This window comes from Rhipicephalus sanguineus, chromosome 5 (genome assembly GCF_013339695.2).
Source record: "Rhipicephalus sanguineus isolate Rsan-2018 chromosome 5, BIME_Rsan_1.4, whole genome shotgun sequence".
Classification (NCBI taxonomy): domain Eukaryota; kingdom Metazoa; phylum Arthropoda; class Arachnida; order Ixodida; family Ixodidae; genus Rhipicephalus; species Rhipicephalus sanguineus.
The window spans coordinates 155,469,519-155,541,607 of record NC_051180.1 but is presented as its reverse complement, the minus strand read 5'-3'; the positions used below and the strand labels follow the sequence as shown (position 1 = coordinate 155,541,607).

The 72,089-nt window shown below is 48.3% G+C and overlaps 1 protein-coding gene across 1 annotated transcript; it reads left to right on the top strand.

Moving 5' to 3' along the window:
- Nucleotides 1-42,372: 42,372 nt before the first annotated feature.
- LOC119395028 (uncharacterized) lies at nt 42,373-44,203 on the top strand. Its single transcript, XM_037662320.2, has one exon. It carries the CDS (start codon nt 42,395-42,397, stop codon nt 43,436-43,438), a length of 1,044 nt encoding a protein of 347 aa, XP_037518248.2. The 5' UTR covers nt 42,373-42,394; the 3' UTR covers nt 43,439-44,203.
- Nucleotides 44,204-72,089: the final 27,886 nt, after the last annotated feature.

Genomic DNA, 72,089 nt, shown 5'->3' with positions numbered 1-72,089 from the left:
GCACACATGGTTCGTCGTATCTCACTTCGAATTAATTGCGTCGCATTTAATATCTCTTTTGAAAGGCCTAGATCTTCAATTTTTCATTCCCAGATTCACGCATGAGAGCTGTTGCAGCCATCGGGAATTTGTTTTCATGTGACATGACCAACGGCAGGCGATTGGTGTGACAGTGTGTCCATACAAGGCACGATCGGTTTGTGTACACTGTTGTCTACACTAAATTTCGCTAAATATTTTTCCTATTTAACATTCTGTGTAAAACGGGACTGCTGTGCCCTTTTTCCTAAACACCGGAATAAATAGTTTCCTTAGTCCGCGCTTTAAGGCCTTTTTTTTTCACCAACTTGAACGAACAATCCTAGCGTTCACAGTCAACCGCCATCAAAGATTGTCCTCCCTTGAGTTAAGCCACGTCTCTTAGCACATGAACAAACGTTGTCAAGGAACTTCTACTTTCTAAGCGAAACGCCGGTCTGAATGAGATAATTTTTTTTTTTCATTCAGTGTGGGTGTGTGTTTTGCATTGTCCATGTCCCTTGCACTGTGCGTGCCACTTCATGATCCGTGAGGGCTTAACGCAAAAGTGCCCGTGTAGTTAGGTTTAGATTAATGTTAAAGAACCCACGGTGGTCATAACTAATGCGGAGTTCCCAACTGAGGCGTGCGGCATAATCGTATCACGGGTTTACTGAGTAAAGCTTCTGAATTTTATTTTAAAACACTTCCTTCTTCATTATCCCCATCTGGGGTAACATCATTTAGCTGTACGAACAGACAAGTACCTGCAACATTCAGTGAAAAGCCTATCTCTCGAGGCAATGATATTTATAGCTATAACCTCTTTAATATCAATAAAAGATATTATTACAGCTTTGACGGTCTTAAATGTTATGCTAGAGACGAGTAACTCAAAAGATTTAGATAAGCTATTGTTTCATTGTAAGATTTTGTCAAACTTGTCTATACTTGTTCACAGTTCTGTCAGCTTTGGCGTCATCGGCTGTGGTGGACGTGACTACAACTCCAGTTGTTGATAGATTGTGACGAGTTGTTTTTAGTGAGTAAGCGCTTTTTCTCGCTCTTAACGTGTTCGTTAAGGCACGTTTGCGTAAATACTCCATTTAAGCATCCGCAGCTTCAAGTATACTTGTTATCGTTCTGGCACTGCCAGCAGCTTTCTCCTCCTCTGCACAAGCGAAACACGAAGCATTGTGGCTGTTGTAAAAAAATTCAACAGCTGTGACTGTTATGTGACCTATGACAGCGTAATTAAGCATGGTGTTCAATTGAGGCGCTGTAGCCAAGGCGAGATTTAACAGGTAAAAGAAAATAATGAAGGAAAGAAGACGGCTTCGCCCCTGTTTTGCTTCAAGTTCTGAAGCTCCATTCGGGCTATTCAACAGAAGCTGATTGAGTAGATTTCCGAGTATTCTTATCAGCGAATGCCAGCGATCGCTGTTGAGACATAGCTCTGCGCAGTCTTCTTCGCTGGTTCGTGCCGACTGCAAAATTATGACATCGAGTTTTGAGAATCACGGTTTCAGCTCAGAAGTCCGTGTCTATTTGTACACTGAGAATGTTGAGCAATCAATTTGAAAGGGGGAAAACACGGATAAGAAACGACGCGTACAAATTTTTACCGGAATCATCAAAGCGAAAGGGGCGAATAGCCTCGAGGCCTTTCCAACGAAAGACGCTTATCTTCAGCTCTGTTTCCGTTTCATCGGCATTCCTGCCTTGGTCATGAGGGTGCCAAAACCGGGCTAACATCTTCCAACATTCTCCCGGTTCTTCTCGGAAAACTACGGAGCGGTTGCAGTGCGGGCTTGCTCGATCCGCCTCATATACGTAATAAATACGTGGCGCAAAAAGGTGCGGCAGCAATCTCCTGTCGTGGCACCTCTCGTCGGTCAAGCGGCGACGGCTACTGGTTGAACAAACGTCGCCGCTGCTGCCAGTGCAAGAAAGTTGCGCGCCCGAGGCGAGATGTGCCAGCTACGCTCGCTACACGCGTGTACCGCCTAGTGAGTGGATCGCACCGGGAGGGGGCGTTGGCAGCGGTAATTGCAGCGCCGCGCGCGGCCGCACACTCCTCGTTCTTCGAAGTGGTGGGCATCTCCCTCCCTCCTTTTCTCTTGTCTCGCAAGGACTCTCTTGTTTGCTCGCTGCCGCCTTAGCTGCCGTCGTGGTGGAGGTGGCTTCTGGTCGTGGTGGTGTTTGCGTGCGTATACGTACGCGGCGGTTCGCGCGGCGAGCACGCCCAGTGCATTTCGAAACCTTCATCAAAAGTATACGCACGCGCGCATGCACGCACACGCGGGGAATGCCTCGAGGCGCCATCGTGCGCCAGCACTGTAGAACCGTTAATTAAAAAGAAAATGCCCGCAAGGCAGATGCGCCAATATTTAAGAATGTGAAAGCGGGAAAGTCTTGTGCAACAAAATTTGGTTTATGGTCAGTGCGAAAAAAACAACACCAAATGAATAAAAGTTCTATGAAGGCGCGATAAGAAAATATCGCTGTAATATGAAGTTGAATATTAATGCCGTGTTTTCTTAATCAACGGTAGTCGCTCAGAAGCCACAAGGTCCACAGCGTGCCTCAGTACCGCATCTTTTTTTGTACAGCTTTGACGAAAACGTTGCAGGTCACTGGCATGTCCCAGCTACGTTGCTGCGTCGTTGTGATAAAAGTGTCGTCTCTGTTGGCCAACATCTTCCAATTGCTGGGAATGATGGTAGCTGTCAACGTCCACCTTAGCCCCCGCGTTGACGCATCAGTGAGCAACTTGATCCCTGGCTGATGAGAGAGAATCTGTGCGCTGTACTTTTGCCGTTTGTTCAGTGCATGAAACGCGCGCAGATATAGCCGGAAGCACTTCGCACAGGCCATCCGTTATGGAATGTTCACTGGTATCTTCACTGCGTGCCTCCTGGTGCGAAGTGCACTGACAACGCCATTCCAGTAATGACTGCACGGAGAGCGGCCGGCAGCCGGTCGTTTCACTAGGTTGTATAGTGTCCTTATAAATCACGTTGAGGACAGTGACACAATATGTAGTCATTCTTTTGTCTCAGATGCAGCGCTGTTATTTATTGTTGCACCGCAGCTGTATGTATCTAGGTTCTGGCGGATCGCGTCCACGGACACAAAAAGGGTGGAACAACAATTTTCGGTGCACCGATTAACTCGAGTAATCCAGCGCTTTTGCGACAAAAAAAAAAAAAGTATGTGTGTGTGTGGGGGGGGGGGGGGGGGCATGGCGTAAAAGTAAACATGAAGGTGTATGATTTAGCCGACATGGCAGAATCACGTGAACAATTCCGCCTCAAGGACAATACCACTTGAATAACAAGCGAACGTCATGCAATTTCCGTACTTTCGAAACGACTGGGTTGCTTATGCTCTACAGCAGGGGTCGGCAACCTTTCGAGATGGAGGGCCGAGTTGCACGAAGAGCCGACATGGCGAGGGCCGCGTGGCGAAACGGGAATGCGGGGCCTAGCAGGCCAATAGGAAAAAAAGAACGGCCAATTGACAATAATGATGTATAGAGCTCCAATAGAAATCATGTTATTTTCAGCAGCCAAGTCATAAGGCCGCTTCGATCAAAAGCAACAACATACTCGAGGCTGAGGAAGTAGCGATCGCACTCGCCATCACGCACCAGGGCGAAGAGCAGCGCGCACATATCCAATGCTGCCATCCGCATACTCAAGGCGGGAAAATTCACCTTCTTGTGCTGCTCCATTACGTGGACACCAGGCCATAAAACTGTGACTGGGAACCAGAGTGCCGACGCCAATGCCCAAGTATACGCCAAGCGGGGGGTGCACAACGACGGGAAACCAGACACATTCACTAGACGTTATGGGGCAATTTTAGAACGCCAAAGAGCCCTGAGGAGGATTTACCCCCTCCCCACAAAAACCTCAGTAGAGAGCAGTAGGTTGCCTGGAGACAGCTGCAGACTAATACATACCCAAATCTCAGTCTACTTAACAAAATCTATCCGGATACATACGACAATAAATGCCCGTTATGCGGAGAACACGCAACGCTTTATCACGTTACATGGGCCTGCCAACACTCAAAGGTGGTGCCAAGAAACAACGCACCAACACCGGAGCAGTGGGAGGCTGCGCTGTCCTGTTCGAAGCCTGAAGAGCAGCTCAAGCTGATCGACAGAGCTCGCAAAATGGCAGAGGCCACAGGGGCCCTGCACTGAGGGCTCCACCTTCGCCGGGAGAATTCATTTGCAATAATAAAGTTTTTCATTCATTAAAAAGGTTGCAATTTATAAAATAGGTTACCAACACACACACACACACACACACACACACACACACACACACACACACACACACACACACACACACACACACACACACACACACACACACACACACGCACGCACGCACACACACACACACACACACACACACACACACACACACACACACACACACACACACACAAAACTAAACAAAATAAGTCTTTCAATTCGACTTTTAGTGCTGAACATTCTGAACCATCTCGCAAATATCTACATCAAGTTTGCTCACTGACAGACTCAGTAAGTCGCGGAGGTGTTTACCGGTTACTAACGGGGTTGGAGTGTTCTAATGTCGTGCCGGGGACCGCATAATACCCCGCGGGCCGCATGCGGCCCGCGGGCCACAGGTTGCCGATCCTTGCACTACAGAATTTCATTTTCGAGACCGCCGTTGGCCGCCATTGACGAGACAGTATGCGTCATGCGCATGAGAAACACCGGGGTCTTATCTTTGAGTGTACGTCTCTTTATTGTTTAAATATAGTCGATAATGGTGATAGACAAGGTCACTCTAGCGATATTCGCTATGCCAGACCCTTCATACACACGGGTGTACTGGCCTCCATCTTCACAGTAGTTGAAAGGCTATGAATTTTTTTGTAATTAGTGCTGATAATGCTCTCTTGAATGCAATTCCTAAGCGTAGTGGTGAGTGGAATGATGCCTCACGTTACGATGCAGCTCGGGAAGTGGCAAGGCGGAGTGGAGGGGGAGGGGGGAAGGGGTCGCAGGAGTGCTTGGCCTTAGAACGCCTGTATTGAAAGTTTGCGCAGAAATTAAGATGCAACATCCAATGAGCGTTTTACTGCGAGAAACTGTACCAGTGTGAACGTAGAAGCTAAGTGGGACGCAGATGAAGTGTTGAAAGCAGCGGTTCGAGGAGGTGTACATTGCTCGCCCCAATAGGGGTTATCTCGCATACCTTCTCCAAAAATTGAGCTGGACGACTGCCTCGTACTTTTGCATTACCCTCACCTCTGCGTGAGACCCGCCTGTTTTCTCTCACTTTGACAACGACGACTCCTGTCATGAGTAGCTTAAACACGGAGTTTAATAACTCCCTCATTCACTGACTTGCCGTTTGATGTGGTTCTGATAGGTGTTAAGATAGGTGTGGTTCTGATAGCCGCCCTGATAGATGCTTTGAGAAGCCACCGAATACGAAAGCCGTCATTATAGCGGTTTTCTTCGTTTCAGCAGAGCACATCCTCAGGCTGATGGACAAAAAAAAAGAATATTAATGTTACGCGCGGGGGCTTCGCATGAGTGGACCACGAGTTCAACGCCTGTGCTGCAGTATAGGCATGATGGAGCGTTTTAGCGTGGACTGAAGGACAGGAATACGAGCCGCAAACGGGAAGAAAAACTTCGCGCCAGTTATAGAGGTGCTGTGGAGCCCTTTCCGGCTTAAACTTAGTGTATAGGAAGGTATTCAATATTCGCTGCGGTACAGGCCTCGGAAAGGCGCCCTGCCCCACGGGGGTTCCTATCAGTTACCGCAGCACGCCTCTCGGTAAATTAAAACAAACACGCGATTCGCGATACGCCACTTGGCTCAAAGACCAATCTTTGGAGAACTGCCCGAGCTTTATAACGAGATACCTGCCTATGTACACACGCGAGGAACTGAGCATCGTTATAAAGCAGTCAGCTGGCATCATCTCTCTCTTCGATCTTCGCATCGCCCGTGTGTATATATATAAGTTAATTTTTATGTATCTGAGTTTGGTGAGCCGAGGGATGAGGCGATCGCATCCGTTCCGTTCATTAAAAACGAAGGGTCCAATGCGATTAGAAGCCATTGCGGAGCGGAGCGAGAGACGCCGCGCGGCGGCCAGGACAAGGGCCCGACGTTGCGGCATCGGGGCGGGTCTGCTGGTTGCCTGGGCCGTTCACGCGTATCTATCTATCGGCGAGAGCGGTACTTGGGGGTTGGGGGAGGAGGTTTATTGGCGACGACGCCTTCACCGGGTTTAGAACGCATGCGCTGCTCCGGACGAGCGGGGGGGCTCACTTTCTTATCTCGCGCATTTCCTTTAGGCTTCATTTAGCCTGATTTGCCGACAGCGCAAACATCGGCCCTCCTATACCCTCGGTCTTCCATGTCTCGCTTCAACGTCGTCGGTGGCTGAGGTTGCGCATGCCAGAGCAAGTTGAACGGCGGCTTCCTTTTGTTGCTTTCGTTTCCGCAAGCTTCTGTACGGAGATATTCCTTCCGCTGTTTGTTTATCGACCGCCTAAAACGGCACGTCCCGGTGATGAGGCTTCTGGACATCGCTTTCTTTGACCAGTTCTGGTGTTTGTGCTGTCGTATTGGTTTCTAAAAGTTGCCTTGCGTTCACCTCCCCCCCTTCCCCTCCGCCTTCCAATTTCCTTTCTCTCTATGTCTCTATTTTTCATTTTTCGTTTCTTCTTCCGAACGTTTCCTTCGTTGTTCCCGAAGGGACCAGGCCCCTTCAGGTCGAAGTAATTGGTCCGCGCGTTATCTTTGGTGGTTTGCGGCGAAGAAAGTACAGCTCACAAGCTTTGCTCTTCGTTTTTCCCGCGTTTACTTGTTTTTATTTATGATTATGTGTGTGTGTGTGTGTGTGTGTGTGTGTGTGTGTGTGTGTGTGTGTGTGTGTGTGTGTGTGTGTGTGTGTGTGTGTGTGTGTGTGTGTGTGTGTGTGTGTGTGTGTGTGTGTGTGTGTGTGTGTGTGTGTGTGTGTGTGTGTGTGTGTGTGTGTGTGTGTGTGTGTGTGTGTGTGTGTGTGTGTGTTTGCCTCGCAGCCGCAGGGCACGTACAACAGCTCAAATGAGGGAGATCCACGCAAAACTGACCCCGTCGGCCGCTAACGTTGACTACTTTAATCTTTCGGCCGCATCGCTAACGATATTCCCTCGGGCCATTAGGTAGTACATACTGTATAGTATATCTATTTGTTTTGAGGGAGTACGCGCGGTTTGTGATTTTACGTGTGGTGAGTATGGGTGTTGTTTTTATGCGTGTATAGGATAAACGTATCAGTAGCTGGCAGCAATTTTGCATTATTCGTTTTAAAGCGTATATGAAGGCGGCTAGAAGCAAAGGAAAAGCGAGGTAGAAAGCCAGTTTTAGAACGCCGTATTGAGACTACAGATACAGTTCATACTCATTTTCTTATTAAGACAAGGCCATGCTGGTTATCATACATAAATTAACTTTGAGCTGATAGAGTTCATTTGGGTCTGACATGTATATCTCGGCTACTTAATCCTAGTACAATCTTTTTCGCTCACTGGACATACATTGACATTACAAATGTGGCTGTCTCTATCGCCGACGTTGGGATAAATATCTACACTGGTTTGTCTTGTACAGACACAGACATGCCGTGTAGTTCTATACATGGTAGGGCAGGCCGGACAGCGTGTGTGCATTGGAGAGCATAAATGCATATCAAGGTAATTAATTTTGAGCAAATCTTACTGAACTGACAATGACTTTGGAAATGTCGCTTTCTCTGTCTTTGTTATCGCCAATCATGCGTGCGCCGTCAGGCTTGTGTAATGGAGACACGCGCTTATTACGACTTGCGTATACAACGGAGGGGGTGGGGGGCACTGATATTGTCTATACCCTCGCGCGCCTCGCAAACGTATACTTAATTAGTTCATTCTAGCGTAGTCAGACAGGGTTAGTGAACTAACGCTTCCATTACATATGGGGCCGGCTCGATCATTATATTGCGATTAATACCCACGCCTGGCTTCTATTATGAAGATACAAGGTTAACGCTCGTTGATCATACAAAGGATTACGAGGTTAACAGTGTCTGTGCGTTTAACACAGCTGGCGAGGAATGTCGGACTAGTTAACGTCCGCACAATCGAGTGCTTGTCACCGGATCACCCTGTTGGGGTCCTATTCCTGTTCTTGTCTGAATCTCTTCTACGCGTTATAATCTGGTTAGGTTATTGCACAGACATCCTACTTTAGAAATGTTTCTGACTCGAACATCGATATCGCGATAAATACGTACATTCTAAGTCTTGTATTTTTGTTAGTTCCTATTAACGCATGAATGAATATGAACCTGTGTTGCAAGGCTGTTCATAGCTATTCCACGTTCAGAAAAGACGCCGACTTTAATTAGTACCTAGACCAGTCGGGGATGTAAAATCTATCCAGAGCCTTTAAACAAGAGACGCATGAACGACGCCGTGTAAACAACCCTGATAGAGGGCTAAACCATTTCTCGCGCTTCGGTGCTTGCGATACAAATTTGTCAACACGTGCTCACGAAATAGCGCAGCAAATTGTGCGGACATGATTCGGCGATTTGTCTGCCCTTTTGAATCGGCGCCCTTTCCGATCACCGCGTTGAAGCGTTTGTTTCGCGGCGTCCCTTCTGTTTCCACGGAGACTCAAACGCAGGCTTTTATATACGCTTCTTCATGCGCATGCGTGACGCTGCGCAATCGGGAGATTCACGAATCCGTAAGTCATTCGAGTAGCTGCAGGAGGAGGAGCATGGGGGCCATAAAAATTGAACGCATTACGTGATTAAGCTGGCACAAACCACGGCGTGACCGGATTGAAATGCCAGTGGCGTGCACTTTAGATTGTCTGTGAGGAGCATTCTTTTTTTTTTTTTTTACTCGTCGACGCTCTGCCGGAAGGAAGGGGAGTGTCTGAATGCGCGAAGTGTGGAGATCGTTCTGTCTAAACACGCAGCAATTTATTGGTCTAATTTCTTCGCCCGAATCGCTTGGCTGAATATAAGAGGAGGAACGCATGCGCGCGTGGCCGTGAATCGTATAAAAAATATAATTAATGTCGCCAGTCTCTCAAAAGACAGGTGTCGACAAAAAAGGGGGCGTTGTTTTAAATTTGAGAGAGAGAGAGGATAAGAGAGAGAGCGATCACCCATCCACACAAGAAACGATCGCCAAGTAGCAAGCTTTTATCTCTTCATCTCGATGATGTGCAGCAAGAAGAATGCCTCCCGCGCCACGCGAAGGACGGCCGATATTTTACTTAGTTACGGGATCCACCTCCTAACGGGCGTTACTTTATTTATCGAGTCGTCGGAGATTTGGCTTCCAGTGTACAATCTCACGGCAAGTTAGTTCAGCATTTGCACACTGGCGCCGGTCTCACGGCGTGACCTCTACACCTCACGGAGGCGAGACAGCGTATCGAGATGACGCGGCGCTTCGTTTCAGTGAGCGGCCCCCGCTGCATGCTCGTTGATAAACGGCGGTGGTAGCACCGTACTAATTATTTCTCATATAGGGGACTGGCTGTACGAAAACCTATAAGACGAGAGAAAAGGTGGAGAGATGAAGTAACATCGGGGCTTTGGGGCGCAAGGCGTTGAAAGCAACAGGTGCGAGTGCGAGCGGCGTTGCCGCAGCTCGTTTGTAAACGTCGAATTGCGACTGGAAGCCACCGCGCACCCGCCGTGAGGCGGCATTTCTGTAAAACACACAAGCGAATTCACGCACGTACGTTTACGAACATGCGTGGTGTTCACGTACAGAGGTCGTGCTTCGCACACGGAAACAAGACTTCGGTAAGATGCATCGTATAGCCCTATAAAAAGGCTACTCTACTTACTCTATCTCGTGTACCCTCTCAACGCGGCATTCCGCGATAGGCTTCCATATAGTCCTCCCCTGCGCATCGAGGCATCCGCCTTTTCCCTCTCTCCCACATAAAACGACTCGCGCTGTGTGTGTGTGTGATGAGCGCCGCCTTTTAATCCGCCTCGGCTTCTTCCTATCTCGCTCGCGGCCGCAGAAGCGACAATCATCCATCAAAGCAGCCGCAGCGGATGAGCCCACCCGCCGCGATGTGGTGCCCCTGAAAGCGTTATTAGCACCATTCCCGAGTGGTTAAACGTCGTCGCCCTCTTCTCCCTCTCCCTCAATCTCGACCCGAGAGCGCCGAGCGAATTTTAAAAATTTTGTTCTTTAACCCTATCACGGGCGACGGTTGGTGGGCGATCTGTCAGAGGGCGATCTGCCGTCTATAGCTCGTCGTCGCCAGACGATTGGATTTGCCCGGAATAATGGAGCGACGCCGCCCGCAGTGCATCGGTGGGAGATGGAAGGCGTACGCAAATGAAGTTTACTCTGCACGCATTTCTGCGAAGAAGGGGGAGAAGGAGGAGAAGGGTGAGCGATGCCCTTACTTGGATCGCGCGGCGCGCTGGTTATAGGGTGAGTGCGCGCCTGATGTCGTAGTATTCTCCCGCGTATTCTTTTCTATCATCGCTTGTACGGAGAGGGAAGATTTCGCGTCGCGGCTGGCCTCCGTAGAAAGCTTGGCCCCGGCTTAAACGACTCATCTTGAGTGGCCATCGTATGCCCTCCCCTAAATCAAACGCTTCTTTAAGACAAGCTATCTTAACGTGGCGGTGCCATTCGTTTATATACTCTGGTCTTCGTCGCAAAGTTCTTTCATTAATGTTCATTTCTCGCTAGATAAGGAATGAGCGCTTATAAACATACGTACCTCTGCTGCCAATGGATAAAATTATTAGATAGTAAAGGTAATAAAAAGTGGACGAGTTGGTGGTAGTAATTCATTATGGATATTTTACAGCGTGCACAAAGAAACGATACGCGCTTGTGTGACTTCTTCCCTTAGGTTTTTGTTTATTGTGTGCGCGCTGTAAACTATTCATATCATGTTATAAAGTGAATATAGTAACTGATCAAGGAGTGATTAAATTAGGTAAATAAATGACCTCATTAAGAAAACGGTCGGTCTTTTAAAAGATTGTGGGTATGTATAAAGAGTGCCAAAATATGCCTCATGTATGCTGAACGCGGTATTGCTGTTTTCTTACATAGCAAGTCACATTGCGAGGAATATGGAAAAGATGAGAGGATGGTGAACGCGTTTTCGTGGCGCTATGCAAAAAAAAAAAAATAATGATAAAATTGAAAATTTCAGATAGGCACTACCGTACATGGTTGCTAGCAGTCACACCGCACACCCCATTCGGTATTCAAAGAAAAAGCGACTCATTTGTGGTTTCACGCGGAAGCACCATATTTCTAATCTGGGTCTTTCTTTAACTTCGCGCGGCTTTTGATCTTCGGCAGAGATGCGGCTTCTCGTTGCCCTGCGGGCCACCCTGCTTGAAAACTAAGAAGCGACTCGAAGAAACTAAAAATAAATAAATAAATAAACAACAGAGCACTGACAAAACGCAGCAGTACGCCTGATTGTCGGATGATGAATTTTCCTATACGCGGTCGAGGGCCGTGCGAATTAAAAGCGCACGAGCCGCATGCACATACGCCCAAAAAAGGAAGAGTCCAAGCACAATGGGAAGCGGAGTCGAGCTGCTCGCCGAGGAGGGGTTCCTCGCGGAAACACCTAACATCGTTTGTCTGCATGCGACACCGGCTGGGAAAAAAAGATTAGGGCGCGTGAAAGATGAGCGTTCGAGTCATTTATCGTAGCGCCAGTGGCTTTTGATTTTAGCGAGTGTCGCATTGACGCTAATAGGTCCCGCAGGCCGAGTCCCCAAGCGCTACTTCCACTCCGGTGGGGCAGCCTCCACACGAGGTGTGTTTGGCTGCAAGTGAAAGACGTACCGCGTTATTAAAGTATAAAGCGAGAGATAAAGGAATCGCTAATGCCAACGGCGGGAGGCTATAGGCTGAAAGAACTGTAGTACTTTTCCTTTTTTTGTTACCGGGCGCCATGGGAGATCTGTACGGGCGAAGTGGCACCGCCACATCATCCGTTAAAAAAGTCATATTTCTACCTGATGTGAGAGCTCCTGTGTGTCGTATTAGTTTCACACTCCGATAATCTTCTCCCCCCCCCCCTCTCTCTCTCTCTCTCTCTCTCTCTCTCTCTCTCTCTCTCTCCGTCTACTTTGTTTTGTCTTTTTTTTTGTTTTCGTGCTATGTTGGGCTGAGGCGGACGAAGTTGGTTAGCGGTTTGCGTGTGCTTTAGGCGTGAATCGTGTGCATTTATTATTAAATTCCACTGATACGTTGGTGCACTTCGTATACACTAACGCATATGCACATTAGATAGGGACAACAATTTACGCTACACTGGTATAAAAATGCAGCCTCGCAAGAGTGCAAAACGGTGCAATAGGTAGCGAGGCAATGAAAGTGGTAAACGAGTACGTCTACATAGGACAGGTAGCGACTGCGGCGCCGAACCGTGAGACTGAAGTAACTAGAAGAATAAGAATGGGATGGAGCACACTTGACAGGAGTTCTAAGATCATGAGTGGTAGTTTACTACTATCCCCCAAGAGGAAGATATATATGACAGCTGCATCTTGCCGGTATACTTACCTACGGAGCAGAAATCTGGAGCCTTACGAAGAGGGTTCAACTTAAATTGAGGATGACGCAGAGCACCATGAAAAGGAAAATGATAGCTGTAACCTTAAGGGACAAGAAGAGAGCAGAGTGGGTCAAGGAACAATAACGGGTGTTAAGGACATCTTAATTGAAATCAAGAAGAAATGGACATGGGTAGGGCATGTAGCACGTAGGCAAGGTTACCGCTGGTCATCGAGAGTAACTGACTGGATTCCAAGACAAGAGAAGGGGGAGGCAGCAATTTAGGTGCGCAGATGAGAGTAAGAAGTCTGTGGGAATGACGCGGCCTCAGCAAGCACAGGACCGGGCTAATTGAACAAACTTCGGAGAAGTGTTTGCTTTGCAGTGCGCTTAATGAGGCTAATCATATGATAATACTTGAGAGCATTTAAAGCACACGTATTATAAGCAATAGTCGAGGCATTAAACGTACGATTCGCTATGCGACTTCAGCAAGGCATTCTAGTTCTAACCCAATGACGCAGCACCTTCTCAGTACAACTCTCTCACTTGTACTCAACCACTCATACGTATACTGGCATCACAGTGACGATTTACAACGACTGACAGCCACCAACTTCAGAGGCTACGCATTTAGGTGCTGCGAGTACCATTTCTATTCGAGAAAGCCGGAAACACGTCACATCCGCCATGTTTAAGACACTGTCTCTTTTGTTAAGCAGGTGGTCGAAATGCTTCGTCACCACGTACTCCCACTTCATTAAGTTTCGTTCACTTGCATATAATTAATTGTTAGGGTTTTACGTCCCAAAATCACGATATGATTATGATAGACGCCGTAGTGATGGGCTTCGGGAATTTCGGCCAGCGGGGGTTCTTTGACGTGCACCTAATACCAAGCACACGGGCCTCTAGCATTTCGCCTCAATCGAAGTGCGGCCGTCGTGGCTGGGATTCGATCCCGCGACCTTGGGGTCAGCAATCGAGCATCATAACCGCTAGACCATCGTGGAGGGTAGTTAACTTGTACAGCGTGCTTCGCTGACTTTCACTGATCGTGAATCTCACATTAAATGCAAGAGAAAATAGCGCCTTCATGTGGCATAGCCTTCTCGTTTTTGTGGCCGTGATTTTGCATTTCCGACAAGATATTAGGTCAGAAGTCGTAGCGCGGCCTGTCAAGCGGTAGAAGGCGGTAATGGCGCATGCGAATTCGTACAACCCGCTCTGGAAGAGTCAATTTGGACTGAGCTCGGTGCATTCGGTCTCTTGAAACGTGGTTATCTCTTAAATTAAGCATTTCCTTTCAAATGAAACGCTGCAGGTGTTTTAGAATGGCAACTTAACAACGCACGTCGACTGAATGATTCCCGTTAGCGTTTTTTTTAAAGAACATGATTCTTGTGGAGACTCGATCGTCATCGCCATCAACCTATCTTAAGTCCGCCTGCGACGGCATTCCTTATCGATATCCAGCTAACCACCTTCTCCGTCATCGGCTGACTCAGTTCAGAATTTTTTTATCTTACCGTGCCACCTAGTCCCCTGGCGTCTTCGATTACCTAGTCACTTTGTGCCGATCCTGTAACTCAGTAAGAGGACCAACAGACCACCGGCAACAGCTTCACGTGTCACGTAACCTGGCAAACTTCATTCCGGCATTCTAATATCAAAAAGTGCATCGGCTACTCCTCGTTGGGCTCACCTATTTATTTATTTATTTATTTATTTATTTATTTATTTATTTATTTATTTATTTATTTATTTATTTATTTATTTATTTATTTATTTATTATGTAATATCTTACAGGTCTTAATGGAGACGTTAAGTATGGGGAGCACACCGTACAGTTTGGCCTACAATGACCATTGCGATATATTAAACATCACAAGGAGAAAACAATATTGACGCAGTTAAGAACGGCAATCGGAGCAACCAAGAATACATTCCGTGGTAGTCTAGCCCCTAAGTATCGCGCTGCCAAGATCGAGGATATGGGTTCAAATCCCGGCTATAGTTGCAGCCTTTCGATGAGGGTGGCATGCCAAAAAAGAAAAAGAAAAATTGCGGGCAGTTTGCACGAAGTCGCGCGAAGCTTTGCACAGCGAATCACGGACCCGTCGCCGCTCGTACTCCCCGTCAACCGACACGCCTAGCTTCGAGATGCGCGGCTTCCTTCTCGGGAGTACGCAGCCAGGCTATGCATCGCCGCGAGATCGACCTATAGGAGGCAGCACCATCGCCGCGTTAGTGTGGAGAGGCGGTCGGCGGCGCGTATACAAATGCACACAGCGGCGCTTCGTTGTGAGCTGTTTGAGCCAATTGTCGGCGAATAAAATACGTTGGTTGCAGGTTACTGGTAATATATACGCTATTCATTGTTGAATCGATGCACGAAGATCATCCAACGTTACTATTATTATTGAGAGAAGCGCAATCTGCCGATGAAAGGTATGCTCGCCCTGGTTGACAGTCTGCGCTTACGCACTATACGACGTTTTTTGTTCTTTTCTCTGTACGTGCTTACCTTGTCTTCTGTGTACTACGCACTGCTGCAGCACGCCTGAACTACTTAAGTGTTTACTTCTTCTTCATTTGTATACCAGCCCATATTCCTGTGCAATAAGGTCATTAGCACTGTTCGCGCGAACACGCATACGCGTGTAAGAGTGTTTAGCACAGAGTTTTCATCGACTGGTTACGTGCACGACAGTGATGCAACAAAAGGTCCGGTTATTTTATGGAATAAGGGTCTTTTTTTTCTCGAACTAATCATGTCCGCTGCCTTCCATCAATTTATAACTCCACTAAAACACTCTAGATAATGTAAAAAAAAAGATGAGGTTTTGCGTGACATTATACGACAAAAATGTAAGGCACGCCGTCGGAATTAATTTTAAACATCTGGGTTCTTCAAAGCATACCTAAATCTAAGCACACGGGTGTTTCTGCATAAATTTCGCCCAAAGTTAAAATTGCGCGCGGTAACTCCGTTTTATCACTGCCGTGTCATTCCATTGTCTTTTTTTTTTTTTAGGAGACAGTTTGAGTACCGAAGTGTCAGACTTCACTTGATAGAAATATTTCGCTGCAGTGGGACCACGATCATACAATAAAAGGACATCTTAAGCGCAACTAAAGCTCATCATGAACTACAGTGCCGCAGTTATACACCTAACAACAACGCGAAAGTGCACGAGTCTCGCTTTTGTTTACCACCGAGTCGCTAAAACGCGGCATTCACACACTATTTAATGCTCCTTATGTTTGGGACTATGCCAAGCACACTTTACGACGTGCTTGAACCAGAAAGCGGCACCAACACTGAAATGATTCTGGCGAACGAAAGGTACGACACCAATACACAGCCCTCTCGAAAGTCGCACTCACTGATCGTATTACAATGCGCATGCAGCCGAGCAAGCCCATTTGCTTCAGTACACTATGTTACGTATACGTACGAGCAGTTAAACTCGCGCTAACGTAAGAGAACAAACCGCCCTTTGAGAACGTGCAGGACGTACGCGCACATGCAAACACGACGTGGCTAGCAGAGGACGCAGGGAGCAATCCACACTAGGCGCGCTTCAGCCAGTAGCCGCCAGGCGGCCACTCTACTCGATCTCGCGGCCAATAGAGCGGAGGCTGTGCGCGATGTCTCCATCGGTGGGCGTGGCTTAGCTACTGCGCATGCGCTGCTTGTCCAGGTGGTGCGGTATCTGGTCGCTAGACGACGCGATGCTTGCTTCCTCTTTCTTTCTATATTTCTTTCTCTCTCTTTTGTTGGTCTTCTCTCTTTCTCTCTTTTCCTTTCTGCATTTCTTTCTATTTCTCTCTTTGCAAATCAGTTCTGCGGAATTCCGCAAGGTGGCGGAAGGGTTAAGAAAGGGAAAATAGGTGGGTGGTTGTCTATTTTCCCTTTCTTATTTCTCTCTTTGTCATCCTTTCTGTGCTACGCTTTACTCTCTCCCCTCCTCCTTTCCCTCCTCCTCACCATCACATCTCTCCTCCTCACGCTCACTCTCTTTTCCCACCCCCTTGCTGCACTTACTATACAAGACTGTGCTATGACCTGCTAGCGTGCCTGGATAGCCGAGTGGTTAGAACGCTTGCCTTCGGACCGAGGGTGCGCGGGTTGGAATCCCACCTCGTGTACAATTTTTTTTTCGGCAAGAATTTTTCTCTTTCTTTATATCTTCCTTTCCGTCTCTCTGTTTGTTTCTCTCTTTCTCTCTTTCTTTCTCTCTCTCTATCTCTATTTGTACTCGTTTTCATGTAGCCGTACAGGGGCACATAGCCGTTAAGATGATAGTTTTCTGTGATCGACTCACTAGGAACGATCTGCTAAACAGTTTCGCTGTTCAAAGAACGAACCGTCCGTGTGCCTATAAGTACACGCCGAACCACCAGCTGGTTAGTATTAATAGTTCCCCTCTACGGCATGCCTCGTCATCGTATTTTCGCAGTGAATACTGGCACGTAAAAAAAAAAGAGAATTGAATGTTTGTTCACGAATAAAAACACAATAGGTGCTCTACGAGGACAAAAGAAATCTGCACAATCACATTCCCGCGCGATGTTTTGTAGTAGCAGTTATAAAACGCGAGGGGCCTTCGTCGTGCCAAGTAATAAGGCCGACAGATAATAGAACTACGTATCTGTTGGCTTCACTTGGGACAAAAAAGATATAATGACGCTAATTATCTGTCGGATTCAAATGGTTGTGTCTGACCGCGTCTCAAGTCGGTTATCCGTAGCTCAGTAGTAGCCACAGGAAAAAGCGTCATAATTAATAGTATAAAAGCGCTGCTAAAGGGTTGATTGTTACTACTTGTAGAATAAAATAGTAGTACTGCAAAAGAATAGTATTATTTGCTTTTGATTTCTATGGCAGCATAGTTCCAGCTGCTGTCTAAGCGTTTTTTGTCGCGCCTATTGTTTTGTATATGTCAAATATAAATTCTCACGCACACTTGAATTTCCAATTTAAGGGGAATAAATCAAAGGCTTCTTCTTTTTTTTTTAGACACACTGCAGTCACCCAGCGTAATGAAACCTACAGACAATAAAGACAAGGAAAGCCTAGGGGACATTATTTGTAGCTATTAACTGCAGTGTCGCAATTACGACATAAATAGAATTTTTGTTTTGTGTATGTTGCCAGGTTACCGCTTTATTCTGACAAAAAAAAAACAAGAAAGGAAAAGGCTAGACAAAGTGCTGTCACGTAGCTCATTTCCCACGATTCCACCATTCCCATAGTTTATATACGTAAATGGCATTTTATGGCAATGAATGTATTCTCCATGTTCTACCATTGTACACCTTTCCATGTTGAGGTCTGTATCCAGTAGACTGCATTTCTTGTTGACTTTTCAGTAATCTCGGCAAACGGCAGGTCATGACTTCAGAGTTTTGGCTGCCCACACCTTCTAAGCATTTCTTTTTTTTTTTTTCTTGCGATCAGGCTTGCTCTTAAGGCATACTACTTTGTGTGCATATGTCTATTGCATGTGCGCTGAACTTATGCCGAAATCTATTTCTGTACGTCAGCGAATAACCATTGCAGACTCTAATTATTCTGACTTGGAAGAGTATTTTATTTATTTTTTTATTTATTAAGTACCTGCTTCGCCAAGAGGCATTACAGCAGGGAGGGTACATTACATATAAATAAGCACATAACAATACATTCATAAAGCATGGAAAAAAACGTCATTTGAATAAATACAGACAGTTTCAGTTGGCAGGGTGTTCCAGTCTCGTATCGTACGAACAAAGAAAGAGTAGCAAAAAGTGTCACCCTTAAAAGGTATCTCACGTATCTTAAGCTGATGGTCTCTTCGTTGAGAAACATAGCTGGGTGGCTGAAAATACAATCGCCTGTTTATCCCTGTTTTAGAATGGTAAATACTATGGAAAAATTTTAATCTGAAGTTACGACGACGATGTTCCAGAAGAGGCCAATTCAATATTTTTTTGCTTTCCGTCATACTAAGCATTTTTTCATAATTGCCAATGACAAAACGGACTGCTCTATTCTGCACTCTTTCAAGTTTAGTAATGAGTTCCTTTGTATAGGGGTCCCAGCAGACGCACGCATAGTCGAGTATACTGCGGACATGTGTAAAATACAACTGCTCTCTGAGTTTCTGTGGCAAGCAACTGAAGTTACGTTTCAGAAAGTTCAGTGCTCCTATAGCCTTGTTCCTGACATGAGTGCAGTGTCTGTTCCACCTCAGATCAGCAATGAAATATACACCTAAATATTTATATTCCATGACTTCTTGAAGAGTGGCATTATTAATTGTGTAACGATTGCTGCAATGTGAGGGCTTCCTAGTAAAGGTGATGTGGACACTTTTTTTCACATTCAATGACATTTTCCATCTTTCACACCATGTGGCAATCAAATTCAAATCGTTTTGCAGTGCTTGTTTGTCCGAATCGCTACTGATCGCTACACAATCGTCTGCAAACATTCTAAATGATGATATGATACCCGAAGTGATGTCGTTAATGAATAACAAAAACAAAAGGGGTCCTAAAACTGACCCCTGTGGTACACCAGAGGTTACAGAAACATATTTAGAGGAACAACCGTTCAGAGCCACATACATCTGTCTTGATCGAAGATACTCAGATATCCACTCAATAACCTTGGTATCTAACTTGTAGTGTCGCAGTTTAGCAACCAGGAGACTATGCGTAACAACGTCAAAGGCTTTTCTAAAATCCAGAAATATACAGTCAACAATTTGGCTCTTGTCGACAGCTAAAGCAAGCTCATGAGTGAATTCCACCAGTTGTGTCGTACAAGAAAAACCCTGCCGGAACCCATGCTGACTAGGATGAAGAAGGTTATTGCTAACAAGGTGAGCCATGATGCTGCTATAAATCACGTGTTCCATAACTTTACACACAATGCTAGTTAGAGATACTGGCCTATAATTCTCAACTCTATCCCTTCTGTCCACTTTTATGAATTGGCACCACACGCGCTAGTTTCCAGTCATTAGGAACAGTGCTATCATTTAAAGAAATCTGAAACAAACGACTTAAATAAGAACATAAGACACCTGAGCAGTTTATAAGAAGCGATGCGGGGATGTCATCTGGACCACTCGCTTTTGTGGGTTTCAGGACTTGCAATAGTTTCTTGACTCCCGTCGCACTAAATACAACCTGACACATTTCGTCTACCTGGACAGAATTTACAGCACTAACTCCACTAGTATTTGTAAGATTAGACTGGAATACCGAAGAAAAATAATTAACAAAAATTCCAACCTTACTTGGATCATCATTAAAAATCCTGTCGGCCCAGTGCAAGGGTGGGACGGAAGTGTCATCTTTACCGTTTTTTTTAACGTATTTCCAAAATTCTTTAGGATCATTCACCAACTTCTGGCCCAAGTTAGCGAAGTAGGTGCGCTTGGATGATTTGGCGAGCTCCCTAAAGCTACGTTTTAACTCAACTAGCTGTATGCAGTGACTGCCCGATTTTTTAGTTCTGCTGAGCCTATAGATTCTTCTGATTTTCCGCAACAACGAACGTAGTTGTCTGTTAAACCATGGTTTATCTTTCGCACTTTTGGAAGAGAGTGTTACAAGGGGAACAAATCGATCTCGCAGTTCAAAAAGTTTGTTTTTAAGTAACCCCCACAACTCCTCCGCGTTTAATTCGTCCGCCAATGTGTCAAAAGTGGGAAAGTAGGATTCAAGTGCTAAATTTAGTGCAGCATAGTTGGCCCTGTTATATGCATACAGAGTTCTAGGAGCCTTTTTCGTTACCTTTACATTCCGAAAGGCAGCGTCCGCAACTATAACGTTATGATCGCTTATGCCAGGCAAAGAACGTATGTTTGATATTATGTCCGGTGCATCGCATAACAACAAGTCAAGAACGTTGCCAGTGTCGTCATTACGAGAAGGGTCTCTTACCAACTGATGCAAGCTATTTTCTTGCATAAACTCAAAAAACGCTGTGTATAGACCACCTGTTGGACTGCCTGCCAGCAAGCTACTCGACCCCCAGTTTATACCGGGAAGGTTGAAATCACCTCCCAATATAATGTGTTCGCTTTTAACAGTCTCAAGAAAAGCAGTCATTTGAGTAAACGGCTGACAGGAGGCGCCAGGTGGTCGATAGAAAGATCCAATGAGAAAACATTCCCCATTATCAGCACGCAATTTGCAAAATACCGATTCACATTCCAAACCAGGATCAACTTGGACACAAGGTAAGTCTGATCTTACAAGAAGAAATACGCCTCCTCCCCTAGATTCACGGTCCAGCCTAAAACAGTGATAACCAATAGGAAACAACTCTCTATCATGCACTGTAGCATCGAGCCAAGACTCAGTGCCTAACACCACTCCAGGTTCAACAGAACTTAATAGTAAATGGAAGTCATCAACCTTATTTCTAAGGCTTCTACAGTTGACGATCAGTAATCTTAATTGATGCGTCACCACTGATTTCGACAACGGTCACGTTTGAATTACGTCACCCGTAGAACTTTCAATTCGATATCGCTTATCACCAAGGTATAAAGTATCAAATCTTAAGACAGGTTTCACTCCCTCTTTTCTATTATCTTTGCAAATGCCCAAAGCTTCTTTCTTTTTTCTCTGATTGTACGTGAAAAATCCTCAGATATGCTGTACACAGTACCTTTTAGTTTATATGCTTTCGTCAACACTTGCTGACGCATCTTAAAAGAAGCAAATCTGACGATTACTGGCCGTGTTTTTTTTTGCATGATATGACCCTATTCTATGGGCACGCTCTATATTCACGGAAGTGAGTTCAAGTTGAGTGCGGCACAAATTGAGAATCACTTCCTCAACCTGAGCGCTAGTCTCGCTTGCCGCTGAGTCCTCTAATCCGTAGAAGACCAAATTCACTCGCCTTTCCCGATTTTCAAAGTCATCTAATTTCCCGAGAACAAGGGACATAGCCTCTCGGTCTTCTTTCTGTTTGTCCTTGATGTTATCTATTGCTAGTCGCAATTCCTCTATGTTTGGAATATTTTTTTCTAGCGAAGTTAGGCGTGTTTTCAGTTCAGCTATATCAGTATTAGTCTGTCTTTGGTTATCCTCGATTGCCGACAATTTAGAAAGAATCGTAGCCTGTCCTTCAAGGAGCCGTTCCATCTGTGTCGGCCCCGGGTTTCGCTCAACGTCGCCCCCACACAGCAATAAAATTAACAAATAAAAGGCAGCGCTACGGAACATCATGAACTGCCGTCTGCGAATCACTCTGCACACCTCGCGACGTGAGCACTTCAAAGGCGAAAAAACAGAACAGTGGGGCGGAACCGGCACAGCAGAGTGACACCAACTAGAAATATGGTTTGAAGAACCAACCTGCGTAAGCAGTAAGAGAGAGATAAGGGCCACTGCCATGTCGCCGGTCCCATGCCCCGTCGAAGATGTGCCGCCGTGGTCCATTTGTAGCCGAATGTCATCAGCCGCACCGGCACCGCCCAGCGTCCATTGTTGGCAGTTGAACAGCGATGAAAAGTCCGATTCCGTCAGTGCCGCGCATTTTTGTAGATCCATCGAAGCTGGAAGAAGCTGCCGCAAAACTGTTTCCATGTCTTGAACGTCGCACGCATTGCCGTCGATGGAATAAGCTGCAGCATCCTTGTTCAAGGGTTTGATGACGACACATGCCTGCGTAAGCAGTAAGAGAGAGATAAGGGCCACTGCCATGTCGCCGGTCCCATGCCCCTGGGACATCACGATAGCTCTTAATCAAGACACCGAGTCGACGTCGAAATGCGGCACCAATGATCACGCATATGCTCCCTTTCAGAACACTGCTTCCCGCTGCGCGCTGCTCACTTCTCGTTGTCAGGCCGAAGCATAATGCAACACAGACGCTGGAATCCCGCTGGGTAATACTTCATAAGCTTCTTTAGACAAGGCGTTGCAATAGCCTACGTTCGTGATCGAGCCGAGATACATGTATATATGGGCCTATAATTACCGAGCCCCATCATTCTTCACGCTATGTCGTTCTGTGTCTGTTTCACCGCGCACAGAGCGCCGCTGTCGTCGTGTTCGTACGTGCAAAGTTATTAATGTGTTTTCGGTCGGCGCACGCGTACGTGAGGAGCCGCTACTGGTTTCAGGTAATTTGGAGACGCATTAAGACTGCAGAGACTTCGGTTCCTATAAGTACACGCAGCCTACGCAGCCTGGTGAATGCACGCCCACATTTACAGATAGCTTGTACCACTTGCTCAGATTCCAGTCAGGTTGCGCCTTATTGCCGTCTCGTTGCTTCCTTTCGTTTCGTAATAAGCTTTTCACGGCGTTGTGCACGTGGCTCCCGAAAAGCTGCGCCCTTCCCTCGTAGCCTAATCCGGCATTGTCGATCGAAAACAAATTAAAGCTCTTATCGTTTGTAATCTTCGTGGTAACGATGGTGATGGTCACTGCTTAGCCGGCAGACCAATTATAGTTCGCGCTACTAGTTTTTCCTGCCCCCTCAACATCCCAATCACGTGATCTAACCATACGCCCAACCCCACTTTTTATTGTATATAGTTTGGTGTTCTTGGTACAATTATCAGTATTCACAGTGACTACTTTGGTGCACTATTGGGAGCGGTAATCTTGCGTGAACTTCGCTTTTGTTATTATGGGATGCGTGATAATATGCAGAGTATAAATAACCCAGCAGTGTTTCGATCCCTCCTTGGAAAATATAGTGCTCCTGTATCATGCCAGCCGTCTGTCAACCTGTTACAGAGGGAGATTAGGTTTTTAAAGAGCACTTAGTCATGATGTGAAACTTTCGGGTCTTGCTTTAGACATACTTTGTATCTCGTGGTTTCTTATGTGTCCGTATATAGTTTGCTTCTCTTCAATAAAAAACCAGTTGCCATAGTCGGCGCTCGTGTGTCCTCCGTTTGCTGTGCACTCGTGGGTTTGCGCTTTGTTACACGATGATTACCCATCCTACACACCAACTCGCCCAAATCGTTATGCTACTCACACTGGGAAATGTAACAGTCAACAGCTCTCAGTGCTGAGCGTTCTCGTTTTTCCTTCCATTTCACGTCCATATTCTGCAAATGGTTATAAACATGCATGTACTATACTTAGTCCTTATTATTGTATCCTTTCTCTTCCTCTCTCCTAGCGAACAATGTTGTCGAGTGTGCCTGGCGATAAAATGGGGTGGTTTGTTACTACTACACGCATGTTGCTGCCGTATTAAGCCATTGGTGTGTATCGTTATAGCACCGCACTGATAAAGCCACATGATAAAGTTAGTACAGTATCTATAACGAAATTTATATAAACAGTGCAGCATATATAAATATTTGCAATCGCAAGCAGCTCCAAAATGTAGGCGCCTCTCTCTCTCTCTGTGTGTGTGTGTGTGTGTGTGTGTGTGTGTGTGTGTGTGTGTGTGTGTGTGTGTGTGTGTGTGTGTGTGTGTGTGTGTGTGTGTGTGTGTGTGTGTGTGCGCGTGCGTGCGTGTGTGTGTGTGTGTTGGAAGGGGGTTGGAAGTACACGACAGAGAGTAGAAGGAGGGTCCGCGTTGCTATGAAAAGGGGATAACTGCTCTTGCGGATGGATGGGGATAATGTGTGCTGTCCAATCGCGTGAGGGCCGATCTTGGTCAAACAGTGCTAATCCCTTATTGCCAAGCCCTTTCTGATGACAAAGAATGAACACAGGAGCTAGTGGACTCATAAGATGTCCCAGTGAACACTTCGTACAGCTGTCGAATTGATAGGAAATCGCAGTGAGAGGACTTCTCTGCGCGTACTTCTCGTTGCTGATCTCGTTCGTGGATTATGGACACCCCAGCGGGGCTGTGCCCTCTTTATCTTTATGCCTTACCCTTCGTAATCGGGATAGTAAGTTATATATTCAGATTTTTTAAAATACTTTTTGACCTACGCGCCTTTCGTTTTTTCTGGTCTGCGTTGCGTACCCGCTGCGCCCACTTTAAGTCCATCACAAGCGTAAACGTGTACGTGTTAAAAATGTTGCAGTGGCTTAGTTCGGCTATGCCAGGATAACGTTGCATTAGCAAAGGTTCAGCTGATTGTTCTTAGCTTTCCTGATTGTCTAGGATTAGCTTGATTATCATGCTTACTGCTGCTCCAATGACACACACACGGTATACATATTATGTGGCACATGTATATTTGTTTTGCCAGGCAACTACTGCGGGATCCGATGAGTTAAGCTTCTCCGCTCTTCTGCGCCGTTGAGCAGCATTTGCGTTCTCCTTCTCCATGGCTAAACCACACTGGCAAACGAGTCAGAGGCGCTAAGCGGCTCCAGTGCAGTGTTACTGCACAGCGAAGGCGAATAGCTGCGTGCGCGCCGGCTCCAGTACGTCTACCTCGGCTACGACGTCACTCCTCTGGAAAGCGCAGACCGGCGGTAGTGAGTCGCGCGCGGCAGCGGCGGAGTGCACGGGAAATGGCGGCTCCGATGCGCCAGCTGTGTGACATCACTGATTCTCGCGCTTGCGCAGCACGGCTCTTGAGGAGCCACACGAAACTGGCTCGGCTAGGCCAGTGTAGCTAACGCTAAAAAATATGCGCTCCCACACAAATCAACACAGAGCGTCAAAATGATCGCAGTTCCTAGGCACGTGTATCAATGTCGTAACGTGTACGTTAGTGTAAGATGAACGAAGGCTACGAGTTTCCGGCCAGATTCCTTCATATGCCTTGAAAACAATGCGCCAACAAATTTGCTTTTGTATGCTGTATTCTAGCTAAAGAAACATAGTTTCTCGTTATGAACACAACAGTCAGTCACACGGTGCAACCGTCGGCAATACAATGCTAACCTGCTTTATGTATTTCGCGCCTAGCAGTGTTAATAATGTGTGCACTCATGCTGACTTAGGTTTGGTTAGGTTAGGTTAAACCACCCATCTAAACCTGGAGCACTAAACGGCACACAAGGTTTGGGATCAAGTTTTAGTACACATTAAGCGAGGTCGCGTGGCAAGCTGGTCAAGCGACGGTTGCGTATGCGGGGTTTCTTTGGCTCAGTACGCCCAATTCTGTGAAGTCGTTCGCAGATTGATTTTTCAGCTTTGCGGCTTGAGTCGTAAGGCTGGTGGATGACCAATCAGCGGCGCGAGACTAAAGCGTCGGAATACGAGGATAACTGTTTACCGTTAACATGGATGCACGAGAAGATGTGAACGACAGTAAGAGATGTATATTTTGGTGCGGCGAGAGGCAGGTCATGCTTACCGATGTAAACATCCGTCGTAGTTAGGAGCTCCACGGTCACTGGTTTTGGTAACACACTATCCCTGAGCTACTGGTGCGAATACGGACATAAAGCCCAATAGTCGCTGTGCGATTGTGCAATATCTGTAACTGCCAATTCATCAAACGATGGATATGCTATTGAAACAATAGCCTATCTCCGTTAGTTTAGGCTCGAGACATAGCTGATAAGCGCAAAAGGTCCAAAGGACAAAGTGAAGGAAACTAGTTGGTACGAATTGACTTGAGACGTAGCGCGTCCTGTCTGTTTTCTTCACCTTGTCTTCTTGCTATTTCGCGCTAATCAGCTACGTCTCAAGTCAATTAGTGCCAACTAGCCAAACTTTCATCTCTGGTTTGGGCTCGTGATGGAAACCTCATGAAGGAACGAGAGATGGCGATTGGCAACCGTGTCTTAGCACCTCTACAAGAGTGCGTACATTCAGACTCATTACTAAGAGGGAGAACGTACTCGTGTAAAGGAATTTCACCGAATAATATGGATGGGATGGTGCGCCCACGGTAGACATTCCCAACTCAGGAACGGCACCTTGCAGCTGTTCCTAAAGCGGAAAGTGTATAAGCAATGTACATCGCCAGTACTAACTAACATCTGGGGAGGAAACTTGGAGAATAGCCAGTAAACCCGAGAATAAGTTAAGAATCACGCCGCGTGCGACGGAACAGAAAATGATAGGGGTGACATTAAGAGACAGAAAGACAGCAGAGTGGATGAGACGACAAACAGGGTTAGCCGACATGGTATAGTTGACATTAGGAGAGAAAATGTGACCTGGGAAGGTCACATAATTCAAAGGACAGGTAACTGATGGTGAGTTAGAGCGACGGAATGAACACCAGGAGGTGGGAAACTAGCCGTGTGTGGCAGAGGGTAATGCGGGCTGATGAGAATTTTGCAGGCGTAAAATTGAATCCGCTCGCTCGCGCAGGAGAGGACAGATCAGAGATTATTAGGAGAGGTCTTTGTCCTGCAGTGGATAGAAAATAGGTTGTTTTTGTTGGTGTCGATGTTGATGTTGATGATGATGTTGGTGGTGGTGGTGGGGGTGCGGATGGACTCAGCTGTTGTGGGATATCGCGTTATTCTAGATATATTTTGCTGTGATATGTTACTTCCCGCTTCGATAGCTGCAACGGCCTGATAAGAACCACGCGGCCGATGCTATTGCCCAAAATTCGAATGTCTCGCGTAAGAATTTCTGCAAGCGAAACGGCGTGGCACTACCGACACTGCAGCCCCGCATGTTCTGGCGCGGATTGCGCAAAATAGAAGCCGGCACTAAGATTTCTTCGGCAGTTATTCTGGGTATGGCACCCATTACTTGTCCCGACTAATGTGTCCGCATGCTTGACCAAGACCCACTACTCTTCTCCGCCATCCACTCAAGTGTAACTCTATTGCGGAGCTGAATAGCCCGAGCGCACCTGCGGCAATTGCTGTTTCGAGCCCCGATGCAGAACCTCTCGTTTACGTAACTTTATCTTTGGCCCTCATTCACCGCGATGGGAGCCTCGTCCAAGGTCTTCGCACGCCTATACCACCTCTTAGCTGTAATCGTGAGTAGATGGATAACGCGCGTTTCGTGCTATCTCACTCCATCTCTCACTTAAGATAGCGCGCGACAGTTGCTTACACTGCCGGAGCGTGAAACCGTTTTCGAGCTCTTCACGTCTCAATTTCGTCAGTGCCGGGGCTGCGAACCGCGAGAGCTTTTAGAGAGTTTGTTTAGACGCTGGCTTGTTTAGATAGCGATCCAATACATATTTCACGAGAGAGTCCACTTTTGAAGCAGTGTGACCTGAGTGTAAGTGTACTATATCACTGCATATTTATTGTCTCCTTTAGACAGAACTGGCGTATTTATACTGAGCACTCAACCTTGCATGGAATTACACTCTTAATTAGGTCCTGGTTAAAGGCTGGCTATATCCAGGAAACCAGTTGAAAAATGTCCGGTTTCCTGGCTATATCTAGCACTTTAAGCGGGATCTAATTAAGAGTGTAGCGTGCGAACGATTGTATTCTTATGTTTTATTTCGCATTTGGCTCTTCTGAGAAATAAATTAGGCAAGGAGGAATAGGAGGTGGAAGGGAACTAGGTGGGTTCTCAGTTTCTTGTACCTTGCACTAAGTGCAACTCCTTGCACTTAGTTGCACTAAGAAGGAGTTGCAGGGAAAAAACGTGGATGTGCGTGCACACGAAAAAAAGGCGTCTCACTACTCGAGTCATTATGCAGAGGATCAGTTCGGGACGCTTTATTTCTAAAGCAGCAAGAGAAGTGAAAATTGAGCTAGTTGGTATGAATTCATCTTTTGGTTGGTGCAGCGCTCACATGTACAAGGACGAGCCTGTCCCGTGCTTTTCTTAAACATCGCCCTCGTCCACGTGGGCGCTGCACAAACCAAAAGATGAATTCTGAAAGCCGTACTAGCGCTGAACTCAAGTTTTTCGCCAGCGACGGGTGGGGTCATCTTTGCCGATTCCTTGCATCTTGTTGTTCGCCGACCCTAAGCGAATCGCTTTAAACTCCATAAAAGAAAGCACGAAAATAATTCTTCTTCTTCGAGCCTTGTCGGAAAAAGAGCTTTCCTGCGGTGCGTGAGTGAATACTTAATGATCTTGTCGTATATGCAGCATGCGTTGTGCTTGTGTGTGCAAGTTTCGTGTCTGCATACTCGATTGAGCGTCTGTCTGCACACAAGTTCTGAGTAACGGTAAAGCAAGAAAGAAAAAGAACAAATAAGTGTAGTGACTTCAGGCCTGACGGTTCCTTGCTTACCGGACAAATTATGCAGTTAAGGTGCAGTAGGGTTTCGCGAGCAACTTGGTGGGCGGCTCTCATAATTCAGCGCTTTTTTCCCGAAGCCAGCAATGAATTCCCGAGACGTAGCGCCTGCACCGTAAACTACGAAGCGTGGAACTCGGTCGTTACGAAAGCCGATGCTCGTGCGTGTCATCTCAATGCCGCTTCATTTCTATTTTCTTTTCTTCCTTTTTTTTTTTTGACGCGCCAGTTTCACCATTAAAGGGCCATGGTGGTTTGCATTCTCACCGTTATTCCTAATGACTCGGTCGGAATTCCCGTTCCGAGTGGTGCCGCGTTCGTGTTTAACATGGCATCGTGTTTGCTTTGCCTTGGAAGTCTTGTGAGGCATTCTCCTCGGCTTCGGTTATTTCCTTTTGTAGACGCGTATTCGAGGCGGATTGGCTGTGTACGGCCTTGCACCGGTGGTGAAACCACCGGCAGTATTTGTATGCAGCCCCTAGCCGCCCTGTAATGGCAGCCTTTTCTGTTGACGGCACTAAGGGTCTGCAAACTGGCACGGCCAGTCAACTGACCAGTCTTTACTGCGGCCGTTCGGTGCCGTGCCGAATCGGTCGTCGTAAAGCACGTTCGATATGTGGTGGCATCGCTTTCTTGCCTCTCTCTTTACTCGTTGTTGTGCAACCTTCACAGGCTAGTAGTGAATCTCCTGTGTGTACCACGGTGGGACTTTCTCAAGAGTTTCGCTTCGACTGAAGTGATTCTTTTCCGCTTGTTATGTCGTCTGATGGCTCTGCAGCCACCTTACACATACGGCTGTTCGGTGTGTTTGACTGTCGGTCGTATCCGTCGTAATATATTTTTCTCCTTCTAGCAATGCGCGCAGTTCTGCGCGGCGCCTTACGACACCGTGGTCCGAGCAGCTCGCTTAATGTGGTGTCCATGGAAGTGAATCCCAATCGCGCTCGTGGAATATTGAAATCGTCGTTCGGGTACGACGGTTGCGAAAATGCTACGTGGCCTGGTCAGCTGAACAGCAAAGCTAAGCCCAGTACACTGGTTCTACCGTTTTACGCAAGGAGGCCAGTGTAGCCCAGCTCGCAGAACTTGTGGACTACGTAACTTCAGCTTTAGGGGGTCTATTAGCTTGTTTACCTTGGTTCTTTCTCGGCCCACCGCCGGAAGTATAGCCAATCGGACGCACATTCCTTCTCTCTTGCTCTTTCCCTTCTCCCTCCCTTTTTCTCTCTCTCCCTTCCTTGTATGGACCTCACAAGGCAGTACTTTTTATCTTCAGACAATGATAGAAACAATAACATGATGGAGGTAATGAGTCAGGCAGGTTGGCATGCATTCGATATTATCACAGAGCTTCGTAAGTGGAAGACTCAATTAAGAAGGACGCACTGTGCTTCCTCTGCGAGGAGCCAGTTATCGATACAGAAGGCGCCTCTACTAATAAATTTTTCACGAAACATTATGTCGCGCCGAAGAAGTTGTTGGTCATAAAAAAAAAGAAAAATCAGTCTTCAACACCACGGGAAAGTGTAGATACATTTCACATGCATTCCACTTCTTACTTCTCTCGTGCAGCTTCGCGACTGACAGCAATCGAAAGAAACCCTTTGCGATCGCGCCGAAAAACAATCGAGGCGTTGCTCCGCGTCGTAGCTCCGGCTTCACCCATCAATCAATCAGTCACCTCGGCAAGAAGGCACGCACAACCAGCGGCAGAAAACGCTCACGTCACTTTGGGCGCTAAGACCAAAGCAAGCTGCGATAAAAAAAAGCAAGAAATGAAAAGGCTGAAGGAAAACAGGCATTAGGACTGACGCGTACAACAACAGGTTTGCGACAGAAACACACACGAGGGTGCACGCACACACGTATAAGCGCGTGGGAGGGCTAAGTGGCAACGTGCAATGCGGGCTCAGGCGGCGGCGGCGGCGCTTGCAATGGCGTGGCACGAGAAACGACGTGCCGTGAGCCGCCGGCAAAGCCTGGAACTCCATCCATCTCTGGTCGGGAGCCGTCAATTCGCGGGCCCGAATCAGACGCACGGGGCGCGCCAGTGCAAGTGGCAGTGCCGGTGGTATAGAGCCCACCCTCACCATCAACGGGTGAAAGGAGAAGGGGCACCCGGTAGCTATTCGGCAGCGAAGGCGCCCGACAGCGGCTGTAATTGATTTCGATGCCCGGAACGATCTGGCACCCGGAGCAGCGCAGAGGAGATGTATGGCCTCTCGCGACGGGCCTTGTCGCTCTGCTGTGTCTGTCTGTCTTGACTCCCTGTTTTCTTCACGCCGAAGAGACTGCACGCGAAAGGGGCTCAGTGCATGGCACGGCCGCGCTTTGTGTACACAACAATGCCCGCTCGAGGCGGAACAACAAGTTTCTCCTTCGCCCTTCTAAGGAGGTCCTTAGCAGGCAAGCCGAAGAGAAACACTGAATGCATCGGGATTATATTCCTGAAAGGGGCAACTGCGATATATTCGAGGTGTTTTCGCGAATCTCGCCCTAGTGGAGAACAGATTGGCTGCAGACCCGACCTAATCTAACCCGGGAATGCGCTTTGTCCAACGCGGCTAATGTGTCTGAATGGTCCGGCTAATATCCTGTGATGCGGGAACGCGTACAAAATTAACCAGATGTTTGCTTCATGGCGAGCATTGTACCGCAAACGCGGCATGGGCTAGCTTGGCCCAGAGAAAACACGCACCCCGGACAAAGGCTTGTTCACGCACGCATGCATAAAAACAAAGTAAACTGAAATACACGTGTGTCGTCATTCAGGCACTGGTCATCATCATATACTTATTCTTCTCGGTGTGTCCGTTGTCTTTTCGCAATTCGATTCCTCGCAACTCGTCCAGTAAGAGGTTCTGATGGGTTGTTATAGGTTATTGTTTACTGTGTCACATTCCACTCAATTACCTTCCTCCCGTTCGTCTGTGTTTTCTCTCTTTCTCTCTTTATCTTCAAGCAATTTTTGCATGTGCAATCTTTCATATACATTAATGAGCCGCAGATGCGCTGAGAGAACGCTGATTATGTTTGCAAAACTCCGGCTACGCATTTTTGCGATCGGAGCTTCTCCAAACGAAGCGAAGCGAAGAAAGCTTATATATCTCAACCACTAGGATACTAACGCTCCCTCTTTCTCTCTCTTTGCTATCTTCAATGAACCGAAAGCAGCATCTGCGCTACATTCTGACAAAGAATTATGATATAAATTTTGATGCTTCATCTGCAGCTTGTCAGCTTGGCGACGCGTGCACCGCACGGTTTTGAATTTGTTTCTTTCATGCAGTGCACCTAACTTTAGTCGTTATTGATTACCCGTGTGCGGTTCTCATGTGGGTCATGTCCTGTCCATCACGCCATTCTATCTATATCGTCCGCAGATACGCCGCACTGCGCGTGTATGTCGTGAAATGTGTGCACTGATGTTTTCTCTCTCTCTCCTTTACCCCCTCATTCCATTCCCCACGCGTAGGGTTGCAAACTTAACACAGTCTGGTTAACATCCCTGACTTTACAGTGTTTATTGTACACACACACACACACACACACACACACACACACACACACACACACACACACACACACACACACACACACACGCGCGCACGCACGCACGCACGCGCGCGCGCACACACACACACACACACACACACGAGTTCCTGGCTGTTATATTTTTCTGAATACATCCATCAAAATCTCGTTAAAGCAGTATTTTTTTTTTCACCTGTTAAATCCAGAGGCATTCATCACTGTCTATGACACTGGTTATCTTAACTTCTCTTTACTCTTGCTGGGTTAGCCTTAAACCAAACTTAAATTGTGGACGCCACAGGGAGCCATGGAAAGGGAAATGATAGGTGTAACCTTAAGGGACAAGAAGAAAACAGAGTGTCTCAGGGAACAAACGGGTGTTGAGGACATCTTAGTCGAAACCAAGAAGAAATGGGCATGGGCCGCGCATGTAGCGTGAAGGCAAGATGACCGCTGGTCATTAAGAGTAAGAGAGTGTATTACAAGTGCGCGAGGGGGAGACAGGAAGTTAGGTGTGCATGTGATATTTAAGGAGATTGCGGGGGTAACGTGGTCGCAGCAGGTATATACAGGACCAAGATGATTGGCCAAACATGGGAGAGCTCTTTGTCCTGCAGTGTGCGCAGTCATGCTGAATATGATGACGTTAATGACGTTCTTTACGTGACCATTAGCGTAAACGCATTCCGTTTTGTCCGTCCAGTGCAAAAGAGTGTATCCGCTATAAGCTTAAAATGGATTAGGCCTGTATCACCAGCACCATTCTTTCTTGTTATTCCATGTGCGATACTTCACCGAATTATCATATCGCAGAACTCAATTTGAGAATTCCAGAGTTCTTCACCGAGTCAGTCTGGGTTCTGTGAACATCAGTTCTTGCGCGACTATCTTGCAAGCTCCCCATTTTTTAAAAATCGTGTAAACATTTTTTTTTCTTGAAAAGGACTCATGTTTCTCTTAGTTTTTCATTCGGTCTCTATCTTGCCAGACATATATGTCTTGCCAGATATATAAAGATGTATCTTTTGTCGAGTGAGTTCTCCTGAGAAAGCTATTTGCTCAGTATATTTCGTCTGGTTCTCAAGTGGCCGTCCTCTTATGACTCCGTCCACAGCGTAAATTTTATTTCAGAGCTCAAGAATTCTACAGCGCCTGAATCACAATTTCGTCTGCATGGGAAACACTTCAACGTGCTACTTGTACTGGTTCTTCGTCGTAATATCTTCGTAACCATCTTGAAGAGACAGCCTGGTATCGAACGTAAGTGCACGACCACTGCCAATGAAGCTATGAATATCTTTCACTGCTATCATTCACATTAAAATGATTTGTTCGATGTAGACGGCTGGTAAGTCATCTCTAAGATACCTCTACAGATTTCTGAAGTGCTTTCCCCCAAGTTAATATTGACATTGAAATATATGTCATTCGCTGTGGACCAATCATTGCATTTTCCCGAGAATAGTTTTTCGAGAAAATTACGTATCTTTTTTTTTAGGCGTTTACTATTTTTCTGGATCGCTTTCTCGTCAGGTCGCGCTGTTGTATTTTTAATCGTGCATTACTCATCTGTTATAAATGTCTTTTACTCGAGCCCCTTCATCCCTCCCCCATTTCAATGTATAGTACATAATGCATAAACATCTCTAATATATTGATTTATGATTTTGCTTCTTGCATTAGCGGCCATAAGAACCTTCTTTTTGTTCATTTAGATTCAATCTTTTCAGCAAACGCTGTCAGTTTCGTCGCTTCGTGGTTTTTTCTGTAAATGTTGTCAGTTTCCTCGGCACTTCGTTCTTTATATCGACCTATTGCAGTCTCTAATTTAAATAAAAAGTAAGGGCCTGCTTTAAATGTCAACCAGGCACAACAAGCACAGCCTCCTCACCACCAGTGGTGCTTTGGCATTCAGAATTTGCAGAAAGTACTGACGAGGTTTGTTGAATCGTAGCGCGCGTACAGTGTGTGCCGATTTGAGTTTCCGTAACGCCATTCTTTTCACCGCGTGCGAGCCGTCTCAATTAAGGTGGCGGCAAAAGGAAAGCCCGCAGGGCTCACGCCAGGTTCAGTGGAAAGGTGGGCGGCGACGACTCCCGCCGCGTCGTCCCCGAGGAGGCGCGAACCGCGTCATCGTTTTTAAAGGCTGCATTGAAAAAAACGGCGGCCCTCTCTCCTACGGCATCACCTCTCTCGCCGTCCTTTTCAGCGCCTGGCGTGCTGGCGCGGGCGTCCATGAAATTAATTGACTAGCTTCCATGGTTTGGCGCCCGGTGCCTACTATGAGACCTTTTATGCCAACACTCCCTCGGGCACTCCTCTGGTTTGACGAGGAGGAGAAGTTATGCGGCATACGCGCCGTCGCGCCTACTCTTCAGTTTTGAAAAAGTGTGCGTCTTCGCGGCCATGCCTGGTTAGTCAGATTAAGGAGAGATTTCTTTTTTTTTTAATTGGAATTGTTTTTCGTGTGTTCTCCTTGGTGAAAGCATTCGAATGATGTATTTTGTCGGCGACACCTGCTGTGGTCGTGCGCACTGAATGGAGCTAGGAAGGATCGGCAATTGGAGCGAACTATACGAGTCGTGCTTCGTCTGCACGCGTGAATACTTTCAAAGAGACGCTGCGGATATGCTAGTAGCATTCTCTCGCTCTCGTGTCTGCATCACTGCACCCAACTCCTTACGCACTTGCACGTAAACATTTCTGAAACACTTCGCCGCTGCCTGAGACTCCCCGCTTCTGTGTACTTGCCTCTCGCAACGCACGCATTCATATTTTCGCTCAGGATGAGAGCTCGAAACGCCCCCGGGGCTAGACCACGTCGCTTCTCTTAGTATGTCGGCTGGCCTACGATAGTTAGTTGGTTCGTCGGCCTGCTGGATTTTGTGGTTGGCTGCGCACTTTCGGGGAGTTTCGCAAAAGCCGATCTCGTTGTTACGCGACACGAATTTGTCGAGCGGGACGCGTGGAATCGAGGTCTGCAAAGGCACGTCCAACACGAAGCGTTTCTATGCAGAGCTGTTGGTCGAGTCCTGGCGTGGATGTTCCAATTATAATCTGCAAGCGTCCAACCATTTCAGCAGGCGGGCTAATTAACACGTCATGTGTTGCACAAGTTCGGCGATGCTTCTGAACGCGAAGTGAGCGAGTAAATGTTGCTTGAGGTCACGTTTAATTTCACAAATGTTTTTCGTTTACATTGCGCTCATTGCTCCATTAGAGTTCTTTCGTTGTTTTTCTTAGAAAACTACTTTATATGGAACAGCCGCTGTGTGAAACGAAACAACATCGCAACTCGGCTTGAAAAAAATTCGGCAGGGCAATCAGCTTAAAGGGGTGCTGACACCTTTTCTTCGTAGGCGAGTTCACTCTGCCATACAAATCTCCTGTATGCAGAGACGGCTTTGAGCAAGTGTGAAGCTCAGCACATGCTGATAAGGTATTTTATTTTGATATTAAAATCATTTTTTCCATGGCGCGCCTACCGACATCGACAGTAGCTTGACGCCAAGCTACAGTACTAATTCTGGTGACTTCACGCAGCAGTCTGGCTAGTTGTAATGATGTCAGGTACCAAAACTTCCAAGATGGCCGCTTGTGCGTCACCAAAACATTCAAAATGGCCGCTTGTGCGTCAACAACGGAGCCATGGCGCGGAGCGGCCGTGGCAACGTCATTATATATTGTACGAGCACGTGACGAGAAGCTCATACCCTGTTGTGACATCAGGGTACAGTAGGAACCGAAACTAGCTTTTAAAAACATAGTGTAAATACTTCTTCAGGGTGCACTCGCGCTAAGCAATACCTTTTCTGGGCTCTTGACAGCTTGGCCTTTCATTTGAAGCAAGAAAACGGCAAATGAAAATTTTCGTGTCAATACCCCTTTAAGCCAGTTCTGTTGTATTGTGTCTTCTTGCAAGCGAAAAAAACGCAGCAGCAGGACACAATATGCACTACATTATGTTCCACCAACATGTCGCTTTCTGACGACAGCAACAGCTTCCCGACGAGACGAACGGTCTCGCACCATCTGTTTCAGGATCTCGTTTTCCTTCTGTTTCTTGGGGCACTCATTTGACGCCGTAGAGGTTCAAGGAACTCTGTGAATCGCAGGTGACAGGTGACACCTACTCCGCTGCTTCCTAGACCAGACACACCCGAGTCGATTTCTGAGGACAAGACCGCACCAGAACACATGGACACTGAAGCATGGCCGGCGTTACCAAAGCTGCAGCCAGAGCCACAGCCAAAGCCACAGCCAAAGCCACAGCACAATCCACAGCGACTCCAATGCTCGCAGCAGACATTGACCGAGTCAACGACAGCACTGGTTCCCCACGACTTGCCCGAGAAAGACCAGGACATTGCTGCGATGCTTCGCTCTCTTCTTGACACCATACTCATGCTTTTGAATAAGCTAAACACTCCTACAGCCCGAACTGCCCTGCAACTGCTGGAGATTCTCGATCCAGTGTTTTCAGCGCTTCAGTGATCACCACAGCTCGCCCACGGCCCTTTCAAATGCCGCGATTCCCCAATGGAATATCAGAGCGCTGATGTCATGTAGGTCAGAGGAGCTCCAGCCTCAGTGACTGATTGTACCCCTTTGCACGTGCAGTGCTCTCCTTCTCTCTCTCTCTTCCTCTTTCTATTCCCCCATTCCCTTATCCCCAGTGCAGGGTAGCAAACCGGACTTTCGTCTGGTTAACCTCCCTGCCTTTCCTCTTCTCGCTTTCTCTCTCTCTCCCAACATGTAGAACGAAACGCTGGATCATCGCTAATATATTTACCTTAACCAATTTAACTTACATTTTCCCTGTTGAGATTCTGTATATGATTGTCTATGTTACATGCGAGGCGGTCAACGTAAGTCTCATATTATTTATTTATTTATTTATTTATTTATTTTACCCTCATGGCCAAATGGCATCACTGAGGGTGGTGGGTTGTTACAAAAATTACACCATCTCCCGCTAAAGGAAACCATGTGTGGATGCGAAGCAACGGGGAGATGGTTCGCATGAGCGGAAGATGGTGTAATTTTTTTTTTAGGAGCTGGCTCGCCAGGTTCTTGAGCTGGGGAGAAGTCCCGCACCATCCATTCAAAACGTCGTGGAACGCGAAGATGAACGCTACGCCCGTCGTGTCCTCCCTCTAGCCTGGCCGTTAATCTCACAGGGGGGGGGGGAGGTGATTCTTAAAAGGAAGAAGGAAATGAAAATGGAAATTGGGTGTGGAGTGCACGATAACTGTCTCTCAAATGAGGACACCTCAACCGATACACTCACGGGGGATTAGGGATTAAAGGGACAGTGAGAGTGAAAAGAGTATGGTAAAAGAAGAAAAAGAAAGGTATGAGTGGAAAAAGAAGAAAAAAAAACAGTGAGGGGGTGGGGGGGGGGGGGGGCAGGAGAACGGGCGTCCGAGTCACCGTGGTGAGCGGCTAGAAAATTCGTTCGACTAGGCCGGCATCCTCGAGAAAAGCGAGTAGGGCCGCAAGAGCTGATCGGCGACGGTGCACGTGGCCGGTGGGATGGAGCAAGTCCTGTAGGGTCGCACACGGCAGTCCGACGAGGCGGTACTTCATGACGAGCCGCTTCCGCGCAGTGTTGAGAGAAGGACAGTCAAACAATAGGTGGCACAGGGTTTCGATCGCGCCGCAATCGGTGCAGTTCGGTGCAGCGGCGCTGCGAAGACGATGCCTGCGTTCCGCGGGCCACACAGAACCGGTCCTCAGGGCAAGAAGAAGCGCGCGCTCGCGGCGAGTGAAACCAGTGGCTGGGATGGGAGGAGGGGGGTGTCCGGCGGTGACCCGTGCGTCAGGATGCTCGCGCACTAGCTCCCGGCGAAGGTTGTTGCGTGCCGAGTCGAACGAGCTGGCGTAATCCGTCAGCGAAGTCTCGGCGGAGTGTGCTCGTTTTGCGAGTTCGTCTGCAGCCTCGTTGCCCGCGATGCCGACGTGTGAAGGGAGCCACTGAAGGACCACCTCCCAGCCTCGTTCCTGGAGGGCCAGCAGGCTGAGAGCGGCACGCTGAGCAAGAAGGGGGCCTCCCTCGCGAGCTGGCGGAGGGCAGGTTTCGAGTAGCAGAAGATTGCTGCGCTCGTGACGGCCGGCGAATTGCGCAGGAGGTCTGCAGCCAGCTGGAGCCCGACTAGCTCAGCTGTTGTTGAGGATGCACAGTATCGCAAGCGGCACTGTCGTTCCGAGCTGAGCTGAGGGGCTATGCAGGCGGCTGCGGCTGAGCGATCCTGCAGGACGGACCCATCGGTGAACACCTGCGTCCTCCCGGCCAGGTCCTCATACATCCGCGCCGCGGCCTCTTGAGCAATGGCACTGATGGGGGTGTGGCGTTTGGATCGAATTCCCGGCAGGTGCAAGTTCACTCGAAGGGGCACTCGACGGTGAGGGGGTGGCCAGAGCGAAAGGCGTGCGGGGTCGTCAGCCACAACACCGTCGTACACGTCGATAAGTTGGCCGACACGTGAGTTTGGCACAGCACGTAACCGCGAGAGGAGGGGACCTGCATCAGGCGTTCGGTGGAGACGCTGCAAGTGGCACAATGCGCGCAGGTCCGCCGTGAGCGACGCAGGCCACGCACGAGCCTCCGCGAGGGTCTCGGCCACACGAGAGCCACGAGGCATTCCGTGACACATGCGGATGACTCGGCGGTGGTCCTGGTCGATCAGTCGCCACTGTGGCGCCTGGACTTTGCAGATCGGCAGTGCGTAGTGGATGGCAGACAGAGCCATCGCCTCGTAGATGGTGCAAACGAAGGCAGCGGGGCAGCCGTTGCCACCTGCGAGTAGTTGGCGCACGGCCGATTCCACGCGACGCGTCGTCTGTCGTACACGTCGCACCGCCGGGAACCATCGGAGGCGATTGTCTATCGTCAGGCCGAGGTAGCGGTCGTTGCTACTCCAAACTATTGGTGCACCATCCAGCTGAAGGCACGGAAGACGTCGTCGGGCTTCGGCAAGAGGGTGGACGACGAGGGCCTCGGTTTTCGGCGCCGAGATCGTGAGGCCGATGTTTCTCACGAAGGCGGCCACACATTGGAGGGCCTCTTGCATGCAAGCGCGCACCACCGAGCACTTTCGGGTCGGTCCACGCACCTACAATGCGACGTCATCAGCGTACACCACTGCGCGAACAGGGAACACAGCCGTTTCTGGTAGGCACTTGACGAGCGGCGCGAGTACCAGATTAAACAAAAACGGGCTGAGGACGCTGCCCTGTGGGACGCCACAGCTGACAGATCGCGGCGCACTTGTCGCCCCGCCCACGCGCACAGTAAACGTTCGGTCAGTGAGGAAGGCCTGAACGTAGTTCAAGAGTTTGCCCTCAACACCTAGCGCGCGCACAGCACTGAGGATAGACGAGTGGGGGAGCGAGTCGAACGCCGACTTTATGTCAAGGAGGAGTAGGATGGCCATTTCTCCATCGTGAAGGGCCTGCTCGAGGGTGCTCACGACTGCAGCAATGCAGTCGATGGTCGCGCGATGTGGCCGGAATCCACACTGCTCTGGTGGGAAAGCGTTGCGCACCTCCGCGATCCACTGTAGCCGGTAAAGAGCCATCTCCTCCATAGTTTTGCCCGCCACAGAAGTGAGAGAGATGGGCCTGTATGACGTCACCGATCGCGCCGGTTTGCCTTGTTTGAGGACAGGGATCACAGTCGCGGAACGCCATTCTTCCGGGAGGACAGCACTGGAGAAAACTCTGTTGAATGCATCCAACAAGAGTGGGCGCTGGGAGGCATCCAGGTTTCTCAACAGCTGATGAGTGATTTTGTCCGCTCCAGGGGCGCTGCGCTTGCGCTTTCTGAGGAGAACCCGTTCCAGTTCGTAGAGGGAGAAGTCCTCTTTGCAGAGAGAGCGAATGTCAGCTGAGGTGATGGGATCCACGGGAGGGAGCGGGTGTGCGGCGTTTGTCGTGACACCGCCAGCGCTCCCCGCTTTAGGAGGGGAAGGAGGCGCGAAAGAGGCGGCAAGCAGTTCAGCAAGCTCCCTTTCAGTGATGCCCTGCGCAACGGCTATGGCGAGCACTGGGTAGCGCGACACTTTCGGGTTTATCAGGACGCGCATGATGTGCCAGCCGCGGCGACGTCCTCGTGGATTACTCAGAGAGGAACAGACGCCCGTCCGGCTGCGGTCGCGTAGCCGCTGGGCGTGCCGCCGGCACACAGCGTCGAGTCGGTTGTACTCTGTCCATGCGCCGGGGACCGAGGAGCGCAGCGCCCGCCGCTGTGCTCGTTGGCGCACTGCGCGGAGGTTGAGCAGCTTGATGTCAGGGCAGGGCGTGCCGGCGGGAACAACACAGCGCGTTGTGGCACGCTCAGCACAGTCCGCGATGCGCATCACTGCTCTGCACGCTCGCGCACAGGTCACGGAAAAGTGGCCACCGTACAACACTGTATTCACGAACAGCACCACGGCTGGGGTGGCACGGGAGGAGTGTGATCGGGTAGTGATCAGAACCGGCAGTGTCAGAGTGGCGTTTCCACTCGTAGGAGCAGCGTTCTGACACCAGCGCCAGGTCAATCACTGTCGAGGCCGCACTGCGACGGATGAAGGTGGGTTCCCCGGAGTTTAGTACGAGGAGTCCCACCGAACTGATCGCGTCGCATAGGTCCCTACCGCGCGCATCCGTGGTACGGCAACCCCAGCTGACGTGGTGCGCGTTGAAGTCTCCACACAGTACGTGGTCACGCGCGAGTGCGGCGACAAGGCGTGGCACAAACGCGCATCTGGCCGCGACGACTGGGCGCACATAAACACTCGCGACAGAAGTGTCCACGCCGTCCACACGGACCGTGACAGCAACGCACTCACTCGTCGCACAGCATAAATGTTCTGTGGGGACAAGCGCATGAGCGAGTGTGTCACGAATGTACAAACCGGCGCGTGGCTTCCCGGGCGGGTGGGCGGTGTCACAGCACGGCGCATTATTGCACTCAGCCAGCGCACACTGCGTGGAACTGCTGTAGCCGATGTAGCCGGGCAGCGAAACATCCTCCACGCGAACATACGTCTCCTGCAAAGCAAGGACGTCGTAGTCGCGCAGGGGAAGGATCGCTGCGAGCTCTGCTTGTCGGCGACGCAGTGAACGGCAGTTCCACTGCAGTATGCGTGGCCTAGACTCGTGTCGATCACTCGCCATCATTTGTTAACGCAAGGTGGGTGGCCAGCGCTACAGCACAGAGCGGGCGAACGGGGCAGCCGAGAGGGAGAAAATCCATAGCGGCTGTCAGCGCTGCCGAGAGCACAGCGATCACAGAGTTTCTCTTGTCTGTGGCGGTTTGTGAGTTTTTTGCAGACGGAAGACCAGCGGCCGCCGCGTACGAAAAGTTCTCGCGAACCAGGGGGTGGGCACGGGACATGGTGGTAGAGCCGGGTGTTACTGGGTCTCCTGTATTCTGTCCACGCGCGATAGCGAGCGCCTCACGGCGCGAGATTGGGAGCGACGATTCGGCGCGCACTTCCAACAAGCGCCGCTCTTCCTGCCAACGAGGGCAGCGGGGCTCGGTAGCGGGGTGAGCTGCGCCACAATAGAAGCACCTCGCCTTCTTCGCGGTGCACTCACCGAGGGAGTGCGGTCCGCCACAACGCACACATCGCCGCTCAGACGTGCACGTTACGTCCGTGTGCCCATAGCGTCCGCAGAGCTCACACTGGGTTGGTCGTGGACGGCGAGCACGCACGGGCCGGCGCTGTTTGAAAAGTTCCACATCAGGGGGAGCCTTGTTGTTGTGTTGTTGGGGTTGTAGAGATAACCGATGTAAGAACTATTATTTTGCGGTTTAGTGCATCTTTGGTAACACGCGAGTACCGTGCGCCACGGGCAACGATGCGGTAACGTTGACCACGTGGTGAACGGGGTAGGCGGCAGTTTTAACCCGTAGTAGGGTGTTTGGGTGCGCCTGTTTAATTATATTAACGGTGTTAGACTGAACTTTGTGTGTTCTGTTCGATGGTCGGGCGGGCGATGGTTAAGCGGACTGAAAAAACCACGGGCGCCAGTGATCTCGTGCAGTGCGGGGAATGCACGCGCTGGTGCTACCTAGATGAGACGGCCTTCACAAGTCTAGCCGACGCTGAGGAGGCGAGCTTCGTGTGCAAGGTGTGCGAGAAAGTGAAGGCGGCCGTGCAGCGCATGGAATCTTGCATTGAGGAGCTAAAGGGGGAGCTGAAGGTGGAGCGAGTAAAGAGAATTGAGCTCCAAGCGCAGCTCGGAGAGGCACGTGAGCGTGGGGAGGCTACTGCCAGCCTAGTAGAACAAATGGAGGCCGATCTAAGGAAGGAACGGGAAAGGCGGGCCGAGCTCGAAGAGCGAGTAAAGGTGCTTATGGCGCTTGACTCCGGTCCCGAGCAGTGTGAGGCGAAAGGCAAGGGCATCACGGAATTCCAGGCAGAAACAGGCAAGAAAGGGGACCTAGGGGCTGCAGTGGCACATGTAGGAATAGGCGACAGCAGGAGAAAAAGCTACAGCGATGTGGCGCGACAGGCTTCCGGCGGGGCAAAGCAAGGAGCACCGGCAGCGGGCTCGTTATCGCGAGTCGGGGACACTCAGCGAACGGGGGATCAGCGGGGGAGAACAGGATCACAGCAATCGCAAGCCGGAAGCGAACGACTGGACCGTAGAAGGGTCCTAGTGGTGGGGGACTCCAATGTAGCCAGAGTCAAGCAGGGAGTCCTTACGACAGTGAAGGCAGACAGGAGGGTAAAAGTGGAGGCCCAGTCAGGAAAGTGCATGACGGATGCACTGGCCAAAGCACAGGAAGTGGTGGGGGACAGCATGGAGGGTGAAAACCTCGTCATCATCCATGCTGGTCTCAACGATGTCCTGAAGGGAAAGAGCCAGAACCTTCAGAGACAGTTAGAGGATGGGGTGCGTAAGCTTCGAGAAGCTTCTGAGGGTGTGCATGTGACAATATGCACCATCCCAGAAGTCTGGGGGCAATCTGGCGGTATGGAAAGGAGGGTGATAGAGGCTAACTGTGTCATCAGAGCTATGAGCCGGCAGCTCAGCTACAGCGTAATGGAGGTAAACAAAGACGTGTACGAACCCGGCCTCCGCCCTTTTGCACAAGATGGCATTCATTACAGTGGTGCCACGGGCAGGAGGGTAGGTAATAGGATGGGTCGCCAAGCCACAGCTTTTTTAGGGGGACCCAGTGCCCTGAGGCCACCAGTGTAGACAGATACGATTTCAAAGTGGCACCAATATCCAAGACACGTAGAGTCCGGGGGAGAAGAAATCGACGTAGGCAGGGCCGAGCAAATTCAGATGTAGGTTATATTAACATGCAGGGTGGCAGGAATATGTTGAAGTGGGGAGAGATAGAAGAGCAACTAAGGGAGGAGAAGCTGATGGTATATGGGTTTGTAGAAACACATCTTAGGGACATGGAACAACCACCTAGCAATCCGGACTACGCATGGGAATATTGCAATAGAACAGAAGGCAGCAGAAAGGGGGGTGGTATCGGGGCATTTATTCATAAAAGTACAGACTGGCAAAGGGTCAAGCAGGAGTGCAGGGAACATTTATGGCTAAAAGGGAAAGTGGCAGGGCAGATGACACTCCTGGGTTTTGTATACCTGTGGACAGGAGCAAAAGCCAGAGAGGAAAACCAAGAAATGGTGCAGTGCATAGAAAAGGACATTGATGAACTAGGAGAAGAGTGCGAGATAATTATATTAGGAGATATGAATGCGCACATAGAAGATATGGATGGATATACTGACCCAACTGGTAGAATGCTGCTGGATATGTGTGAAAGGCATGATTTAATCATTTGCAACAGTACCAAGAAATGCGAAGGGCAGATAACATGGGAGGTGGGAAGGCTGCAGTCGACGATAGATTACGCACTGATGTCACATAGGATGTATGATAGGCTAAGGGTGATGAACATAGATGAATATGGTTCCAGAAGCTTGGGTAGTGATCACAAACGTATCAAGCTGAGTTTTGGAAGAGAAATGAAAATAGGAAGGAGGCAATATGAGCAACCACAGGGTAATATTTATTCAGAAAGGCAAATAGAAATAGCAACTAAAGAGATTGAGAAAGTAATCACCGAGGATACTAAAACAGTGTGGACGTACACAAATCTAACTAGACTGTTTGAGTTGGAGCTTGCTAAGGTACGAGCCAAATCAACCGGGAAAAGGAGACACAAACCCAAGAGCTGGTGGGATGAGGAAGTTAAGAGAGCCATAGTAAGACGTCAGGAAGCCTCCAGAGAACACAGGCATGCTAAACAGAGGGGTGAACCGGAAGATGATGTCGAAAGAAAATGGGGCAACTTTTTGAGCTGCAGAAGGGAAGCTTCCAATCTGATCAATGAAAAGATTAGAAGAAAGGGGGCCCAATGGATGGCGGAAGTAAACAAAAAGGATAGAAAGGCAGCTGCAAAGTTTTGGAACCATCTCAATACTCTGAGTAATAAGACAAGCATGGAACAGAGGTTTATAACTACAGTTCAAGGGGTTAGGCTAGAAGGGGATGAGGCAATGGAATTTATAAGAACAATGATGACAGAAAAATTTAAACAAGGAAGCGATGCATGCACCCTAACGGATGAGGATAGACCAATTAGTGCAGTGGCTCCACTGGGACAACGAGAGTGGGAAAGGGCAGAGAAGAGGGTTCCTAATAGCACATCAACAGGCCCTGACGGCATCACAATTATGCTAATAAAGAAATTAGGTCCAAACTCTAAGCAAACATTAAGAGAAGCAACGAGCAAAGCAATAATGGATGGTGAAGCCCCCCATGGGTGGAAACTAAGCCGGATGAGCATGATCTATAAAGGAAAGGGGGACAAGGCTGATATAAACAACTACCGTCCTATAACAGTGACATCAGTAGTTTACAGGCTGGTCATGCAGATCGTAAAGGAAAGACTACAGACATGGGTGGAGAATGAGGGGGTGCTGGGGGAACTACAAAATGGGTTCCGTAAACGAAGGAGGTTGGAGGATAATCTGTTCTCATTGACGCAGTGTATTGAAATAGCGGAAAAAGAACACAGGCCCCTGTGGCTGGCATTTCTAGATATCAAGGGAGCTTACGATAGTGTGATTCAGGAAGACTTGTGGAGAATACTGGACACACTAGATGTGGAAGATGCAATAACTAATCTTTTAAAGGACATCTACAAAAGTAACAGGGTAGTTATAAAATGGGAACAACAGGTATCCGAACCTATAGAGATACAACGCGGGCTTCGACAGGGGTGTCCCTTGTCACCACTCTTATTTATGCTGTATCTACAAGGATTAGAAGCTAAATTAGAGGGGAGTGGATTCGGCTTCAGCCTCTCTTTTGCCAAGCAAGGAAAACACGTTGAACAGTCATTACCGGCATTGATGTATGCAGATGATATAGTATTAATGGCCGACAACAAGGAAGATCTGCAGGGATTGATAGACATCTGCGGTAATGAAGGAGATAGGTTAAATTTAAAGTTCAGTAGGGAAAAATCGGCAATCATGATTCTTAATGATAATGAAGGCAGTGAGCATAAGATACAGGAAGTCACGCTGGAGATAGTGGATAAATACAAATATCTGGGCGTATGGATAAACAACGGGGATGAGTACCTAAGGGAGCATGAAAGATACGTAATGACTAAGGGCAACAGGAATGCAGCTGTAATGAAAAATAGGGCACTGTGGAACTACAATAGGTATGACGTTGTGAGAGGGATTTGGAAAGGGGTAATGGTCCCAGGTTTGACGTTCGGCAATGCGGTCTTGTGCATGAGATCAGAGGTTCAAGCAAGATTGGAAATTAAACAACGTGGCATAGGTAGGCTTGCTTTGGGAGCACACGGGAATACCCCAAATCAGGGGGTACAGGGTGACATGGGATGGACATCGTTCGAGGGCAGGGAGGCTAGCAGCAAGATAGAATTTGAGGAGCGATTGAGAAAAATGGGAGAGGAGCGTTGGGCTAGGAAAGTTTTCAGCTACTTGTACATGAAGAATGTTGATACTAAATGGAGGAAGCGAACTCGAAAATTGTCAAGCAAGTATTTAGACAACAGCAGAATACCAAGCCAAAAGGAAACATCGATTAAGAAGAAGGTGAAGGAAACAGAGAGGGACATGTGGAAAATGGGGATGCTTACGAAGTCATCACTGGAGACCTACCGAACTTTCAAGCAGGAAATTGCAAAAGAAAAGATCTACGATAATTCTCGGGGTAGTTCTCTGCTGTTTGAGGCCAGGACGGGAGTATTGCGGACCAAGACGTACCGAGCCAAATACGAAGGCACAGACACGTTATGTAGTGCGTGTGGAGAGGAGGAGGAAACGGCTGAACATTTGATAATGTTCTGTAAAGGGCTTCACCCTACAGTCCAAGATAATGGCGCGGAATATTTCAAAGCATTGGGGTTTAGGGACAGTGAAGGCAAAATAGACTTTAAACGAGTAGAAATAACCAGGAGGAGGCTAACCGATTGGTGGCTACAATCAAGGCACGAGTGAATTGCAATCCTTGAATACATAGTGATAGTACTTAACTTTATGGCTAGGTGGCGTGAGCCGCCGCCCGATCTAAAGGGCACAGCCGTATACATCCATCCATCCATCCATCCAGCGCACAATAACGTGGCGACCAGAGCGAGAGCACTGAAGGACAGGTAACCGTGACGCGATGTTGGCGCGGATCGAATCCTCGTCTAGCGCGGGGTCGACGTTATAGATGACGCCGCTGCAGGTGTTCGTCGACGCCTGCTTCGCGCGCACAGCAATGCCGCAGATGTCAGCCACAGCGAGCAGGGGGTCGAATGGAGTTCCGGCGGTGACGTCGACCGCGACGACGTTGCGACCGAAATTTACGCGGACGCGACTGACGCCCTCCAGAGGAGCCAAACAGGAGGAGATGGCTTCCTGTGTGGCTGTTCGGAAAGTTTCTCTCCTCACAGCCGGTCTGTAAAGTACCGTCTCCAGCTGGGTGCCGGGGCTTGTGTGCCGTGGGGGCCGGGGGCGTGGGTCGCTGGCAGCGGGCTTCTCAGCACGCTGAGACCGACGCCCGGTGTTGATGGGAACACTTGGTGCGCAAAGCTCTGTAGCGCTCGGGGCCCCAGTGGGGGAGAGGGCGGGGAACTCTTCAGCCGTCAGCTGTCCCAGCACGCGGCTGGAGCGAGGGAGTGGGGAGGAGGGCACGCCATTCAGGGGCTCCTTTCCCTCAAGAATGGGCAATGGCTCGCCTGACCTTGCTGTGCACGTGTGAGCGGGAGCTGGGTTCCCTGGAGTCAGCTGTGCTTCCTCCGTGACGTCAGCAAAGGGGGAAAGGGGCCTGGTGGCTGCGATGGGAGGGGAAGGGTTCTTGTTTGACAAGGGGCATTGTCCCTCCTGGTTCCCCTCTGGAATGTCAATGCGGTCGTTACCCTCCTGATCCACCGTGACTTGCCCGCTGGAATCTGCCTCGGCGTTAAAATGGCCGACTTGGGAGGGAGGACGAGCCAAGATGGCAGGAGCGTCTTTCTCGACTGTGGAGGGAACGGCGCCCGTGGAGTTGAAGGGGCCGGGGCTGGATGGCGGTTCGGGCGCCTCGTTCGTGGAGCCTGGCACAACAGTGGCGGGTCGTTTGTACCTGCTTGGCTGAGCAAGACTCTTGCGAACCTTGCGAAGACGGCGGCGAGGTGACAGCGATTTTTTGGCGTCATCTTGCCGGAGGAGGTTGTTTGCCTCCCGAAGAAGAAGTTCAAACGCTCGAGAGCGCCTAGAGCTACAGCTCATGGTGATTTCCGACAGGGAGCTTGGCGGAAAGTTGTCGTCCATCACAAGGAGTGTCGAGGGACAGGGAGGGAATCGGCTGGTGGGGCGTAATAAAAAAACATGATATAAAAGAAAATGCCGATCAGAAAAAAAAAAGGTTAGGCGGACTTACATCGCCCCACTTAATCCCCAATGAGGGCTAATCAAATGATAGAGGAGGGGGTAAGGAGATCATAACTGTAGATGAAAAATTAAACAAAAAAATAAAAGGAGAAAATGAAAAACTGAGGAGCTAGAAAAACGCGTGCGTCTCAGCGAAGCGCTGCGGGGAATGCGGTCGACAGGCACGCGAGAGGATGGGGGGGGGGCGTAGGAGAGGAGAGAGAAGGGAAGGAGATGCGCATGCGCTGGCGCTCATCGCGGCGTTGCGCAGGAGAGGAGGCGCGCGAGGGGGGGGTGGCGTAGGAGAGTAGAGGAGAGAGAGTAGGCGCATGCGCAGTGGAGGGCGGACGCCACCGCTGCACACAGCCCCGAGCAAAAGCTTCTTCGCATCTAAAAATATTGCTGATCCTTCCATCAAAGGAATCGGTATAAGACGAAAGTGAAACGTGTCGTCACAGAAGTAGGCGATTGTTTATAGTGCATTGATATATGAGAGCCTGAACAACGTCTATTGTTGTTCGGCAGATATAGCACCGCTTGAACTGGACGCACCCACGTAGACGCCTAGTGGTACATCTCCACACCTACGTTTAACGCCTGTCACTAATCCCGTTAATGGGGACGGCAATCGCCGGGCGGATTCTAAGGGCTGGCGTCACGGCCCTCCGAGAACGCACCACGAAAGCGCGGACAATTTAGAGTTGGTCCTTTGGTGCGCCAGCGAACGCCGGTTGTAGTCCAAAGACCGAGTCAGAGCCGAGAGTCGATAACACAAACGAAAACGAAATATATTCTCAGTTAAGGCAATACAAATAATACCAACACATGCACACTCGGCTGGTACCAGTTACAACTTCACAATATAACTCAGATGGTGTTTACAACGCGAGCTAAACAAACAGATCACACGCTACAAATGCAATCGCATGCATTACAACTATGAATAAACAATGGCGCATCCAGTCCGCAATACTTGGACGGTAATCGAATGCTTCTCTTCAAGGAAACACTCACGCCAGCTCCAGCGTTGATCGTCGTAGCTCAACCGTCGTCGTGACTTGGCACGGCTCCCACGGTGTCGTCATCGGATTCTTCCAGATAGCGTAACTTCACCATCACCGGGCCACTCCTTCACTGACCTGCCGACTCCCTTCACTTACTTCTCCTCTACTCGACTCTCGTCGTTTGCACGCTTTTATCCCTTCTTCCCCGGTTTCCAGAAGCGTCGGGAGCGCTCTTCGGCGTGCAATACAGCTAAGGCTACAGAAGGGGCGAGAGCTTTCTCGTAGGTTCGAATCGCGGCGGCATCGCTCGCGGATGCGTCACCCTTTCCTTCTAGAAAGATCCAGGCTTTGCCGGGCGTTCGATCGTGTTGACTGCGTCTGGCTCGAGTGGGTGAGGAGAATGCGGTGCGCCGGCGTCTTTTGATGCTTGTTTTTTTCGTCTTTCGCGCTTGTTGGGCGCGCGACTCGCGCCGTTCTGTCTCGCAGCTGCTTGAAAGCGGCTGCGCGCGCGCTTTATAACACGCTAATTTGTGACAACGCCCATGATCATGATTTGAACATTGCGGTATCTAAAGTTGTCAAGATATACCAGGACACCACATATGGTGAATCCCGCGCAAAGAACAAGCGCACAGTAAACACTGGTACTCGATATGCATTCCTTCAGGGCGTCGTGAAACGCGACGAGCGTCGTGCTTTCCCTCTAGCCTGGCCTTTAATTCTCACAGGGCCAGCGGGGAACGCGGTGCGACAGCCAGGCGAGCATCGGAGAGCTATTTTTCAATATGGATGGATGCTATGAGCGAGGCTCGGGCTAAAGCCGCCGTCTCGTGGTGTGGTAAAGCATTGATGAAATTACGCTTTCCCTATTGGAAACGCACAGAATGGGGCGGTCGCAGCAACGGCGCGTTGCCGGAGCTAATTGCGGAAGTAACGAACTTTCTTTTTCGAGCCTGGTGGCACACATGCCCCCGTCCCGTCATAAAAGGGACGCTCACAGCATCCATCCATTCATCCAAGAGCACTGTGAGGGGAAAGTGTGAAAGATAAAATGCGCGCTCACGTAGCCTCTGTTGTGTGTTTGGTGGTAGCTCAGTGGGCTAAACGCCCGCAAGCCATCGTAGCGAACCGAGAGGTCGTGGGGTCAACGGAACTTTTTCATGTAGATTTTTCTTTGCCATCTTATGGCGTTCATTTTGCTGACGTACTTCCGTGACGGAAATACGTCAACAAAGCCTTGGTGGACCCCGGCATAAAACACTTTCGTGTTAAAATGTAATTGAACAAAGAGTAGTGAATACAATTAGATCGCGCAAATAAATACTTAAAGTTAACAGCGCGAAAATGACACACGGCGGACAGGAAAAAGACGGGACAAGCGCTGGCTCAGTGATAGCTGATGTTTAGTTGTTTCGTATCTTTGCTTCTGTTTTCACCTTTTTTCACCGCTTGCTTTTCAGTTGGAAGTAACAGCGCTTGTCCCGTCTTTTTCCTGTCCGCCGTGTGTCATTTTCGCGCTGTTAACCTTAAGTATGCACAACCAACTAGCCCAGTCAGCCACTTTATTAAGCACAAATAAATCACGTTTAATACAATGTTAGCTAATACCTTTATATACTGATACATGTTAGGTAATACATCACTGAACCTAATTATACAATGGTGGCTATTTTTTGGTGTTGCCTGAAGGGATGCCTATATTGTGATGGTGATCAGCGCGGCATGGGCGAAGTAGTAGTTGGTCATGCAGGAAGGAATGGTGATACATCTTGTAAAATAGCGTTAAACGGGAAACTTTTCTACGAAGTGTTAAAGAACGGAGTGCAAGGGAAGTTTTCGTGGCTGAGGTGCTCGCAGTTCTGTTATAATTAGACAGTATAAAACGAACGGAGTTGATCTGGACAAGTTCAAGGGAAGTTACGAGATTATCATAGCTGGGATCCCACACCACTGCAGAATATTGTAGTTTAGAACGTATTAGTGTGTTATAAACTGTAATTTTAAGCCACATGGAGCACTAGAGAAGTTGCGTCGTAAATAGCCAAGCATATGCGGTTAGCACTATTAATAATGTATTCAATGTGTAGCGACCAGTTTAGATTAGTCGTGATGTGAACTCCAAGATATTTGTACGATTTAACAGAATCCAGAGGAATGTTATTAAGATAGTAAAGAGGTGAGGTAGAGGAAGTTCTAGATACACGCATGATCTTGCACTTCTTAATGCTTATGCCCATTAGCCATTTTTCACATCATTTAGATATAGCGTTATGATCGGACTGGTATAACCACAGTGAAAAAAAAAAAGATAAGGGAAATGCGAAACGAAGTATACGATACCGCAGGCTTAGTCACTTGCGTAAGGATGTGTACACTCTTTCGACAACTATATGTTAGGTTTTTAGTCAGCTACATGCAGCGTTGTATGCTTTACGAAAAAAAAGTAACTAAATGCGTTATCGTTACGCTAAAGAAAAAGGAACGCGTTACTGTTACTGAAAAAAAGTAACACGTTACTTCTTCCGTTACTCCATAGTCAGAAATCGTAATCGGTGCGGCTTCACCTCAGCAACCTACAATAGCAAATTTATAAAACTCATATATATATATATATATATATATATATATATATATATTGTAATGAAGAAATAGAGAAATAGGCCGGCTGTTCTATTCTGACTTCTTCTGTCTCGTCTTCCAGTAGCCGAGCGCGTGCTCGCGCCCCTGCTGCGCTGTCGTCCTTACACTCGGCCACGACTGCGACGTAGCATGACGAACTGCCGAATTGTCTCGCGTGGGCGAAACTGACTGCACCTTAGCGGTCTTTGTAGATATCCATTCAGCTGCGACTTGGTCCGATCAGGTGCCAACGATGCCTCTGGCGGTCGGCATTGGCTGTGTCGTAAGGGTTGCTGGTCTTGGCCACGGTGGCATCTGGCATGGAGAGCTGCAGATGGCGACTCAGAAGGGCGCCATAGGCTTTGCTGTCGTGGTCGTAACGGCGTAGGCGGTTTGCTCTTAGGAGGCTGCCGGAACAGCATCCGAGGAACCATAGGGGCTGGCACGGCTTGTCGGTGTGTCATTCCCACGTCTTTCTGGAAGCCGGTTGAATATAAGTCGTGGTCACCACTGGGAGGGCAGTGAGGACCATCGTCAGAGAAAATCTTCCATGACTGTGGGGAGACCGAGAAATCATTTTCTTCAGCCGCATTCTCTACGTTAATGACGGGGATTCCAACTTCCTCGCTTTCGGTGTTGTCCAACAGCTCCGGAGGCGGTCCTTCTGGTACACCGGGTGCCTTGAGTGGAAGGTCCAGCGAAGACGTCTTCGGAACAGATGGCACGTCACCAGGCGGATGGAGTAGCGACGCCGAAACATTTTTGCGCTTGTCCGGAAGAACCTTCTCGCTCGGTGGAAGGCGATCGCGTGCCGAAGACTGCTGTGGAATTTGGGGAAGCTGCTCCGGTGCGTCAACGAGCACGTTTATGGGTGCCATGGGCTCTTCCGATGCCCGTTGCGTGTCAGGCACGGCAGGAGCTGGCATCACCACGTGCACCTGTAGCAAAGGTGAAACTTGGGGCCTAGTCTTTAACTGGGTCGGATGAGGTGTGCCAACGGAGGGTGTCCGGCCAAAAGCAGCAATGAGCTTGAAGCTCCACTCCGCCCAGGACTGCTGCCGCACGCCCTCGAATATATGCCACGCCGCGGCAGCATGCCGAACGCGGTCAATGGCCACGCACCATTTCCGTTGGTCCGTCCACGCTTGGCGAGCTCCAAGAGCGTTGACGGTGGCCACCCAATGGTCGGCGTCGTCCTGGAAGCCGCGGAACTCCGGCAGTTCGCAGGCAGCCGGTGATGGTGATACGGCAGCCGAAACTCCGGAGCATGACGACGCCAAGCAGCCTATAGTTGGTATGAGAGCTCCGTGAGGGCATTCAGGAGTTTTCTGCGGCTCTCGGGTGAGGTCTCCTCCTGGTCTTGTGAGGCAGCTTCAGCTAAAAGGGCATCCATTGTGCACAATGAAGGCATAGCGGCCGGACACATCTCGGAGCACCGCGCTATCCAGCCGTTAATCTCGTCGCGGAGGTGTGCGATGGCACAGAACAGCTCCGCGGCGCTGTCGGATGAGGCGCAGAAAGCGCGAGGACTCACGTCCGCGGAGTATGTGGCGGTAGCAGTACGCCCGACGGCAACTTCCACGTCCAAAGAAGCCTGAACGGCGTCCCTTGGATGCTCCCGCGTTGGGACAGTCCTGGGCACGGGGTGCATGTCACGGGAAGCGTATGCGACGTTCCTAGACGACAGGAGCCCGTGGGGATTCACAGACGATGGTGGAAGCATGGTTCCTGGCAGGTCGTACGCTGGAAAGACCGCAGAGGCATGGACGCCGTCCGCAGAGGATTCGATGTGTAGCGGCAGCAGAGGTCGAGTCGTGGAGTCCATGATCGAGGAATCGTGGACGGCGTTCCTTGGATGGAGCGACCCGTGCTGCCTACGACCCTCGAGGGCAGGTGGCTTCATCTCCAAGGTTCGATTCGCGTCGTAGACTGCGCCATTGTAATGAAGAAATAGAGAAACAAGAGACATAGACACAACGCCTGTTCAATAGGCCGGCTGTTCTATTCTGACTTCTTCTGTCTCGTCTTCCAGTAGCCGAGCGCGCGCTCGCGCCCCTGCTGCGCTGTCGTCCTTACAATATATATATATATATATATATATATATATTTATATATATGTCCCAGTAAAGTTGTCGCCTGAACAAAATTTTACCTGAAATACTGATTAAACGAGAATTATTTGCACAAATGTGCCGTACCTTCAGAGTACTGCAGCGGCCTAAAGTTGCCTATATAGTTGCTTGTGATGGCTTCTAACTCTGTGGCACATGGGGAAGCTATTTTTCGGAATGCGTCATTAAACACAATGCGATCGATTTCATCATGGACGTTCTCCGCAATGAAAACATCACTTAACAAGCTTGCAGTAATTATGACGGCGTGCTTCTACTACCAAAGCAAATGCGGAAATTTCGTAGCACTAAAGGAATGCCTAAATGGCATAAATGTGGGCAAAAATATTTGCGCACATAAGCATTTTTTCTTGTTCAATTTGACCTGTATTATTGCCGGAAATATCGCGACTGCTTATGTGAAAGTGTTCGAGGTTAGCCTCGCATGCTGAGGAGTTCCGTAACCAGAAATGTAGGCGCAGTTACAAATTGCAAGAAGCAAAACTGTTTTTTAATACGAATTTATAAACAGTTCTAGAGTATTGCAGGAACAGTTTCCTAATGTAACTACAAACCGCTGAATATAAGCAAAAGCTGCCTTTCAAAGCTTTAATTGGACAACTTTACTAGCTTGTTGGCGAATACGTCCACACCTACGCTATGCAGGAGCTCGACGGATGCACTATATGGTAGTTCTGTATTCACTATCGGGAAGAGTTGGTGAACGCGCGGAAAGTTTTTCTTGAGCCCGCTCATGGCGATGCCATGCGGCACCAAAGGCACCGAGACAGTCGCTCATGCTCAGTTGGCGATTATATTCAGAAGGCATTTCCGAAGAAGTCGTCCTCCTTTGTGCTGAAGCTCACACCGAGTCTTGATGTCCGCAAGCCGAGCAGATCTCGAGAGCTACCAGAAACATTTTTTTTGTTATTATTATTTTCCTTTCAAGCACTTGCACCTCGATTCGCGTAGACCAGAAGTGCGACACGCAGTGTTTCTTTTTTGTTTATTTATTTATTGATTCTGTAAGCCCATTAGTTTACTTAGTTATGAATTTACGTAATCATTTGCTAATGTATTTATTTCATTCATAAATTTACACATTTATTTATTTTCCTTTTCTGCTTATTTTTATTGGACCAGTGGTGAGTAGTGGGGTTTGCCAAATTTCTGTGGCACATATCGGCTAGAGTTTTTGTTTTGATGTAAGAAAACTTTTAGCGGAGTAAGGAATAGCCTCGTTATATGCGGCTTCGCTTTTTGTAGAAACGTTGGACAGTGTTAATCTTATTTAGCATATCTAAAAAACCAGCAAGGCTTGAATTCTTGCACAAATTGCCAGGGAGATAATGCATTTCGTTCATTCAAGAAAGGGAAGCAGCAATTCACGAAAGAATGTGTCATGTCTGAAGTACCGTCAAGGAAAGTGTTCGTTTCTTCATCGCACAAGACTGAAATGCTGGTATTTCGACTTGAATTTATTGATGTAAGGATGACGGGACTCATGGCATAACTTTAAATGAGTGCCGAAGACGAAAGCTTGAATAAACCAGCTGGAAATAGGAAATGCAATATGTAGCTTCCCTCACCGATGTGGTTGCCAGCCGCGCTTAGATGAGGGCAAAATGCAGAAACAACAACAACAAAAGAAAGAAAAACACACGTGTAGTTAGATTAGGATGCGCATAGATTAGGATGCGCCTCATGTGGCCAAAATTATTCCTGATTACATTGAGACGGCATGCCCCATAATCACATCGTGGCTATGGCACACAAAATCACAGAATTTGTCTTTTCCTAAATTTAAGGTCCCTTCCCCACAATGGTTCTTCGTTTTCTACGCTCCTTCCTTCTATCCTCTACGCTCCTTCCTTCTATCCTACCGTACGATTGGTGCCTAGGTGCCTGCAACATAAACGAACCGCTGAAATTGCATTTTCTATAAAGGGTGCCATATCGACAGACGTGTGCTAAAATAACGGCGAGCAAAACGATCATTTGGCTTGTTTGTACTTCTATGTATATGTGTGTCTGAGTTCGCACCTCTTTTATAATATATAATAACCACGTTCCAATAAATTGCTTTAAAATAATGACAAAATAGTAAGAGGAGCATCGGGAAACCTCAGCGAACATCCTCCATCATATGCACGCGCTCGCAGGACTCCTTTGCCTCTAACACAATGTTTAACCTCCAGAAAAGACAAATACTTTATTCTTTCATCTATACACGCAGGAGAGTAGATTGTTTTAGGTAGTGCTTATGACTGTTCACCTAGTCGCATAGAGGGAGTTCGATCTGCAGCACAACCCGGAATCCGGTTTGCAACCCCTGGCGCGCTTCGAGCGGCGCGCGGTGCCGGCTGCGTTGGCCCTGCTTCCCTGCACAGCACATAGATGGCAGCGTCACTCCTGCGGCCATTCCAAAACCGTCGCTCACTTTGTCACCAGCGCCGCTGCTTCGTTTTCGAATGCTGTAGGCATCCTCGAGAGAAAAAGAAAGTAATGTATAGCGGGCCTGGGTTGAATTATTAACACATGAGCATAACTTCGGAAATACGGTTGTCGTCCGCCGTTTAATCCTGTTCTGCCCCAAAAACTTTTTCGTATTCTCTACATTTCAGTTCCTCTTCTTCTTCTTTCACGCGTCCGTAGGAGTCTGCTTCAAGTAATAGCACCCGTAGATTTTGCCATCAGGAAGGTTCGCGCGAAATTGTATAGGCAGGGCGAAACTGCGTTCGACGTCTCCGTTTACTACGTACACACACAAGCGTATTCGCATACGCTTGTGTGTTTACGCAGTGTGGAGCGAACCTCCCTTAAATGCTGAATTATTTTAAAAAAAGCGAAAAGAAAAATCTCCGCCCAAGGATTCTGTACCAGGCACGTAGCCAGGATTTTTTTCGGGGGGGGGGGGGGGGCAAGGCCTAAAGAAAGTCTTTTCATGGCAGAAAGAAAGAAAATTGCCTGGGGACATAAAAGGCTGGACGAATTTCGGGGGGGGGGGGGGGGGGGGGGCTTGCCTATGTGCCTGTTCTGTACAGACGGTTATCCAGAAAAGGTGAAATGTGCTGCTCCGGTGTTGATCACTGGGATAATCCCGATAGTTGATTGAAGTTTTTCTCAATTATTGTTACGTCTGCCAAGAAATCTTAATTGGTGTTTGCAGGACTAGTAATAAAGTTTGACCAACGAACCAATCCGTGTTTTCATTTCTTCTTATTTAGTGGGCCAGTGGTCGGTGGTGGGATTTGCCCACTTTTTCGGGCACATGTTCTAGCCCGTGGACGACTTCTTTATTCTAAGTGGACCAACGGTGACCAGTGGGGCTACGTGTAAGTAGTCTTTGCGTACAGAGGACGAATTTTGGTTTCGCCTAGCCATACGCAGGTTCGCCGTAAAATCGAGGTAGCTCTTTTCGTAGTTCAAGGACAAACTCTACGGAACATGTTGTTTCGACGATGCATCGAAACTGCATGGCCCCAAGTACCCCTGGAGGCTATCTAAAAAAAGGAAAATCCCACAAGCATTCGCGAGTGTTTTCTGAAGTGATCATTACAGTTCATCCCACCAATTCATTCATGACCTTAAGCGCAAGTGTTACCTCGCTATAGTTTTACAAATCAGGCCCTTGGTATTCGCACTTTTCAATCGTCACTTATTACCTTTAGAAGCAAGGACGCTTGGGCGAGATTGTATTAGACATGGCTGAAAAGAACGAACGGGACGAGCGCTGCACACCGCTCGTCCTCTTTGATCTTTTTGTATGTGTACGTCCTTCTGTGTTGTGCCGTTATGCTATCATCTTTACTACCTTATTACATCGTAAGTATATCTTGATAAGTACTTGGTAAGAAGAGAGCAGAGTGGGTCAGAGAACAAATGTATGTGTGTTAAGGACATCTTAGTCGAAATCGAAAAGAAAGAATGGTCACGAGCAGCGCACGGTATGTACCGAGAAGGCATGACAACCGATGGTCATTAAGAGTAACAGTCCGGATTCTAAGAGAAGGCAAGCGCTCGAGGGGAAGGCAGAAAGTTAGGTTGGCAGATGAGATTAAGAAGTTTGCGGAGATAACGTAGCCGCAGCAAGCAGCGGGCTGATTGGTGGAACATGGTAGAAGCACTTGCCCTGCAGCGGGCGTAGTCAGGCTGGTGATAATGATGTTGATTTCGGCGCGATAGCTGATTTTTTTCCGCGCATGGATGAATGGATGGTTGCTATGTGCGTCTTCTTTATAACGGTGTGATGACCTGTGCGCCACAAAACTAAATAGAAAAGCTTTTTTTAGTAATACTATCTTTTAATTCTGCCTAGTGTATTATTTACTTCAATTAAATCCTTCTTCCTATGGGCAATAAAGCCCATAAAATCACGGCGCAACTTTCTGCGTCTTACTGCAGAGTGGTCTTAGTTTTGCTACTATTTATTTTGCATATAACGCGTAAATAACGTCATTCGGTGCCACCTTGTGCACATTGCTCTCGCAAAAGCGCCCGAAAGAGCCATGGGAGCGTGGCAATAAAAGTGCTTACGGAAATACAGATAGGTGTAAATGTCGGAACAGTGACCAACTCCTTTTTGCTTAAAACATTAACTTTATTAAACATTAGTCAGGTCTAAATTCGAGTACACTCTTTCAATCTGGTATCTTCACTCTTCTACCCCTGTAAACGAGCTAGAAGTCATCCAAAAGTGTTCAGCTCGCTTCATTGTTGTAATTATTCCCGCATCGTCAATATCAATTTAATGAGAATTTCTCGAGAGCTCCCTAACCTTAATAACAGAAGGCAGCAGGCCCGCCTACATGTACACACGTCTCCTTCATAAAATCTTCTTTGCGAATTCTGAAATGAAACGCGCCACCTTGTTACCTTTGATCCCTCGTCGACCATAAGCTTCAAAGTACAAGTGCCGTTCTGCCAGACCAATACGTACTTCCACTTCTACGTGCCGAAGACATCATCCGAATGGAATCACCTTCTTACCTGGTCATACAGCAACCCTGGTCATGCATCATTCAAGACTCATTTTCAACGTGTAACATCACTCCTCTCTGTAACGCCGCAAATTGCATTGAGTGCGTTTATATGATATAAATAAATAAATAACTAAATAAGTAAATAAATAAATAAATAAATAAATACCATGAATGTGACGTTACTACATTCTTGTGTTCTGTTTAAGTACCTCGTATTAGTGTTGGCATAGGGTTTGCGGTACACGATGTGAAGGCAGCCGGCGCTTTGCCATGCATTCAAAAATGTCGTGTGCGTTCGATGACACGTTGTGCTGTTATCATTTTGAGCTGTCCAAGAAATCCGTGTGTTCCGTCAGTCTGTCTAAGCAAGCCAAATCCATCCCTAAGGATCAGTACAGTGTGTGCCTCTGATCATAGGCGTGCACAGAGAGGGGAGGCACCTTCCCTATTACCCCCCCCCTCCCCTAATACTGCGTACTGATCGTAAGGGCCTCAGTGGGAGATGGTTGGGAAGAGGGCGGAGGTGCACCACGGTGAAACCTCGGCCCCTTTGACCCCTCCTCCCTCCCCATCCTACTGGAGAACCCTGCGGACGCCTATGCTTATAGCCCATGCTCAATCGACGAAAATATTTCAGGCAATCGCGATGTGGGACTGTGAATTCGGCCCCTGATCCCAGCTAAGACACTTTAGATATGCCTTTAGCAGGATCAACAGTCTGCCCATGTACCCGTCGCGCAGGCTGTCTTACTGCCAATGCTAGAATCAAAGAGAATTTGTTGCTAAGTTAGCTAATCAACAGTGTATTCATTTCAGAATGTTAACAGCGCATAGAACGACTAGGAAGGGACGAGACAACAGAGGTAGAGAGCGCTGACTTTCAACTGGTTTTATTTCCATAAGAAGTGCATATATACATGGCAAAGGAGAGGGCGCTGGACAAGAAAAGAAAAGAAAGGATGTACGGGTGCTGCCTCATCATCTCCAATACAGCGCGCATATCACCACGTGTGCCCTAAAACCCAGCCAGCTAATCAATTTCTTGATTTAGAAGCGCAATAAAGGGAACACTAACGCACTTATCTCCTAGCCTATGTATCAAGTCAGCTTCAATAACTTCGCGAGTTAGCTGTATCCCATGCCTCGCCATCACTTTGCTCAGATTGAAGCAGGGTGTACACCCGCAGTCACTGACTGCGGGTGGTTTTGACTTTTCCCAGTGGTTTTGACATTTCCCCGTTAGTGCGTGTTTTTGCAGTCAAGTCATGACAGATCGATAGTACTGTGTTGCATTTAATAAAGACATGGCATTAGCGAATACCGTCTATTTGGAAACAGCGCTTACGAACCAAGATATTTGCCCGTTTAGGTTAGTGACGGGTTGCCACAGTTATTGTATAAACAGTTAGTGAAATTAGGACAAAATGAAACGTGGGTAATGAGTGAATGTTGAGGAAAGATATGGAGTAAGTAAATGTGTACGCGATAGCCGGGTAAATAACGGCGGATTGAATGCACCTAAACTGTTTTGGCTGGTAAAGAAATGAGCAAGAATCGAGTTTTGTAGCGTTTCGCAACGTGCCAACAAGACAGTACCGTGATTAATATATGTTCCTCGTTGCACACGAACACGATCCACATGAAGTAGGTCAGACAGCGACTTGACCAATACGTGAAAGCATGCAGGTTTCGACACACGGCGACAGTGGCCAAATTAAAAAAACAACTACTTCTCTTTCGTGGGGGCGTCTTCCCATTGGTGGTCAGCCAGCTTCGGTAATTATATGCCCCGCATCGTGATTGGCTGAAACATTCTTCAGTACGACTGTGCAACCAAAAAGGCACTGACAACAGAGAAGACACACCTAGCGCCATCGTACTTAAGTAATGGATTACCAACTTGCCCAAAATGCTGCTGTCATAAAATATTGTCTTACGAGAATACTTAGCGTAAGACGATTTTACGAATATGGGCCCAGGGCCCGTATCCACAAAAACGTCTTACGCTAAAAATTTTGGTAAGAGAATATTTCAGCCAATCAGGGTGCGGGACATACCATTAGCGAAGCCGGCTGACCAATGGGAAAACTCACTTACGAAAAAGAAGTTATGTGAATTCGACTCCAGACCTTTAGAAAATTGCCGATGAACAAACTGTCTTGCTTACCTATTAATTTTTTTCTAGGTAAAAGGTATGCATGCGAGGGGCAGGGGTTGGCTGCTAATGGTGTGATGGGACGTATTGATTTTCCGCGATATTGATGCAACCAGGCTGCCCATATTTTGTATGTTGCAGTCAGCTGTCTCACGGAGGCGCGTCCAAACCTTTGCTGTCCATGTTTCTGTTTTGGCCCATAGACATATGTCTAAGCAACGTTACTGGTGGGAAAATACCTTCTATATGACGTCCAGGTGAACAGGGACACCGATTAGCATTTTACATTTAACGGCTGTTCCTTCAGCATTTCTATTGTGCGACTTTCCCGTAGAGTGAAGTGTTAATGGATCACAAGTAATTGCGCTCATCTGCACAAAACGAATTGTTTTCTTCCAAAAATGTTCGGTACAATGTGACCGAAAGCCCGAAATCAATTAACAAGATATTGTGCAACATACTTATGCTTGATGCCGTGCTAAAAAAAAAAAAAACATTTGTAAAACGCATAACCAGCGCCTAATTGTCCCCGAGTTCAACGTAAACATCGAAAGTATCAGCATTGATTTGCCTAAATATGTAATATAAGAGAATTGAAAACATGCCGGAGGGGCGCGCGCATTAGTACAGCTACTTTACGAACTTACGGCCTCAGTGAGCTATTGTACTCCTGTATAGTGTGTTCCTGAGTAGAAACGTTTCGCGAAATTTCTTGTTTGTGCGCATATATAATCACACACATACAGAAAACACACGCAAACACGCGAATACACCGGCCATTGCACCCGCCCCTCACCACCAACCCCCCCCCCCCCACACACACACACACACAAACACACACAAACAAACCCAAACACAAATAATATACTAGTTGCGTCTATGGCTATTTCCATAACACATAAGAAATGCAATCTAAAAGCAATGACAACACACTCAAAATGCAATACCAAGAATCGCAATACAATCCAGAAAGGACATCGGAAATATATGAAACTTTCTTCTAAGTAGCAAGATTCATAAGAGACAAATCGGAGACATTATGTCACAGCTGCTGACAGCAAACCTGTAATTCAAGTTATCATAAATGACAAGCAGCCTTCAAGAGCGGCGAAATATTTCAATGCATCGCTGAAATCATGCAACATGCATCAACTCACGGTCATGATATTAAATTGCAGTGGGTGCTGAGCCACATTGGAATAAAGGGCAAATAGGATCGAGGGAGGTCGATTCACCAGGACGGCTCTGAAGGAAGCGAATCGTCGGGCTCGTCATGCTTGTGTTAATATTGTAACACCAGTGTCCACCCATTGCTTCGCAGAGAAACTACTCGGCAGTGTTAAAGCACAAGCAATGATTATATCATAGGACATTGACATACATACGCTCTAAGAAAAAAAGTAATTTTACTCTTTTTTTTTTTCAGTCCGGACTATTCACTCTCTTTAGATATACTCGTTAACTCTCTTTTTGATATCATTGTACTCTCTTCATAGAGTCCTGGGAAGCGCGACTCTCCAAAAGAGTTAACGTGTATCTTTAGAGTTATATATGTGGCACGTCAGGGCTCATTCTTTTTTCTTTCTTTCTTAGAGTGTACGAAGAGAATTTTGCAGTGCGACAGAACTTAGATGCGGCATACATCCATTCATTTTCAGTGTTCTACAAGAAGTGGTACATGCAAATAGTTTTTATGCACAGGATCATGATCCCTTATCATCATCATTGTCATCATCATTGCCATCATAATCATCAGCCTATTTTACGTCCACTTCAGCATAAAGGCCTCTGCGAATGATCTTCAGTTTAGCCTGTCTTGCGCGTGCCGATACCATTCTACACCTACATTTTTTTTAGCGACCCCACCTAACCATCTGCCATCGTTTGCTGCGGTTGCAGTCCTTTGGTATTCAGTTCATCGCTCTACAGGCTATGCAGCTCCGATTCGTATGAGTGCAGCTGTGGTCAGGAAATCGAAAGCGTTTGCTCCATTATCATTCAGCGTTCAAAGTACGCCAAGGATTCGGAAGGAGGATCGTTAGCGAAAAAACCAGCAAGTTTGAACAAGTGGCCTTTTACAATGCGAGAGTTGTTTCGGCAGTGCCCCAAAAGTTATATCCAACCCAAGGCACATATCCTAAAAGACTTGTTAATGGACAGTCGAAAGAGGGAGAAGTTCGGGAGCCTGAGGATGCAGGCTTGAAGTGATGAATATTCTTGAACGGGGGCTGTCGCTGCAGCCAACGTTTCGACAAGAGGTCGTGTCTTCTTCAAGGCCACGTTTCGACAATTTCATGTGACCGTGCGACCATGATGTGATAATCACGCGACCGTAATAGGCAGCTACACATGAATTGACGCGATAAGCTATTTACTGTGGACATAGCTTGAACGGATGTGCATGTTGGTGCATTTTCCACTGAAGCGTGAACTTTCATAAGTGAGCTCTCTACTGCCATGTTCGTCGCTTTAACAACTGCGCTAGCGTGACAGGGTAACAGTTGCCATAGGCTAATGGTGGCCCAACCGTGCGCCCAAGTGACACGGGCATACTCCTGACGCCTGAAAAATGCCGCGCGGATTGTGTGTGACGCGTGCTGAGGTAACACGGGCACACCACTCAATCCTAAAAAATGCTGCGCCGCCGTGCGGTTCCACGGACTATTATCATCATTCTCAGACTACCTTAGAAAGTTCACTGCAGAACGAAGGCGTCTCCCAATGATCTGCAATTTACCTTGTCTCGTGCGAGTTGATTACATTTTATGCCTGCGAATTGCTTGATTACAGTTTCCCCGACATTTTAGTGCGGTTAAAGCGATGGGACACCCCATAGTAGTGATACATGTATTTTATCATCCAGCAACTGTCATACTATATCACTTTAATGATCGTCAATAGTGACGCTGCTGTGACAAACTGGTTTTGATTGCTATACACAAACGTTCGTAGCTAGAGAGCGTGAAATCAGCATAAATGTTTGTTTCCTTCATTAGAGCAAATGTTTGTACCGTGAGTGCTAGCGAAGAGAGTGAGAAACACAGGAGATGTGAAAGGCAGGGAGGTTAACCAGAAGGAAAAATCCGGTATACTACCCTGCACTAGGGAGAGTAGGATGCTGAAAAAGAAGATGGAGAGAGACAGAGAGAGAGAGAGGGAGCACTGGCATGCCATCTCCAGCTGGCTTTCACGGCGCAATGACACTGCTCTGTCACAGGGAACAGCAAATATTCCGGTTACGGCCGCTTGTGAACGTCTCTGCGATGCACCCCTTTTAACTCCCAAACAGCAGCCCTCTCAGCCGCACTACGCCAGCTGGACAACCACCCTCTGACAGAAATCCACTGGCCTATCCGGTGTTCAACGCGCGCAGCTATGAGGGCGCTGCTGCGGTTTCTTAGAGAAACCGTACGGAACGACAAGTGACAGTTGACTGACTATGTTGGTGCGTTGCTTTTGGACACCGCTATTGTCATGACTGTGCAGTATTGTCGTCACAGACTCTCCCCTCCTCTTTCATTCTCTCAGACCCTCTTCCCTTTGTCCAAGTACAGTGTAGACAGCCGAATATTTCTGCTCCCGACCTCCCTGTCTTTCCTTTACCTTTCTCTCTCTTTCATCGCCTATTGGTGTCCGATAAAAAACAAGAATATTTATGTGTCCGCGTATTTACGCCCATTGAACAAACTAACTTGTTGCAAGAAAATTTTGAGCTGTTCATTAAAATTTCCTTTCTCTGCAGCTTGAAAAACGACGCCATGTGGAGAGCATGAGAAGCTCAGCACATAAATAACTAATTATTGCGATAGCAATTATATGGGCACTCTCGTCAGGCTTTTGCCGTCGCCGTCACGTTCCGCATATCTATGTCTCTATATATAAATCAAAGCCACAAAGAAAAAATTTGCAGTGGCTTAGCTCGGCTATGCCAGGATATACGTAGCCTTAGCAAACGTTCAGCTGATGATTCTTAGCTTTCCAGTTTGTCTAGGATTATTAGCCTTCTTCCGTTCATTCTTCGTACGCTGAACCACTAATTGCCAGGCAACTACTTCAGGTTCCGATGAGATAAGCTTTTCGGCTCTTCTGCCCCGTTGAGCAGCATTTGCGCTCTCCTTCTCCATGGCGTTGCCCACCTGCAAACGCCAGTCAGAGGCGCTATCAAGCGGCTCCAGCACAGTGTCAGACGGCGACTGCGCAGCGAAGGAGAATAGCTGCGCGCGCGCCGGCGCGATTCTGTCTGCCATGGCTACGACGTCACTCCTCTCGAATACGCAGACCAGCAGCGGCGAGTCGCGCGCGGCAGTGGCGGAGAACGCGTGAGATGCCGGCTCCGGTGAGCCAGCTGTGTGACATCACTGATCCTCGCGCATGCGCAGCACGGCTCATGAGGATCCACGCGAAATCGGGCTCCGGCTAGGCAAGTGTAGCTAACGCTACAAAATGAATCAAAAGAAAAATTCCAGAAGCTCGCCATCTGGGGTTCAAACCTGCGACCCCTCGCTCCGCAGCGCTAGACAACTCTGCCACGCGCCATACGTCCTCCACGATACTAACGGAGAGCAATATATACATATACAATTTACCGCTGGCGGTTCGCGGAGCTTGGAGTTGCTTCAGCGTGTTCATTATCATCCGCGAGATGGCACGGAGGACGCACTTTAAAGCAACGCTCCTAGATTTTCTTTCAGTTTGAAAACTGTCCTTGAGAAGCGCGCAAAAAAGTGACCCATTCTTGTACCTACTCACGATTTGGAAGGCGGGCAAACAATACGTCGAACGCCAACGCGCGGAAGGAGACGCAGAGGGGTCACTTGCAGCGCGCTGGTCAAACACAGAGAAGTAGCAAGTGTGACAGAAGTTAGTTTCCGCTCGTCGTGTGAATACCTGTGCGTTCTTTCCGAGCGTCCTTCTTTGTGTTTGAGCAGAGCGCTGCAAGTGTCGAGCTGTGACAGTTGGTTCGCACTCGTCCCGTATGTGTTCTTTTCGTGCATTCTTTGCGCTTGAGCGGCGCGCTGCAAGTTTCGCGCTCCTTGCCGTTCTTGGTGTGACATTCCAATTTGTTACTATCGCATTCGTTGCTTCGCCTTTGTGGTGAAACAGTGACTCTCTTTTTTCGCGGGTCGTAACTAAAGAACATCTGCAGCGAAGCGATGTCAATTTATGTAGCGTACAAATAAAATGTCGTAATTAATATAAAACGACCACTGCAATGTTCTAGGAATTTGTAGGCTATGACGAAGCCTCATCACAGCACCGTATATCGGGATTAGGTTGCTGAAGCCACTGAGACAGAACAGCCTTGCACTATAAGTATGAACTAACTAAATAGTGAAGCAAGGCACAATGATGACTGCTTCGTCCTCCAATTTAGTACACCGGGAACTGTCGCGGCCCTCTGAAGGGTTGTTCGTTTGTCGCAGCTACCACTCGGAGTCTGCTGAAGTAATTCGAATGCATTGCTGCCCTATATGCAGCGCTGTTCTGACTGAGAATGAGTGACTCTCCGCGCTGCCGGTTCGGCAATTCCGAGTATAGTCGAGGCAATGTCGCCCCGCGTGGGCGGGCATTGTATTGGGTGGTGAACGACAGTGCCTGTGAGGGCCGGGTGCTCAGAAGGCGTCAGAGCCGGTGCAACGTGTCTGAATTCTCGACATCCCTATGCACTAGTTCCGCTTACGCTATTACTTCGGGCGAACACTCCTCTAGCGATAAAAGGAATAAGTGAGTCGGGCGCTGGGATATTGGAATCCTCCGCCTTCAAGCGTGCACACCTTCTCCGACTCGGAAACATTAGAGAATGAGCAAGGCGTGACACGAGCCGCGTGTTGAGGCCCTCGTTTTGCATGTTCGAGAGGCGTGTTGCAACTGGCGAACTTCCCCTTTTGTGGGTGCACTAAAGCGTGGGGGAGATGCGGGTGCCACCTTCCATTTCACCGATGCGGCTTTTGTCGTACTGTCAAGACACGCGCCGAAGGCGAAATGCGGCTGTTGTAAAGTGCATCTCGCACGGATGGAGGGGAGAGGGGGATTTGAGGAGAAAGGGGGAGAGTGGAAGAAGACGATGGAGACGTAAAAGAAAGAGCGAAATGCGGCCGTCGGAAAGTGCTCCGTTGCAGACGGTGCGCTTCAAGCTGCAATAAATCACACCGAAAGAGGATGAAGGAATTCGGCGGTCGCATAACTTCTTTTCGCGCTCCTCCTCGCCCCCTTTTCTACTTCTCCTATTCGTTCTCCGCCTTTTTTTTTTTTTTTTGCTCTTCGTCTCCTTTATCCCGTGCTCTTCTTCCGGGGCTAGAATCTGGCACTTTGTTTGTGGTTCAGTTTGTTCCCTTTCAGGTCTCGGCTCCAGATTTAGATTCCCGCTCTTTTTTTTTTTCCACTTTTCTCTGCTGCTACCTTCTCCTCTTTTCGGCCGTATCTCGAGCTTCTTCTTCGTCTTCTGGTCGCGGGAGTGCGGTTGACACTTGGGCTCGTAGTTGTGCCTCTCTAGAGTCGCTGCACGATGCCTTCTTTTCTTTTGTTTTTTTTTTCTTTTCTTCCTTTCCTTTCTCACATAGACTACTCCACTCCGCATCCCCCATCTTATTCTCCCAGACTCCCCCTCCTCCTTTCCACCGGAGAGTTTATGCTCCCATCGCGCGTGCCGCCACTTTCTTCACGCCGCAAACCCCCATCCCCCTCTCTCTCCCTCTCTCACCCTCCGCTCACTTCTCGCCTTCGCCGTGTTGGAATCGAGGCCTGCATTCTTGATGTAACGTCCGCGCTTCTGATTGGATTTGCCGCGCAGCTTTGCGGCGAAAGTGGACGAATTATTTGGCCGCCATCGCTGCAGCCACAGCACTCACCCCTTCCCTCCTCTACCCCCCTTCCCCCGCGCGCAAGTGCTTTCTTCCCGTGAATCGCGCGCTTCCGTAGCCGCGCGTGCGCCCATTTTTCTTTCTTTATTCCCTCACGCGCTTCTTTTTCTTTCTTTTTTTTTCCTTCTGGTGTTTGTTCCTTGTGGGCCTGTTTTTAGGATGGCAAGACATCCTCGCAAGTTAGAGTAAGAGGGGGCGAAAAAAATTGAATCGCGTGCGAAGCCGACGAAGCTCTCCACATACGACCGGTGTAGCCGAAGCAATGCGCGATGGAGATCGAGAGGCGCGATATGGCAGTTCCCGGGAGACTTGAACGCACCTTCCGAACGACCATGGGCGCGCACACTACCGTTCTTCACGACACTCTCTCTCTCTCTACCTTCTATGTGGCTGCGTTGCTCCACCGCAACCATCTACAGTGCTGAGATCTTCGGCGTACCTTGTCAACATTTGTCTTTTTTTAGATCGCACATTTTCGCTTCTCGACTTATTTACACGTATAGCGTGCGTGTGACTAAAGGCGCAAGCCAACGTTCTTCACGAAGCTTTATCCTCTGTCTTTCTTTGATATCTCACTCTCGTTGCTTCATCTCAACCCTCGGTGGGCTGGGATCGCCAGTATGCACCTCTTTAATTTTTTTTTCATTGGACACCTTCACTTCTAGGCTGCTTTGCAGGTAGTGTATGCGCGGGTCTGTAATGTATATGGCGCGCCAAATCTGCAATTGACGGCCATTGGTTTCTACCGTTATGTAAAACAAAAGCAATATAATTGGCTTTATTTCGTAACAGATGATATAATTTACCATTCTAGATTTTTTTTATTTTATGATTTGTCGATGCGTGTGGCTGATAACGCTGGTTCTTGGGCGTATGAGGTACTTAGGAAGCTCGACAGAAAGAAGGAGAAAAAGAAAAAGAAATCATTGCGAAAATACACTCCCTGCGTATCTTGTCATCCGAGTGGCTGAATGATTGAACCACTGTCATTGGAGGCACGACATTATGCCAGTCTCTGACTAACGAAAAAATAAAGTAAAGGAGGAAAATAGAGACGAACATCTTTATGAAATGCTACCGCATTTCATAAAGATGCATTTATGAAATGCAGCTTTATGAACTGTACATGGCAATGTACAGTTCACTTGCAGGAGTTCATCATCATCATCAGCCTGTCTACGCCCACTGCAGGGCAAAGGCCTCTCCCATGTTCCGCCAATCAACCCGGTCCTGTGCTTTCTGTTGCCACGTTATACCTACAAACTTCTTAATCTCATCTACCCACCTAATTTTCTGTCTTCCCCTCACGCGTTTGCCCTCTCTTGGAATCCAGTCAGTTACCCTTAATGACCACCGGTTATCCTGCCGACGTGCTACGTGGCCGGCCCATATCCATTTCTTCTTCTTAATTTCAACTATGATATCCTTAACCCCCGTTTGTTCCCTGACCCACTCTGCTCTCTTCCTGTCTCTTAAGGTTACACCTATCATTTTCCTTTCCATCGCTCGCTGCGTCGTCCTCAATTGCAGGAGTTCACATAGCAATAAAACTTCAACACACACAGATTTCTAGTTCTGTCCACGGTATATGGACAAACACATCATTCCGTATATAGCAACACATAGCTGTTCAATACAAGCGCTTATCTGTACCAGTGTCCACGAAGAAGTCTTCCAGGAAGATGTTCGCCTTTTTTCGGAAGAGACATTTCAGGCCATGGTCCAAGTGATGTCTGTAATGTGAGGGGGCGTCTCTACAAACTTGCTAGTTGCTTTACTTCAGAGGCTTCCACTGCAAGTAGCGTATGCAAGCAGCTTCCTGCACAAGATAAACCGATCCAGCTCACCGGAATGGTCATGAAAGATGAAAGTGTTGGGCATAATCCTTTGGAATGCGTGAAGTACGCAAATGAAAGAGAAAAATGTACCGTTTTAATTCGTGAGCATGTACGTGGTTACAAACAGGGAAGTAGAAAAACGATAATGTGGTGCATTGCAGTTATTGCTCCCATGGAAGAACTTCGACCGCTTCTAAGTGTACAAAGCCAAGCGACTATTTTCTACGTGCCTTAACACGAACACCTCCTCCAAAAGGTAACTACGATTAATGTCGATTGCGAGAAGTGCGTTGAATGTGTCGCAGTTTTCCGCAGGCTCATTTTTTCGCAATATGCCGCGGTAAATTGGGCTCTTTTTTTTTTCTACTTACAGTATTTCAGCAAAGCCTTACTGTTATACCGCTACTGATAGCGCCCATAATTTTGAATACGCTGAGAGCACTGCGCATGCCCTGCTGGCGATGTCGATATCACAAATGGCAGAAGGGTAACTCGTGGAAAAGACTGCACTGCTTGAATTCCACGACATCGCTGCAGCAGAGCGGTATGACGATTGTGGCTGCGTATATTTTAACGTTTTCTAGGCCGTGTTGTGCTTTGGTGGTATATGACCACGTGGTGCAAGAACCTTACAGAATCTTAACTGAGAGAACCTGAACTCGTTAGGCAACAATGCGGAACGCCACAACAAAGTGAAATAAAATGTAAAAAAAAAATTGGACCATCTCCCCGAAGGGAACCCTGATGGGATGCGAAGCAGCAGCGTTGCGCACGGGTGGCGTCACGGGTTGAACGGCGTTAACGCGGGTGCTACGGTGAGCGCTGGAAGATTCGTTTGAAGCGAAACTCGGTGTAGCGTTTACTGGTGTAAACGTTTGTTTGGAACGCAGACACGGGAGGCGAGCGGGCGTTGGAGCCGGCCGCTGCGGGCGCTCCGGAGGCTGAGGGAGAGAGTGACGTACGCGCGCACCTGCGAGGGAAGCGTGTGAGGGGAGCGTTACGTCAACACGCCCAGCTGCGGCATGACCTACTTGGCACCGCTCCAACACCTGCGCTGAGGGAAGCGCGTTGCCTCGCGTTTGTGCGGACGGAGGGACAGCGTTACACAGGCTAGTCAAAGAGCTGCTTCGCATCTAAAATAGTCTTATCGTTTGTGTTTCCGGTAGGGATAACCTTTTCCCTTTATACTGTGATGCTCGATGCCTTGCTACGCCGAGAGACATTGATGGAAGCTCACTATGTCACCTAACCAAAAGTTACATGTATAGTCCCTTCTCGCCACAAGGTATAATAGACAAATGTTCTCATTCGTCCGTCTTGCTTCGCGTTTTCTTCATATATTTGTTAGTTTTTCAGGAGAAAAAGAGCGGCAATTCCCGCTTTCTGGGATCATTTTTATCGCACAGCCTGTCGCCGATGAAGCGTGTTATAATGTAGCGCTTCCTTTTGTACTTTCGCGTTTGAGCCACAATATAGCATTTTAAGGCGAAGACATGGCTTCGGGGGGTGAGCATTCTTCTCGCTGCCTTTGAGCGATAGCCCCGGGGCGTGCGCTTCTATCATTCCCCGAAGCGGCTTTCTGCTTCTTCTAAGGAAAGCGAAGGAAAATAATAAATAAAATAAAGTAAGCGAGCAGCGCTTGCGCGATGGTTTCTACTACATCGACCCAGAGCAGATACTGACACGATGCCACGCTTATGTCGTGACATGATATACCACCCACCCGCGAACGCGTGTTTTCTGCACGGCACCCATGCATGCGGTCGTCGGACAACCGCTCTCCGCGCACCCAGCCCCAACCATTTCGCTACGTTTTATTTTTCCCGTCACACACGCCCAATTCGCGTGTGTTACACAGGGTCCGAGCCTCTCTACGTGTGTGCACAAAAGGCACTCGGCCGCCGAATGAAAGCGAGCTGCGAGTATCACGACTCGTGCGCGCCTCGCGCGCCAATGGCAACCACCGTCCTTTCATTTCGCCCACCATATATACTATACACTAGATCTCTCGATCACGTTGCCGTGTGGCGCTTCGCGCACTTTCGGCTGCGTAAAAGCGTGATCCTGAGTTGCACAATGGAAGTTGGCAGGGAGGGATAGGAGGTGATAGCGTGAATTCCTCGTAATACGCTTTTAATGCTTCCGCTGAAAGGGAGAACAAGGGCTCTCGGAGTCGCGAGATCATGACTCCCATTTACGTGTACACTAGACCACCGCCGCCATCTCCCCTGCCTGTCTCGACCTCACGTCACGAACAGACGTATGAAGCAGACGACGAACAGAAGTACGAAAACTCGTACCAACTGACGTAGGAACAAATAGACAGATGTGCCAACGACAGACAAACGAAGGAAACAGGCGTACAAACAAAAGGGCTCA

Excerpts from the sequence above, each read along its gene's own strand:
- LOC119395028 (XM_037662320.2), top strand. The coding sequence starts at position 42,395 with ATGGAATCTTGCATTGAGGAGCTAAAGGGGGAGCTGAAGGTGGAGCGA.